This window comes from Vanessa atalanta, chromosome 1 (genome assembly GCF_905147765.1).
Source record: "Vanessa atalanta chromosome 1, ilVanAtal1.2, whole genome shotgun sequence".
Classification (NCBI taxonomy): domain Eukaryota; kingdom Metazoa; phylum Arthropoda; class Insecta; order Lepidoptera; family Nymphalidae; genus Vanessa; species Vanessa atalanta.
In genome coordinates, this window is record NC_061871.1 from 10,036,889 (window position 1) to 10,108,977 (window position 72,089).

Below are 72,089 nucleotides of genomic sequence, written 5' to 3' on the forward strand. Positions count from 1 at the left end.
ACCCTTTATGTATAAGAAGCGGCATATTGAATGAATAAAAATGTACAAATTAAGTTAGCTTCTTATAACCAAACTGGTTGGAACTAAAAATTCTGGAACATTTTTGTTTCACTCTTTTGCTCATATAAGTATGACTCGATATGTAAGACAATTTACGGCGAGCAGTAATGATAAGAGAAATGTATGTGGGTAATGAGTGCCATCAGATGGCAGACATTTTTTGCGTATTCGTTATATTTATCGTTTAACATAGATAAGCGCATCCCGTTACGTTCGGAAATCAACCCACCAGCAAAAGGCATTTCCGTGGAGGGCTGGCGTCGGGCAAGCACCGGCCTCAATAAATCGTCAAAACCTTTGTTTCGCACCCGCCGCGTCGGCCCTAAACGAGCATTGTCGATCGAGTCAGGACAGCGAGGCGGCGGCGGTGGCGGCGGCGGCGGCGGCGGCTACGTGAAGATGTACCGCGGGCGAGGCTGCGGGCGGGGCTGCGGGGCGGCGGCGCGGCCTCAGGAGCGCGGCACGGGGCGGCGCAGCAGCAGCGCCGAGTCGGCCGACACGATGGGCAGCTCGTTGCTGCAGTGGTACTTGATGAGGTGCGGGACGCTCTCGAACACGCGGTCCTTCGTTCGCACCTGACGCGGGCCACGGTCATTGTTAGTAAAACATGTATGTGACGGCCACTCCTTCCTGACTATATTTGTTATATGAATTTTTTACATGATATGGTGGAGAAAAAATATATTTTCATTGATATGATGTACGTACAAACATGACTAACGTGCAGTATCTTTGCAGCGAAATTTGTGTGATAGCTTTCGTAATATTTGATCATGACAAAAAAAATGAGAGTGAAAAATTTTCACTCTCATTTTTTAAGGGTAATTACAAGTCATAGTGTTTACGAAGGTAGAGAAAGGATCATACAACTCCATTGGGGTCGACCAGCAACAGATGCTTGTGCGCGCCTCGCCTTGCCCCGGTTAACACGAACTGTCCGGGACACGCCGTCGATTGACGAACCAAAAACTCGCCGTCCTCCACCACGAGCTGCAAGTGAGCGTACAATTACAATGATATATACGTAAAAGTACGTACGATTGTAACACCTAATTAATGGAAATATGAAGTTGAAAAATGATCCTTTGTGGGATCTTACTCTTTCTGCTGCAGTTCTTGATATTGGCCCATGGTACCAGGTTTCCCTGGCCAGTAGGGCTGATTGTGTAGCAGGAGACAGGGTTGGAGGCAGGTCTTCTGCTGGTGATGATGAAGTTGCGGGTGACGTCGACGTTGCTGAGGAGACCGGGGCCGCAGTGAAGGGCTCTGAAAATGATAAATTTATTGGTCGTGTTTTTTCTTTAAAATAATAGGACCAACCCATTAACCGTTGATGCAAGAGCCGCCAAAGGGATTTTTTATTCTTCAACCACTCACACGTTGGTGGGAAGATCACATGTAAAGAATCCCAGAGGAGGGTTTAGCCTTGGGCAAGCAACTTTACACCGCAGCGACCTTTATAATATGGGACAAGGTCAAGCGAATGATAACACTTACGCATGTCAAATATGTCCGTATGGTGGTTCGGCAATAACGCAGTAGGCGGAGTCCGAGGCGGAGGAGTTTGGTTCACGTAGTGTCGGACGCTTTCCTCGCACCTGGAACATTTTAAAAATACAGTTGGGAAAGTTAGCTGATGTTTTGCCATCAACTGACGCTATTCGGATATACATATGACTACCAGTCTAGCACAAAATATTCTTTATTCAAGTAGGCTCATAAAAGCACTTTTAAATCGTCATGTTAATGTTAAATTAAATGTAAAGCTACCGGTTCGGAAGGTAGATTATACGGAGAATACCCGGCGAGAATCTCAGTAGTTACTCTTTTCCACCATATTAATTACAGAGTATGTCATTACAGTAAACATTTTTTTTTATATATCTTACCTAGAAATTAATAAATATTAAGTCCACGCCATATATATAAAATAAAATACATGAAATTCAATTATATAACGAATATTTTAATTCAACTGTAAATAGATTTGCAACACAGGATGTGAATTGTGATATGATGTGAACAAGTGCAATGTGTTTGTAAGTGTATGTGTAGGTTTTGTATTGTATCTATGTGTTAGTGGGAAGAGGTGGTCACTCACGAGGAGATGGGTGCGAGCGAGGCCAGCGGCGGCGGCGGGGGGTGTCGGTGCGGCGCGGGGGGGTCGGCGGGGGGCTCCGCGGGGGGGATCTTGTCGGGCATGTCGTTGTAGTACTCACGCTCGTCTGTCGCGCACAGCGGACGAGAGCCGTTGATGTTCAACCTAAAATCGGACAAATATATATAAATTATAAACACAAACAGTTTACCTACGTAACATAAAAAACAGCCTTTAATTTTGTCCGAATTCTATGTGAACTTATAAGATACATTATAGTTTATACGATTTCATTGAAACTTTGTTCTGCTATTTTGATGTCAGGGTGTGTATACATATAAGTTCAATCGGTGGAGCGCGAATCGCAACAAGTAATTATTTACAACAGGATTTAAAGAAACAATTACCAATTATTTTAACATAAACTATGTAACGTTAACACCATTCCATATAACGCTTTCGTTTCTAATAAAGGTTTCAACCGACTGCACATGTTATCAGATTATCTTTTCATTTGTCAGGTATTCGAGTAAAACTTTTTCCTTAAATCACTTGGTACACCAAGTTTAATTAGATTGTGTTTACACTGAGACAAGTGAACCGTTCATAGGAGAAGAGATATTATTCAAAATGTATAATTAGGAAATACAATTGTCACAGATGTTTAATTTAAAAGAGGTTTGCCTATGGTTGCGTACTTATAGGTGTTTATATTTATAGATGTGAATACTACACAGTATTAATAAACATCAGACATCATAAACTATCACTTCTGATTAGGTATTGACTGTAAAAAATCCTATGCATATGTCCCCTTGGGATTCAAGCTTGCTTTGTACCAAATTTCATTTAAATCGATTCAGTGGTTAGCTGTGAAAGAGTAACAGAAAGACAGACAGAGTTACTTTTGAATTCTTAACATTAGTACAGACACAATTCGGTTATTCTTATTCACTCTCCTTGAATCAATGTTTTATAGTGAAATATTACTAACAATAATGTACCGAAGGAACTCATTATTAAGGTTGATTATAAATTCGCTTTCATGCCAGAAAGAGATGCGTGGCTTAAGTTTAATCTGACTTTTAAAAGTAAAAACTTCATAAATTGTTCTGCTATTTTTAAGGAGGAAGTTACAAACTTAACTCACAATGTACATGACATTACACACTCGTGGGTAATTTTCTTTTCTAATCTCATATAAATAACAATGGTTGGTACCACTACTAAATCCTGACCTAACATATACTCATAAAATGCTAAATAATTGAGCTTTTATAATTTTAATAATTGTTGTTGCTGTAACAATTTGTACGTAAAATTAGGATGACAATAGACAATAGTTATTAGTAACTTAAATATTTAAATACCAACATTTCATTTAAAATTCATATCTATCAAATCAGTTTTACATAATTTCTAATATTAATTTGACAGCCAACATGTCTTTAAATAGATATTTAATAGCTACCATCTCTTTTCAACGCGTGAGATTAAAGTAACAAATACTTAAAGGCATGATGTTAAGCTTATCTGTGTAGGTAACACTCATTCCTCAGTTCTTATACTACCAAAGGGCAATCTGTTTTGCATAGTGGGGTGACCACTTAAATTTCATTATTCATTCTTAATTTAAAAAAATAATAAATTTCAGCATACTAGTACAGATAGATAATTTCTACTGATAATATTTGTTTAAATATCAATGTATATATGTTATTATTATTCATGTTGACGATTCATCAATTATCATCTATTAGCGATGCTACTTGGAAATTGTATAAATAAAATGAGTCATACGAGGATAAGATCAATGTCTCCAATAAACATCGTCAAGTGGTGACTCACGAAGTGGGTTTCGTTAGGAACTCTTTGAAGCGGAGCTCGAAGGCTTGTCCGATGGTCGCGATGACGTCCTGTGCGAGCCGCCCGCCGCACTCCAGCACGTAGCACGCGCGCCACTCCGCCGGCGGCGCTGACTTGGCTACGTATGCTACGAAGTCTAGTGAATCCTGAAATTATGACAACATTGCTTAAATCATAAGGTATTGGTAACTAGGTAAAGAATTTGAAATTGGAGTGTGAGTACCAGTAACTTCCGACTATCAGTTCCCTGTTTTAAGGATTGGTTAATATTTCTTACAGAACCAATGTCTATGGGCGATGATGACCACTTGGTCATCCACCTTGGGAACAGATGTTATATCAGGTGGCCCATTTTCTTTACATATGTTATATATGTTAGCGTCTTTTATATCTTGGTCCATTTTAATAGAATATGGCAATCTATAGTCATTATGGCCTTGACAATATTGATAGTGGTAATGGTATACTATCATCCTTAAATATTGTTGATTCAAAAACGCTTAATTGTGAAGTTTACTTGAATAAAATTGATTTGATTTTATTTGATATATGACCCTTCTAATATAAGCACTGTTTACAATTATGAATGAGTTTGATAAAGGTCCAAGGGGATAGAATTGCACTTGCAACATTGCAAGGTGGCTCATATATCATTAAGTTTTGAAAATATAGTTATTGTAGATGTGTAAAAAATTTGCCTTAAATAAAAATATGACACAGATTTTAAATAACAACATCTGTGTATGTAGCAAGTTGCAATATTTTGATAAACATAAGTCTTTGAATATAATATATATATATAAACGAAACAATATTGACATAATTTTGTTTAAGTAAACAGCAACTTGATAACAAATTACACCTCATATTTGAACATCTATATATTGTGATTTGGTTTCTCTGTAAGTTTAATTTAAAATAAATAAATTGGACAACATCACATACAATTACTCTGATCTCAATTTAAGTAGCTAAAGCATTTGTGTTATGGAAAGTCAGAAAAAAGAATGGTACCACAAACACCCAGACCTAAGATAACATAGAAAGCTAATGAACTTTTTCTACATCAACTCGGAATCGAACCCGGGACCTCATAGTGATCATGAAAACTGGTGTACACACTACTCAACCACAGAGGTCATTGTAAAATATTCCTTTTAAGAAAACACTCATTTTATTTTAACAAAATCAGAGTTTATATTTTAGTTTTAACTCACCTGGTCTCCTCCAGATGCGAATGAGACTCGAGGCATATCATGACGCGCAATAGTCTCACCTCCCTCCAAAGCGGCTACTGTGATAGCTCTGGACGATACTGTGAGAGCCACATTTGAACCAGAGTGTGACATTCTAGGTCTTGCTGCTAATGCATTGGCTGCAGCTTGACACACTCGACGCTTTTTATCAGCAGATCTTAGTCCTGCGGCTGCACATACTCTTGCAATACATTCTCTACAAAGAAAAAATACAGTTTTTATTATAATAAAGGTTATATACCTTTAAACAATCTACATTTACTAATAAAGGCAAATATTGCAATTTGTACAAAAATATCATAATGATAAAACAATTGTATACTTATAGTTATGTAGTAAGTATTTAACTCAAGGCTGTAGATTAATATGATTTTTATTTAATTTATTTCCATTACTGCTGTGTGTACATATAACAAACTAACAACCGTTCTTATGTCTATAACACATCAAGTGATTTTTTTAAATATATTTTTCAAAACACGTAAATTCTCTTGTTTAAAATCAGTTGCTTTGTCTATAGAAGTATAGACCCAAATACTTCATATAATTTGAATTTTATTTCTGGATCAATATTCAAAATACTTGGTATCTCTAAATGTACATACTATATTTAAATACTTCAAATGTTTTGTTCTCTTAACTATTGAAGGATTGGTCACAATTTATTTTGGTACATTGGTATTAATTATGCAAATAATCAAGTCTATTCAAAAGCTTAAGTTACCAAAATTAAGTGTCATGATTAAACAAGGAAGATATAATCGCAGACTTGCATTGTAAATATGTATCACATATTTCAATTACCATATGTATGTATCTTAATTATTTTTAAAGTCAATTTCATGCTCTGCAATGAAGGAAAACATTTTGAGGAAACCTACATGACAGATAAAAATCTGCCAGATGCATATCCACTTAAGCTTGGTGGAGTAAGCTTCAAGCCTTCTCCTCAAAAAGGCCTTAGCCTTTTCATATTTATTGTTTAATTGCTGATTATTATATTAATTCTCCTATACAACTTAGAGATATGTATATTAAATTCAAATAAATATTATACACAAGAAGTCTTTCACACTTTTAAAAATCACTAGAACTACCGGTTCCGAGTATTCTTTCTAAATATAAGGGACAATGTAAGTTATAACTAAAGTTTCTTGTATATTCTAATATAGGAATAAAAAATGGGCTAATATATAACTTTAAATTTTTGTTTGTGTTTCCCTTGAATAGAAAAATCTTCATACTATTTGTGAAGATCAAAACACATTTAGCCACTAAAATATTCTACTTACTTTGCTACTTGTGATCTCGTCTCGAAATCTAATTTTTTCATTGATGTTAGAACCTCCATGCAACCAATATACTGGAAAATAAACATCTAGATATAGTCTATAACTCTATATGAATACTGCTACTGTCTTTTGAGTCTTTCTAGATTTGAATTACTTTTTGTAATGTAAATCTAATGTGTCTTACCCTTACTGCGTAAGTAATTCCATCGCTAGCTAATACCGAATCGGGATGAAGCCAGCCCCGAGCCGGCTTAGCAACGAAAGGTCCGTCACCCATCTTAATCAAATGTATGAATGGGAATCAGAAATAAACGGAAAACTTATTCATTTACACACAACTTATTGATAGTTATTATAAAAACACTTTCATTGTGATTCAAATCACTTCATTTCGATATAAATACTTTTAATAGAATATTATTTGCACTATGAGATCACGTTATAAAATAACAGAACAATTTTAAATTATTGCCAAAATTGGGTGTAGCTGTTGATTAATCGTTTTCGCAAAAATATCGCTCTTTTTATGTAAAGTGAAACTTTTTTGACAGTATAATACTAATACTCAATCAATCCATAGATAATAGACTGTTTATATGGGAGGCATAGATAATATTTTTGTTTCTGTTTATTATAAGGCGTTTGAATGACCAAAGTGCTTTGATAGAGTATGAACTAAAAGATCTAAATTATAATAGTTTCACTCTCGATCAATAAAATCATCGATAAAGTTTGAATTGTTAAAATCGTTTTCTATTATTTTTGTCAATATTTTAGTTTTTTTAAAGAACCAATTAATTTGTTACATGCTGTATTCAATCTTACATACAAATATAATATATGTAAACATATATAATGTATGTATGTACTATTTCTTTATTTACAATACTAATTATATTTGTTAGGGATGTATTGTTCGGTAAAGCGTATTAAAACACCGATAAAGAAGGAATACTTTTAATTTTAATAATGTATTGGGTATCACATTATTTACCTATGTATGTCTATAAATTTGTTATAAAATACATATTAATACTTACAATGATAAATAAAATATTGTAGTTCAATATTAAAAGTTTTGTAAATTTATTTAGATATAATTTAAAGGGACTAGTGAAATATTACTCGGGCGTTCTTATCTCATTTGTTAAAAAATAGTACAGCATGTAATCCTTATTTTAATCGTTCAGCGGCGAGTCTATATTTAATATAATAAATGCAAAAGTAACTTTGTCTGTTACCCTTTCACGGGTAAACCACGGAACCGAATTTGATGACATTTGGCATGTACTAAGCTTGAACCCCAAGGTAGGAAATAGGCTATTTTTTATATATAAACCGACAAAACCCCCCACCTCCAACATGCGGGCGAACCAAGGGTGAAAACTAGTTTTATATAAAATATTATTTCAAGATAGAAGCCTAGGGTGTGTAAAAGCAAAATTATATTATAATATAACCTTATTACATAAAGTATGTGTTTATACATTTAATTATCATCTTTATAACAACCGGCATTCGGGACTCAAGTATCCTTCTGTTGGAGGAGGTCGTAGCCTAGTTAAACGAGTGGATTTTAAGCAGTACTTTTTTTATTCATGTAATAAATACATCCATATAAATTACATTGGTGTAAGTTTCGATGTTTTAGATATAATAGAAAGACTTTTAAAAAAATATATATTTAAATTTGGAATAGCTCAGTAACTTATTACCTCTTATTGATATAATTTAGTTAACTTAGTATGTTTTAATTTAAGGTTAATTTAAGGTCCATATTATCAGAGGTTTTTGATAAAAATGAGTTCCAATTTATAATTGGCATTCTTTACTCGAATAAAATCGGACCGTGCCGGTGGTAATTTGTATTATGAACTTCTAAAAATTATAGTAATAATCCTACTTTTAAGGTTCAAAGAGAGTACAATCTGGTCTTTTCCGAGATAAACTTTGTAATAAATATTATCTCAATTATTTCGTGCTATGCCGTTATTTATTATCCCTCTGAATTTTAGGACGCTCCAAAATGGCGTCGCAGAATGCTGATGCTGACCGAAAATTATTAGGCTTAAGAGTGTTTAAAGTAAACTAAGGTTTCCCTACGTACGATTGACTTTATTATATCTACATACGATTTATTATATGCAAACAGTAATTATAGTTAATTGTGCTGAATGTATAACATAATATATATTATTGATGAGTCAAATGAATCATTCCGCAATTGAGTTAATGAGGTGAATCGTTAGGATGATTGTTTCAAAAAAATATGAAAAATTTAAATAGTCCTTCTTTAAGCGAATATATGTTAAAAATAATTTTAATAAAGATTTTGTTAGAATCTTACAGAACTTAATATTGCGATTTGTAATCTTATCCTAAGATACACAATGTACAACGCTTAGTTCTATTCTGCATTAACAATTAGGTTAATAAAAATTAATTATAATGTAAAATTTAATCTAACCAATCAAGGTCTATGTATTATATACGAATATCTGTGTTGAAAACATCAAATATGTTAAAATAAAATAATGATTAGATACGGTTTACTGATAGTAGTGTTTTGTGCACGACCATCTGTGTGGGTACCACCATCTACCACCAAACCTCAATACTTAGTATTATTGTGTCCCGGTTTGAGTAGTCTATGAGCCAGTATAACTAGACACAAGGTGTGTCTTTCATTTTATAATTGGTAGCGCGTGGATGGTTTCAAGAGTGATGTTTAGTTAAAATTATTTCTCAATGTTATTTTAAATTTTATCAATTTAAATTTAAAAGAAGGTTTCATTGCATTTGTAACTTTTTTATTTAAAACTATTTTTAACAATACTTCTTCTGTCAGTTATTTTTTTCGTTTTATAACACATTTATCTTTCTAGATTAAAATCGCTTTTTATTCAATTATATCAAAATATTTCTAGACAAGTGGTATGTACCTGTTTGTGCAGAGCCAATGTTCAAGGTGGCTGCTGCAACTATAGACCTTAGCTAGAAATGATCATAACGTTAATCCCACGGAACTGTAGGACCGGAAAACGCTGGTTTAAAATAGTTCTCATAACTTTAAAATTATAAGAATGCTTAAGTACAGATGATTTTTTTTTAATAAGAGAGAGAAATATTATTAACGATGTCTTCATGATCAGATTTATATCGTTTTGAGTTTTTGTCGAGCCAGCGAGGATAACGTTTATTTTTATTGTCAAATCTACCCCCGGATATTAACGTAATCGCCGCCACGAGACTCGAGCGACTATCTATCGGAAGACGTTACACCGTGAAAAACTCTTAAAAAAATGTTGGTTTTAATTTTGTTCATTTTAGATAAGTCTTAGATTGGTCAATATACATTGCGAATAACGTTTACAGTTACAACTTTAAATTTATGATATAATGCTATGTTTGGTTTAATATATCTTTACAATAATAGTAATATATTAATAAAGATACTCTTTAGTAATTTCTAAGTCTTAGTCATAAAAATGTTAGTATTCGAAGACGTAATAGAATTTAAATAAGAAGTAAACCTTTAGTTCAGTTGTATTTGTTAAATAATTATAAATTATATTTTCATCGTATCGGTGTAAAAGCGCCCATCGTAGCGGCGTAGCGCGTGGCGTCGTAGCTGTAGGGCGGGCGACTCAGACGCGCGTGCGTGCGTCAGTGCTAAGCCGGCGGCCGCCGCGTGTCGCCGACTCGCTGATCGTGCTCGGCATGCGTCGACAACCAACGCACTTGCATCCACCGATTGCACACAACCGTGCGCCCCTGTAAGTAAACACAGTATTTAAATTAAGAACTGTCTCCCGACGTACATAAATATTTTTTTTTAATTCATGAATTCCTTTCGGAAGTCTTCATTTCCGCACGTGGATCTATAATCGGCGCTCAGGCTTCCGACGCACTAACAAATGAGCGGTTCGTTCAATAGCCCACTGCCCCTGTGAGAGGTTTCTAAGTGAGCCGATCTGAAGGGTTGTACAAAATTCGGTTGAAATGCTCTTGGAGATATCCTTATAACATATACATGCGAAGCATACATAGAATGCCGTTCAAAATTCTAACCGCTAGCAGTACTCTATACTTTTTAATGTTTACATTTAGGTTAGTGTTGCAAATTAAGAAGATAAGATTACTATATTTAAAAGTTAGTTATTAATATAATTATTAATCGCAGTATTAATAAATGAAATTGTGACGATACTCATTTAAAGTAATATTTTGTAATGCAGTTTTATGTTAATTAATTACAAATAAAACTGTTATAAACACAGTTTTATTTCTACGTGCAACTTTCATCTAGGTCATCTTTTGTATTTCCATGCAATTGCCTGAGGTGATCGGCACCTTTCAGTTTTTTTGCTTCATTCACAAATCTGTAAGGCGATAATGAGCCGGTATGTGTTGAAAACGTGAGCTGTAAGCCCAAGGCGTGTTTCTAGATTTACAAAACTAAAAATGTTCGTGATATAATATTTTTAAATACATTTATCTCTGGTATTTCTGTGAGTAGATTTCATTCGCCTTTTTAACATTTTATTTTATACATAAAAGTTAAAAGTAAGCATTTGAGTAGCTTATGTAGCTTAGCTCTTTCTTTTTTGAGTGAATTGATTGAAACGTTCGCAATTAGTTCATTTTGCACGATCTTATAACGAACACGGTTTAAATATATTAATTTTAAATAGAGCCCTTTTTTTTAATGAAATGACAACATAAAATATAAAATTTTATGTTTTTAATAAATGTAATAAGATACTTTGTAGAGATTAGAATTAAATTAAAACAATATTTTTAATAAATTTATTTAATCATAATAATGTAATAATTTTTAATACCGTTAAGAAAAAATCGATTAATAATCACCGAAAATGTATTGAATGTACTTTAGAAAATTTTGTATTATCTCAAGCAATTTCAGTTTGTACGTAGCCATGAATTTTAGATGAAAATATTTTTTGAATTTTCGTCTTATTTTCCTGGCAAAGGATACGCCTTTGCTATGCGGTATTGCGATTTCTATAACGAGAACCGAACAATGCTAAATTGCAAGAAAATCCGCAAAATTTAAGCTTTTCTTTTAAGTATACTGTACATCGAAAATGGTTTTTATACAGTAAATAACCAGACACAATAATTCGCACCGTGTAGCCCGTTCCTAATATTACATTGATATAAAATAACTTTATAATCGAATCGTATAAACTCTGTACTGTATAAGTAGATTTAGTTAAGAGAGCTTTAACCCCAAAATTGAATTCGTCGCCGAAATGTTACATAAGACGGATAAGGATTCGGTCCGAATGCAAATACTCAACTCATTTCTAAAAGGAGCGCAACTGTTTGCAATTTATAAAAAGGATTTCGAATGAAATGTTTTTTAAAAGTTGTTTCATCGTAGTTACAGAATACGAATATATTTATAGATCTCTATATTTATACTAACTTTAAATTTAAATAAACAACATTGTTGTAGAAAATAAGAAATTTAAGAAATTATTTTATTGAGAATCAAATCTACATTTAAAGGAAATAATATAGGTTTTTCTATTACGTCTGAAATAAGTTATTATTTTTTTGCAACATTTGTTTCCGCTTGGTTGAGGAGAGTCCTGAATAAATGCATATATGATTTGTTAATTAAAGCTCCAGCCGCTCGGTATCCGCTTCGTCATCATATTTGTGTTTTCAATATCAAAGGATTTAATAAAAAAACTATTTTTATTATATTCTAGTCATACTATTTATAGAAAAATTTAACTATTGCTTGCGTATTCGGTTTTGTACCTTTGGTATTTATTATTAAATTTTGAAACTGTATTTTTGAAGGCAAATATTGCTTCTTCGTTTTAGGAGTAGATTTTTTTGAATCATCACACGGCACAAATACGCTTTAGTGAAAATTTCTTAATAATAATTAAAATCGATTTACTTGGCCTATTTATATTTACATTTTGATCACAACGCCATTTGATCAACATTTTAATTTTGTTATATAAACTGCCCTTAAAAATTAACACATTATCTAGTAGAAATTCTTAATATTTGAATAACCGTTTATAAGATCACTACCTATCCCAAAGAGAGGGTGAAGGCCCCTCTCCCTAGAACGGATTACAAAAAGGTGTTATTCGAATATTAATATTATCATAATATTATATTACGTCAAGGAAATATAAAACGTGACATTATATGAGTATAATAATTATATTATAAATATTTTTATAAGCGAGTACTAAGTTGTAAAATGCTTATTATTTTTATAATATGAGTCTAGGCCGCCCTGGCTTTGAAAAGGCAACTTAACCTACATTTAAACAGGCTTCAAGTGTTTACGCAACCATATGACCGCCGGCGATCCAGAACATCATGTCTATTCCATAAAATAAGATACGTTTTATGGTAAATATTATATTCTAAATATATATAATCTAGAAAGTAAAATTCCGTAAATGTCCACATTTGCCCAGACGTCAAAAAGTCGAATTTTCGATTGAAAAGTATTCTTTAATTTATCCATAGAAAATACCAATATGTTTTATGCAGCATCGTAGCTAGGGACTGGTGAGGCAGCATTCTGAAATGAAGGAGCACTTTGCAGACTCAGAGCTTGTAGACCGTTAGGGCACAAGCATACACAATTAAAACACATTACACTTAATTGATGCTACATATTACAAAAGACACATTTGAATTTAACAAGCAGAAATTGTGCCGGAAAAATAATAGACATAGATCTATACGACGTCACACTCACACTCGGATATTTTATGTCTCTAATGTATGTATGTATGTAATATTTTATGTCTATAATTCAACAATCTGGAATATAAATAAATGTATACTTAAGAACGAAATTGTAATATTGATTTCGTCTTTTATTTAAAACCGACCAAATGAAATCTAATCGCATATGACAAGGTCTCAAGCTCAACATTTTATAGACAAATTTTATTACCTATATACAAGTGTGTGTTGTTTAAAAGGATTTAGTATATCATAAGTTTATGTGCCTCAGTTTTTTTTTATGGCATAGGTTGGCGGACGGGCATATGGGCCACCTGATGGTAAGTGGTCAACACCGCCCATAGACAAAGGCACTGTAAGAAATATTAACCATTCCTGACATCACCTATGCACCACTAACCTTGGGAACTAAGATGTTAACCTAACCCTCCCAACCGGAACACAACAATACAGAGTACTGTTATTTGGCAGTAGAATATCTGGTGGGTGGTACCTACCCAGACGGGCTTGCACAAAGCCCTACCACCAAGTGACTGAAGAAGTTTATTTTACAAATAAAATATTATTGATTATTGGATGATAATTTTGCGATTACAATATTAAAATTTATTTGGGAATTGTTTCTTAAAAACACGGTTTGGCCAGACAATACAATATTAATATTGATGAAAGACAAATGAAACAATTCCTTTTTATAATCAACAAATAAATATTTCTATGAATTAAATATATTTCCCGGAAAAACCTAATTCAATTGAAGTGGTAACTATTATCTAAAATGCTTAAGCGATACCTAAAATTTACGGTTTCTTATAGATTGAATTTTTGTGGTTTTTTCTCGAACTGTTCACTAACATATTCATTATACGATACCCTAACGTAATACCGGGTAATGGATTGCGAATATTAGCCAAATCTCGTAAGTTGTACCCTCGTAAACTCCATCCGTCTTCTCAACAGCTATTCGGTTTATAGAAGGGTGTGAAACAATAACTGCCGCGCTCATTTCTGTTACGATAGTGCTTTTGGTTTTCTGAATTGTTGAGAGTCTTGAAGTCGAGCTACTTTTATAGTTCGTTTCCTCAAAGGTATATTAACCTTCTATTTTTTAACAGATTTTAAAGAAGGAGGAGGTTCTCAACCAAATCCAATATTACTTGGTCTTGCTTTGGTATTTGCTTTGTGTAAGCTCGTCTGGGTAGGGAGCATCCACCTATCGTATATTCTACCGCTAATCAGTAAAACTTAGTATTGCTGTGTTCCGGTTTTAGGGGTGAGTGAGTCAGTGTTATTACAGAAATAAGACATCGTAGTGTCTGAGCTTAGTTTATGTTTCTTATTGTGCTAATATAAGTATGTATGTATATGAGCAGTGGTCATCAGGAGATTCATTTGCCAGTCTGTACTTTGTATATATTGTTTGCGTATTACTTTTTTGTTTATAATCCGATTTGAATGCCCTTTTCAGCATTTTAGTTTAGAACAGCTCCAAGGTTATCTCATCTCAATTTCATTGGCCTTTGTTAAGTTTAATTTGAAGCGTATATTTAGGTCGACTTATGAATTCAGTTTTAATTTGTTACATATTATAAATTTAATTTATTGGTATATAAAAAAAAATACTTATTCCAGAAAGAATTCTGTCCGTGGAATGAGAGTGTATGTAAATACTATCAATTCTTATGATTCGGATTAATATTTAGAATATCTTGGCAGAATAAGTTTCGTTTAGGTTACTTGAATAAACTAAGAGTTTTATTTTATATATATGTGTGTGAGTTATACTTTAATATATACAATAAATATTGTACACCGCGAAAGCTTAAAATGAATAAGACTAAGAGATGATAATGACACACACACACACACACACACACAAATTATTGATGTTAGATCAATAATTTTAAACTTTTAATGATATGAAAAAATAATCTTCATTTTCTGTGTTTATTATTTTAGACATTTTGTTCTACTAGTTATAAATACGTAACCATAAGGTTAGTTTTACCTTATCGTTACGTATTGAAACTAAACCGAAGATTGCGGGTTCATTTGTGTCTATAAAGGTTTCAAGTGGAGAGGAGGACTCAGAGCAGACGCAGTGACCCATTCAAAGATTGTTACTCTTATTTAAAAATAGTTTCCGCTCTTTTAAACGCACCTGCGTTTGAAGGAAGGGCAATTGTTAGATAATAAAAATCAGATAATCAAATAAAAAAAAATTTGTTAGTTGAAAATATACTTTTAGTTTGAATAAGTACAATATATAATTTTATTTGTAACTAACTGCTCGTCCTTTTTCGGTCGGCTATACAGTTTCTTTCTTACGTGATTTTGCTCCCATAGATTGAAGCGTCATGTGTATATAACCTATAGCCTTGCAAGGAAAATCTAACACTGTTTTTTGTCCTGGAAATAGCGCGTTCAATTAAACAAACTCTTTAGCTTTATAATACTAGTATAGATATCGACTTGTTGTTATATTATTCGATTTGAAAGTATACTGGTCTCACAAACATAAGAAAATGTTTCATTATTCATCAAGTATACCAATGTTTACATCAACATTGGCTGTAAATGAGAATAATGTTCTAAGCGATCCCATTTACTATTGGCGGTTTTTCTTGAAACGCGACACTACTAGGGGACAATGTGCTTTTATAGATAAAAGATCGTACACGTTCCATCGCTACCATTCCAGACTTCTATTAAGCTGATGGGTATTATCTTACTCTCGTTTCTATTTATAAATAAAATTTGCAAAATATTGCTATCGTAAGTATTTATTTTTTAATTCAAAATCAAAATATACTTTATTCAAGTAGGCTTTTACAAGCACTTTTTAATCGTCATTTATCAAACTATATTAAGTAAAGCTACCACCGGTTCGGAATGCAGATTCTAACGAGAAGAACCTTAAACATTTAAAAATACCATGTCGTGTATTGAAATTTTAAATAGTATAGAAATTATATAATTTAATTTTGTATATAAGAATATACAGAGTATGATACAGTTAAAAATAATCTTTAATGCATTTATCATAAAAAAAAGTTTGCTATAATTATTTATGAAACACTTTGACGTGTATATTGTAGCATGGAATGTGATATGATTTAAAAGAAAGAAGTTTTGTCAGAGGGAACATTCCACCCTCTGATTAAATAAAAAATGCATTAGTGTTTCGTCGTTATCGAAGATTCGATGCTGAATAGCGCTTATTACCAATATTACCATTAAATATAAGTAACAAAAATGTATCTAAAACATTTGTAATTATTTTTATTGTCGTACAAAATATCGATAAATTTATCGATGATGTGAAGTCTATTTTATTACGTTCGAATAAATGAAATGAGCACCGATTTCTGCGAGCAGAATGACAATAGCTCTAAAGTTGAAGGGTCTCTAAATATAACGTCGTGGGCTCGAAACAAACCGACGTCTCGTCTCAACGAAATGACGAAACGACGATAAAACATTTTATGTCACTACTTTTGTTTACTTCAAAGAGAGGGTTTCGATGACAGGGAATGATGATGAAATGTTAGAAGGGAAAAACAATTGTGGTTGCTCTCTTCTCGTGTTTAACATAACAGTTTTCTGTAAATCCTTTGTTGGTTATGAACGCGCACGTTTGTGTGAATATGAAAATATATTTCCCCTTTCACGCTTTTAGGCAGCCCGTTACGGTGGTTGAACCTCTACGTTGGTTCCGTTGGTGTTTTCACAAGAAAATAAATGTTTCCATTTTCTGTGGAATTATGTAACAAATATTTCTTTTAAGGCAATATAATACGTACTCCGTTGAGTCGTTTTTCTTAATCAATCAAGCAGAACGCTTCCAGCTAAATATGTCTATGTTTGTAGCAAATATTCTGTTTCATAGTGGAATTCATTTACAAAACGAGTTTGTGCAAATAAAATACGTATCACTTCTTTTATGCCATGATGTCGTCGTATGCAGGTGCCGGCGGCGGCATGCTGGGGGCGCGGCTCAAGTCATGGATGGAAGCGCAGCTAGGGCGGGCGAAGAAGCGTAAACAGAAGCAGACTAGGCAATCGGTAGCCCCTTCTACCGGACCATTGCCTCCCCCACATCTGTCGTCCCCCGAGAGCGCGTATAGTACTGGCTATTCTACGGATGGTACGTCACCAGGCGCGGCCCCCGCCCCGCTCTCCGCTCCGCTCGCCGCTCCTCTCGTAGCGCCCCCGCCGCCGCCTGCTCCACCAACCACACACCTCTATCATGAGCCGGCAAAGGTAAATTTCAATTATTATTGGTATACTATATTATTTTTAAATGCACTGTTTTATTTTAAATGTAATTTATTTTATGATATAAAATAAGATGATAATTACTGTAATATACCTAAACATGATTAAAAAATACTTACTAAGAATACTTATTTCATAAGACAGAGTCTCCAAACTTAATTTATCTAATTTACTTTATACAGAGGGTATTTGTAATAAGTACATAAGGTGCTGGCCTCATGTAGATATATTAAAACTCATGAAAGCCGTGAAGTCAATCGTCTCGACTTCTGATAGTGTAACGATAAATTTCTGGTGATACTGGACTAGTTCAGAGTTGCTATGAATAAATGGGGATTTTGATAATTTCAATAAATTAAAATAATATTTTTCACCATCGAGAAAAAAGATTATTATCAGAATCGGAGATTATTATTGAGTTTGGAAGGATTATTTATTTTACAATATCACTAATGTGATACGTGAATTAATATTGATTATGAAATTAAGACAATATTCGAATCAATTGTAATGTAACCACTGAAATTATAATTCCCGTTACGTACCTTGTGTATATGATATAATGATATCTGACAACAATGCGTAGAATTAGCTCGTATCTCGTTGAACAATTAATTAAAGCTCTACGTAGTTTTATCGTATAAAAAGTACTATTAAGTTTTTAAATAGATACATCAATAGAACTAGCGCAGAAAACATTCAATTCAAACGACAATTAAATGGTAATTGTAAAAATGAACATTGAAATAACAAGTGCCCGTATATGTTCTGAATTGACTGCCATTTCTGTACGAGCTTTTCATTTTATCAATTTACTTGCACCTGAGGGATAGCATCGTCTTTTGTTGCCTAACCGATGTCTAGTCGATTTCCCTACCGACTTACTTGTGTACAACTGAAATATACAATTGAAATATATTGCGTATGATTTTTTTTTATGTAATTGGTTGGCGGACGAGCATATGGGCCACCTGATGGTAGGTGGCCACCACCGCCCATGGACAAAGGCGCTGCAAGAAATATTAGCCATTCCTTACATCACCAATGCGCCACCAACCTTGGGAACTAAGATGTTATGTCCCTTGTGCCTGTGATTACACTGACTCACTCACCCTGCTAACCGGAACACAACAATATAGAGTACAGTTATTTGGCAGTAGAATATATGATGAGTGGGTGGTACCTACCAAGACGGGCTTGCACAAAGCCCTACTACCAAGTAATTTCAGTAATATTAAAATATTGTTCTAAAACGATAACTGCTCATACGAGTCCATCGATCAGTTTTATATAGTTAAGTACTTTATGTAACATTTGTTAAATTTTTTTCATAGAATCTATGATCTTCTTTTCTTGTTAATTATATAAGATCTTGATCTACCACGCTTTATCTTTCGAATGGATGAAAATAAATGTGTTCGATTATTATATTTTATCGCCAAATAAAATACATTTCCGACGTTTACATATTTACAGAATAAGTACGTAAGTACAAATTATAAAATAATACGAAATTAGTTTACAAAATTATAACTATTCTAAATTTGAAACAGGACTTATTTGATACTCCGATTTTCTTAGTTAAATGATTTTTATAAATCGAGCGTACTGCCCAAACCAAATAGTTAACACGAATGGAATACTTCACAAAGTCAGTGGTTCTTGACCGGAATTGGCAAAATTGGCAGTCTACGTTTAAGATGTGTTATATATATGTTCGTCCCGCTGCATCATATTGGCTCCCAATTCAAATACAATTCAAGTATGTGATTATACTTAAATGAATACCACCCTCTTATCAATTCTGCTACAGCCATGCAGCAATACTTAGCATTGTTGTGTTCCGGTTTGAGGGTGACTGAGCCAGTTTTATAGCAAAAGGACTTGTCATCTTAGTTCCCAAGATTGTTGGCGCATTGGCGATGTAAGGAATAGTAACCTAATATAATGTAGTGCAAGTGGACCATTTGCCTATCCGCACAATTATTTTACACAAAAAATTACCAAAGGTAAATGTGTCATATATAGATTAAAACTTATACATATATAGAAAAGAAATGAATAAAACTTGGTATACGACATATACAAAAATCTTAGAAAGGGTTGGATACGGATGACTAACATAAAATGGTAAGGACGGAAATTGCCGCCATAATTAATAGCCATGGAAATACCTTCCTACACATTTATTCCGACTATGCTATGCAGATATTTCGTTATGAATATTATTACTAGCATGCCTACTTACTTTGTCTTTAATAAGCTCTGCATATAATAATCGGTGGTTCTAGTAAGAAACAACAAAACAGATTTGTCTCATAGCGATTAAATGTTTTGTGTTTCGAAACAAAAGCTATTAACGATGAAGAAAATCGCCTTAAAGAGTTCAATAATTGTAACTTGAAACAACAACTTTAGTGACAATGAAATAGCAGTTTAAACTTAATAATAATAATAATACAGTAAAATTAATATCGTGTTTGATATTTTTTTATCTGTCACGTATATGTATTTCTATAAATCCACCGAGGTGCAGAACTGCATATTCTGATAACGAAAATTGGTAACCATTGTATCGTCGAAAAATAATTGAGTTATTATTGTACAGTTTCTATAATTGCCAATAGTAGTGCGATTCGATAAGATTTCACTTCGTATCTCACTCGTGAAATGTTGACAACTGACTAACGACATGTTATTTTAAATTATGTTATGTTATTTTAATTTATGTTATGTTATTTTAATGTTATATTAAAAAAGCCTATAAATTTTATACTTGTAATGGTCAATGTCGCACACATTCTGAAATATCATGCTCCTATTCTGGGGTGAGTTTCCAGTTTATTCTTACATAATAGTTCTACAGTTGCAAGAGATTATAATCTGTAATTGAATAACATTTTTATTTTTAAGTAAATTTGTATGAAATCAATTAATGAGTATTAAAAGTTTTCTGTCCTTTAATACTTAATTATTACATAAAAATTAATAATCACGGTGATAACCCTCATTTTGTCCATTTTTAATAAAGACTTGTCACCTGTAAAGGAAATATTTATAGTGGAGGTTGGCACGTAGCACACACATGTGAAGCAGTACTACCCACACTCTCATAACCCGATGAAAAGCAAAGCTTTACTTGCATTTCGAAGTACGGGAGCTTAAATGCTGCCAGCTTTCAGACTCTAGGTTGCTACTGAGAATTTATCTGCAGAAAACGCAGAATGTTTAGAATGACTCAACTCGGGATTTAAACGCAAAGCCTAGTGATCTACAGCCTTATAAGCTACCCCTAAACCAATGAGACAATTTAATACAAAACATTACTAATGACTAATTATTTGGACCAATTTTGGTAGATAATTTTATTTCCATAACATTTTGGTTATCGATTCCTAACCATGGGCTTACACGCGTGTCTGGCTTTACTTTATTAATTAACTAGACTGGATAAATTGATGGGGGAGCGTTTTATCTGAGCTATATAAAGACTGAACATCCATTAAAGGCCATTCTGACGAGCAGAATAATTTGTCTTAATATAATATCACCATTTATATTCAATTTTAAAAGCTGTTCAAAGTTTTATATCTTTATCTTCTCCGTTTGTCTTTTTAATACTTCAAATATATTATTTTTTCTTTTTTTATTCATTTTTTATGTATTGGCACATGTGCTGACAAGTATAGATTATAGAATTACGACATAATATAAAGATTGAAGTACTTTTTTGAAATATGTTAAACATAAGCTTTAATGTATATATTTTAATTATTTTTATTGATATGAAGATAAAACTTTTTTACAACTTGTCTTTTATATTTATCATGATTAAAATACAATAAAAAACTGTAGTACTAAATCATGATAACAGATGGCGTTAGTTGTCACTTAAATCGCGATGGCGTTAACATAGGACGATGTTACAAGTACTGGCTGTGTTTATTTTATAGCACTTCCTTGTCTTGGGGAGCATAGTGCGCAGTGATCGTAAAGTGAGAGCACTGATGCTGACACCCATATGTTATCTTGTATAACTGACCCGCGCCCAGCTGCCGTCAGGTAGTCTGAGCGCAATTTTTGTAAAGCCCTTTTACTTTATAAAGGGCAAATTCGCAAATCCAATAAAAATTTATTTTACTTACAATGTAGGAGCGATTAAATGCTTTGTATTAATTCATTTTTAATTGTTATGTTATTTTTATCAGAGTTCGTATGTAATATAATAATTTTATATCATGGAGTTGATTTTATGATAGAGCCTGGTATACATTGAAACTGTCAGTTGCGATGCGTGGTTTTAAATATAAAATTTGTATGATTATTCAAGTACAGTTTAAATTATCCGTATATATTTTACCAGCTCTTTTTTATAATCATATTACAAACAAAGTTCTATTTTCAAATATAATCGAATAAATTTGCGATTTATCAGCTTTATAAATATTGGGTCAAGGTTAAGTTAATTAAAGGAGGATTGAGGACATCACTCAGTTCGCGAGTATGACTGACAACGCTTGTTAAACGTATATAATAATACTATAAACTGTGTTTGAGATTGCTTTACGAATTTTATAGACTGTTAATGATTCCAAGGAATGTATACATAACGAGAATCAATAGACTTTCTGTTGAAAGAGTAGTTCATTTACAAGACTTCGTGATGGAATACGTTCTTAAAATCCTTTACAATATTAAAATAAAATATAAATGCTCAAATTTAAAAAATCACTTGAAAATTTACCAACAATAGGAAGTCGAAACGCAGGCAATCTTTTTATTTTGTTATCCTGCTGATCCTAGTAAAAAATAGCCGAAAAGAAACTAAGTATCTCTTTATCCGAAAAGAAATTTATATTTATATGTACAATTAAGTTTAAAGATTCCGTATGCACATTGCATATCTATATTGACGCCGCGTTTTTTCGATTTACGTTTTTTAACATAAGATTTAAATTTATTAATAGGTAATAGTGGATTTATCGGTGAAATTTTACCACAGAAACGAATAATACTCTAGGAAAGATGTATTGATTTGATATGAACCACCAAGTCTATTTTTTATAAGGAAGTTCCTGACGTTAATTTTAATCAACTCATGTAAGTAGCGTTATTGCTTTATTTTATTATAACATTTCAGCGACGTTCAAGCACAACAGTACGAAGATGTATACCAGAACCTCCGATCTGTGCGACGCCCTCACCTCGACCGCGGTGTCGAATACGTACTAACCCGTGGTTAGGGGGAACGTCCCCTAACGGAAAGAAACGAACTCCGCATCTCTTCCAGCAACAGTCTTTGCAATGTCCGCCACCACCACAATTTCAATTACAGCACGCTCCTTACTCTCTTGATTCACACAAATATGGATCAAGGTAATATTTATGCATATTTATTGAACTTTCTTGATCAAGTTAATCGTAAAAAACAAATGAATTATAATTTTAAAGAAAAAAAGAAATATAAATGTAACAGCATGTACAACTCCTATTGCCGATCTCTTATTTTGAGGAGAAGGTGACGAGAAAAGAGATGAGAAAGTGAAGATGAATGATGTTTCAATAACGATGCTCTAATGTATGTGGATTCAAACGTAGCGGATTTTCATCCGAGATATGCAGGTTTTCTCATGATAATTCCTTGACCGCTAAGCACGAGATGAATTATAAACACAAATTAAGAATATGAAAGTTCAGTGGTACTCGAGCTTGAATTCGCAATCATTGGTTAAAATTCATGCATTTTAACCGTTGTTATATTGCTTGGCTAACTTTAAAATTTATACATAACATGTGGTATTTTATTTTCAGGTCGCCACATATGTCACCACACGTGTCACCACATTTATCTCCCCACCTATCACCGGAGCCTTACAGATCATCTTATTACAGAGGTGGGGTGTCAAGTGATGAAGAATGTAGAGGCGTAAAGGGCAGGGGAAGGGAAACAGCTATACTTTCAGATGCTGACGTTGATTCTGATGGAGATACGGGATTAGATGGGGGAGATGAGGATGAGCCAGATAGTGCATCTTCACCGAGTAGACGAAGAGCAAGAAGACGTAGACCACCACGGAGACCACCACGTTCTGCAGGTTTGTCTAAACATATTGTATAATGAGCAATATGATGTAGGTTAGATGTGTTTGTAAGGGATCCAATTATACACGTGATGCTCGAAACCCCTTCAGAATAATCACAAAATATCATAAATGGGGTGAGGGTGATATCACGTTTATTTCTTTTAGCCTATTTCTGAACTCTATTATGTCAGAAACACCCTGCAACCTTGATATGTGTCTAGCTATTTTTCTAACGGTGCTCAATTTTCCATGATTACATTAGATTAAATCTGCATTTAAAGATAATATTCTGCTAAAAATAATACTTAATATATTTACCGTGTATACAAAAAATCCTTAGATTTTTTGGTTAGCCTATAACCTCACCACGTACGACCAGGAGCAAAAAGTTGGGGGGATTGATGTTAAAAAGTTACTAAAAACATCACATGTTTAATGAGCAACCCTTAACTTATAAAAAAAAGTCAAAACATATATATAATTAATCTTTTACCTTTTTAAATTAAAGAATAATATGAACTGAACATTTCAGGTGCAACTCCACCTCGTATGCGTCGCCGGTTTCATGCGCCCCCAGCACCCCCAGTACGAGAGCGTGATCCACTGATGGAAGCCGACAGAGAAGCGGAGAGGAAGTACCGAGAGTTGATAAGAGAGGCTGAGAAGTTACTCGTAACAGTATCAAGAGCACCGATAGAACCACCTCATAACCCAAGGATTAGAGAATTGAGAGCTACTGAGGTATGCTTTAAGCTTTTGTTATTGCTACTAGACAGCATTCCTTATATAACTTTTAGAATTTATCAATCACCTAATATAAAACTTCCATGGCACAAAATATCCCTTTACTTATTTGAGTTACGTAACGTTACGATTACGTTTTTTGTGTATTATCCGAACCTGAATGATTTAAAGGTGGAAGCGCCCCGACGGAGCCCAGAACGCACTCACGTCACGAATTTCATCCGGGCGAACTCCCCTGAGCCTCCTCGAAGGTTGTCGCCTGTGGCACGACGCTCTCCACTCGCGGCCCCTCCACCTACCAATCGGCCCCCCATTCAGCCCCTTTCGCCCCATGATAGACCGCACTCTGAACCGCCAAAGAGAAAGGCGTACGCACGTGATGAGGTAAGATTAGTTTTTAGAAATACCTTAGATTTCATAAAGATTGTTCTCTGTAACCGTCTAATATAAATTCTTCATAGATACCTTTTAAGTAAGTAGCAGCTTTTTCGGTTAACACGTACGAAGGAAATTGGTAACTTCAATCTGTGCGGCGCTCTCACCTCGACCGTGTGGTTGAATTCGCTATAACCTATTCTGTGCCATATGTACTGTTTAAAGGAAGATTATAGGCTTATTTTAATATCGTTTCCGCAATGGAATATTTTATTTTTCAATCATTAGAAAATCGGTGACATTCCACATTACGGAATTATCAATTTTATCTTATTCATTTATTAAATTTAGTTTTACGTAATTTTAATGTGTTTGGAAAATATTTTACATTCTTTAGCTAAATTTTAATGTATTTTTGATATATACCGATATACATATCAGCAAGAATAATAATCAATTTAATTGCCATATTGATAGTCGTAATGAAGGATATTAATCTCTCAACTCCACAAACTACTTTGATAATAAAGTTATGTCTATCTAAGTAATTTGTTAATTAAAGTCAATGAAGCTGTAGAAACTTGATTGGTTAGCTAATTAAAAGAATCCATTGTCACGAACCTTGACACGTAGTACTTATTGTTTAATACTATTGTAACTTGAATTGCTTAATCGCATTTCAATGGCGCCAGCCGCTTAGTAATTCTCAAAATTCACAACGTCCGAAAATTACGATACGATTTGGGCTTAGTATTTTTATATCTAGACGGAGTGTCGCACTTTAAAAGGACTAAAACAAATGAACCAACTTTACTGTCTTGATATACATGAAAGCTACGCATGACACTCGCCAAACGTCACTACTTTAATTTAATAGTGGGCAACTGTTACCCACTATTTTTATCGACGCGATCTTAGCTTTGACAGTCTAACTAGGAATATAAATTATCAAAAGGTTTAGATTATTTCAATCTTTTGACTTCGATGACTCTTCATGCTGGTATAAAGTCGTATAGAGCCGTCAAATATCCGTAATTTATAAGTAAACGTATAAAAACACGATTGCTATTGATTGAACAATTTTGTTAGTATAATCAATAGTGTTATTCGGTAAGATCTCACTCATGAAAACTTAAATGCCGAATTACGTTGTTAAGCTATTTTGATACTACTTATATTGATTTTACGATCGTATTCTTCGGTGAGTTAAGAGCTTGATTTTACAGAATAGGATATCGGGTTGACTATATGCTAGGTTAGATGAACGAAGAATTGTATATATTGTACTAAATAAAGCTATTTAATTGTCGAGAAATATTGAAAGTTAATGAACAATTAAATCCAGCATTAAGTACCAAATAATAACTTGGTTCATTTAGTAGTAAGATATTTGATTATGCTTGAAATTAGCCATATGTTTGTAGCTATGATATTTAAAATAAACAATACCATATCGGTTAAGTTGTTTGAATAACCTAAAAAGAAATTGATGACCATTTTATTTTTCAGGTTTTACAGACCCTGGAAAGTTTGCGCAAGAGTCTGAAGCAGCAGTCCGCGCTGCTCGCGGTGCAACGCACGCGCCTCGACTCGCTCTAACCAACTAAGGAATAGATGTAGAATGTTTTGTTTATCCTTTGTAGTTCTTTGTTATATATTGATGTGCTTGCGATTGGGTAAATATTTACTGTGGATATATTGTATTCTCTTTTATTGTTTTAGTTTTAAAAGTAAGTACTGTATACATTTTGAGATCGTATGAAATTATATTAAGAGACAGAATAAAATCTAAAAGTAATTTTAATATCAACAAAAATAGTTGGAAATAGAACCAATCAAATTAAACTAAGTCTACAATATATTTTTATATAAAGAATACAAGAATATTTTTACATGATGTAATTTTCCGTATGTAGTTTCTGTAAATTGTGTCGTGTGCAGTCGATTAAAAAAAAATGTCTCCAAAACTGTTATGATGATTCTTATATATTTATGAGCGGTACTGGTTTATTTTTAAATTAAATACTAGTTGCCGGTCGTTTTTCTACCTACTCACTGGTTGTTCGTCGTATATCGTATACGTCATACGTTTGTATTTTTCCATTTTATTTGTATTTATTATATTTGAGTGTTTGTATAATGTAAATCTATTGTATTCTAATCGCAAGTACGTCAAACCTGTAGCTCTTCCATATTTCCTAGATAAATCCCTCCAAAGATCTAGTCTAGTCTCCATAATTAACGGTTTATTATAGTCTTGTTATCGTTTCGTATAGGCGAGGCCATTTTTATTATTCCAATAATATTTGTAGGATCAATTTATTCGTAGTTAGTTTGTTTGTATGGATGTAGGTTTTTGTAAAACTGGATTACTCTTTGACATTTATTTAAATATTAAATTTTTTCTTTATAATTGTTGGCTAACCGTGTTGAGCTATAACCTATATGTACCTACTATGTGAATTGGGTTTTATGATTATAAAATGTATTTATGTATACTAATACCTTATTAGTTATGTGTATTGAAATATATATATTTTTTTTTTTTTTTTTTTAAATATTTAAATATTGGACAACATCACATACATTACTCTGATCCCAATGTAAGTAGCTAAAGCACTTGTGTTATGGAAATCAGAAGTAACGACGGTACCACAAACACCCAGACCCAAGACAACATAGAAAACTAATGAACTTTTTCTACATCGACTCGGCCAGGAATCGAACCCGGGACCTCGGAGTGGCGTACCCATGAAAACCGGTGTAAACACTACTCGACCACGGAGGTCGTCATCATATATATATACATAACACAGAAATTATCATCCTGTTCTTCGGAGCGAGTATGCTGACCCTTCCAAAATTATATTAATTTTCAGTTGGTACCTAAAATAAAGTTGTTCTTATTAAATGTACACATTAAATGTAAGAACCAATTTGACATTGACTTGATTGATATTTAAATAGTAAGTTCATGTTTTAGTCGAAAAACCTTCTTCTTAAATCAATTTAATTTAATTCTCAAACAAATTAACATTCTGAAAAACAGGAGACAATCCAAATTATAAGAGAATCCCAATCCAGTTTTACAAATTAACAGTTATTAAGCTTAGAAGTTTCTTAGCAGGTGTATCGAATAGCGATGTAGTGTTAGCACTAGTAGTAGAGCGGTCTCGATAGGGTAAACAACCGTGGCCACGGTGTAAGACTGCATTTACTTGATAACTAATTATACACAATGTTTACTCGTTATAATCTATACTCGATTGATGTTTAAAATTTAAATTTAAGTTTATTTTAATACAACGATTATTTCGCTTACAAATTGCAATTGTAAATATTATTCATTTTAAAACAATGGCAAACGATAAATATGGAATAAATTTTAAGCATAAAGATTTAGTTAAAATAAAGTCATTATAAATAATTTATTGTCTGTACCTATACGTTTTCGTAGTGAGTTTAAAAATGTTATTTTATAAGTTATATTAAAATATTTACATTGTACGAATAATAATATTCCATCTCGACGAATCCGATCCGCGCGCTGCTACCTTGATGAGTGTATTTCGTTTTATATATATATACATACATATATACAATATTAGATTCGAATCGAGATGGTTGTTATCGATATTTAAACGATTATTTATAATTTTATAAATGCTATTAATTTTATAAATATCAATCGAGTAAGTTGGATACCGATGTGTCGGTGTCCCATATTTTTGTTAGTGCAATTTTAAATGAAAGCGTGCAATGTATGCAGCGCTCTCATCAGCTATATGTAAATATTAATCCATTTACTTGTTAAATGTAAGTATAAATAAGATTTATACGTTTAGTTGAATTTTCATTAAAATATTAAACAAATATAGAGTTTTATTTCAATAAATTAATTTTAGGCGTCTATAAAAAGACTTATTCTGATCAATGTTCAGAGAGGCGAACCGACGCGGCGTGCCTTTGGCGCGCTTTTGTTATTGTTTATAATTTGATTAAAACTCTGAACCTAATTTTTTATTGCATGACAAAAAAACTACCAACATCTATTTAAAATATTTTTTTACAATATGCCTATATAGTTTGTCAGTTAGACAACGTTGGAATGTTATGAATGTGAAACGTTATTAAAATATCAGATTTAAAATTGCCCGTTAACGTTTCTTGTAGTTCAATTAATGTTGCGTTAGTTCTTCGCTATTTTGATATCATAACATATTATATATGTAATATATTTATTCAAATTAAGCTGATGAGTTAAACTGGAGCGCTGGTGGCCCTTTAGAACTCGACGCCTCAGGCGAACGTCTGGGTTACAAAGCCGGCATTGATTCGAATGGTTTTTGTGTAAGGACTTGAAATATAAGAGTTTTAAAAATATTTGAAGGTATTTTCTAATACCGCTTTGGATACAAGTTTTTTGAGGAGTTCATGCAGTTTAAATGGTTACTAAAAAGTAGCTATTTCATAATATACTATCATACATTCCTATTACCACAAATATCGCTTGCCTCGCTTTTATTTTGTGCACGAAATCTTAAAAAAATAAATAAATATGAAATGCTTATTACTTTCAGTTTTTATTTTTAGCATTTCTTCCCCAAGTATGCAACATAAATAAGTGATTCCCTTTTTTATTTGTGAAAAAGGTATTTTACTATATCTACCTAAGTTTATGCGGACGTACTAATTACTCATTTTTCTGAATATATCTTATAATACTTCTTCATTATTATTTAATAATTAAATAGAATTTTTAGCCATAAGTAGAAACAAATTAATGAACAGTATACCAAAGGTTTTATACACTTAAAACTCTATTTTAGTCTATGGCATTTGTCAAACGCCCCATGGTTAATGGTTATGGTACACTACGAAATGGCGTCGCAGACAAATGTCAGTGATGGATAATAATAGTAGGTATTTTGAATCCACGGTATTCTTAATGTGCTTATACATTCTACAATAGTTATTACATTTAAAATTTAGTTAAAATGTTTTAAAAACTTCAGTAATACCGTTTACGCTCCTCGGTGAACCCGGAACTGTGACTTTATGAAGATATGTAAACTTGTTCGATAGATGTCGCTCGCCAAGTAATCTTTTTCTTCTTAAGTCCTGAGTAAAAAGTAGATGGCGTTACATGAGTGGCAAATTGGTTTATCAACAGTTATTGATTTTTAGCCGTTCCGAAGAAAGTTCTAGAAGGACATTGGACTTGAAGTCAGAATTGGAACACTACTAAAATATATTAATATGTATCTGTTCTTTGCTAGTTTAATATTAAATTGTAATAATTATGAACTTATAAATATAATATGATAACAAATACTGATTATAAAAAAAAAATAACGATAAAAATATTCAAAAACAAACTTAGCCATGGGCAAATTTTTCTTCAAAAAAAAACAGTTATCCATATGGAGGAGCTGGGATTTGAACCCAGGACTTTCAGCATGCGAAGCAGACACTCTACCACTGAGTTACACCCCCGATAAGATAAAATGCGAAATTGTCTCTTAAATAATTAGTTCATTATATATTCCTTATTATCTTGTAGCACGCAGATTTTATTTAGTTAGAAAAAGTAATAAAAACGGAATAAAATAAGAATGCTAACATATATTTGTAACCGTTAATATAGTTGTCACACAAATCTAGGCTTCTTAGCTTTTGTGCTCACAGCCTTATTGATAATCTCGAGTCATAGTCGAACATGACGCAATGGCTAAGCATTGAATTTACATAATTGTCCTTACTGCGTGCACGCGATGCACGAGATCAGGTTGAGATTAAACGCATTGATCACTTGTTACTGCTGTTACGTCGTTTATTGAAGATTGTTATATATTTTATATTCGCAATAGGAATCATACTGGGAATCGTATAGGTTTAAATTTTGCACCTGCTTTGTGCTTTTTTTGTTTAATGTTTATGACGGGAACGGCGGACCCGTATTGGAGAAGCCTGGTGGGATAATCTCCAAACACTCAAGAGGAGAGAAGGTCGATGACCAGCAGTGGCATACATTGGCGATATTATCATACTTTGTTTCATCATCACGATAAACTCTTCTGGCAATTTAAATTATTCATCTATGCTAATATTATAAATGCGAAAGGAATCGTCTATCTGTTGTACTTTCACGATTAAATCAGTGAACCGAATTCGATGAACTATGCTATGAAGCAAGTTTCAAACACGAGGAAAGAAATAGACTTTTATATCTATCACATGACGACTCTTAAAATCGAGCGAAGCCGCGGTCGACAAATATTGTTTATACTTATATTTTTTTTTTAGAAAAAGGGTACTTGAACAAAATACATTATCGGGCCAAATACCATGCTTTAGATAGATAAATTACTTCATTATTTATCAAAGCAAATTCTTATTGAAAACTACTAGCAATGTAATACAAGGTATATATAGTTATGTATACAATAATTAATCTGGACTTAAAAAAGCATGATATTTTTAAGATAAGTATATAAATGCTTGAATGGAATTTACAAGATTTATCAATCTGTTACATCACAAGAATAAGAATCAGGTGATTCGGAATGACACACCAATTTGCGTTGCAATGAAAGCGTTCACGGTCAAAACAATTGTTTTTATAAGAGCCCATTTTAAAAGTCCCGCTATACGCAGTCTTACTTGCGCAGTGAATACCTATAAATTATTTATTCCTATATAATTCCCCATTTAATTAACTTTGCAAATAAAATATATCTTATGTTAAAAAACAATAATTAATAAGAGGTATTACTCAATACAAGATTATATAAATAATAAAAAAGATTAACAACTGAGTTTCTTTTTGATATTCTCTGTAGTATACATTAAGAATCGGTGGTTGGTAACTTTATATGTAAAATAATCTTCTAAAATCTATCTTGACTAAAACTTTTAGTAATTTAATTATATTTAAAATTAAACTATTGTTTTATTTACAAACTTTTTGTTTAAATTTCTGTTACTCTCAAGCAAAAACATAATAATGTATGTTGTTGTTAAGATTAGATCTTGAATTATATTTATTCCAATAAAAAATATATAACCTAACAGTCGCCGTTGATGAGCTTACGTTGAATGAATCTTCATATTCATAGTCCACGAAATGAAACTGTTAGATAGTGTTGAAATCTTACAAGTACAACTTAATATATAAGTAATATTTTCATGTTTTTGGGTATAACTCTGGTCCATGTCAACTTGTGTGACAGCCAATAGTTTTCGCGTGACACATGCGAAGCATTCACAAAACTACCATATCGTATGAAATCTGTATCTATAATAATACCTGTTCCCGCGACTTTGTACGCGTTTGAATTTAACAAAAAAGTTATTGTACCGTTCGCAGATTTTACTATAACATTTATTCTGTATTAGGAAGTTTTTGTCATATTAAGTCGGTGGTAGGCACTTGACGTGACAGCGGAGTGGTGGCATGCGCGAAGGCTGCTCGCAGTACTGCACAGTATTAGGATATTGCAGCGCGGTTTTATTATTATTTAATATATAATTCTGAAATATAAGTAGCCTAAGTTACTCCTTATTACATCAGCTATCTGCCAGTGAAAGTCCCATCAAAATCGGTCCAGCCAGTCAGACATTACCCGAACAGACAGACAAAAATTGTAAAAAAAAATATTTTGATATTTGTACCTTGCATAAATACATATGATACTATATGCATTTAGTAAAAAGCGGTTATTTTAATATTACAAACAGACACTCCAATTTTATTACATGTAGTATATGTATAGATAATAATGTCAACGGCTGTTAATCTTTTTAAGCATTTCACTTAACACAACATTTTATTTTTCATGTTTAGGTTATATATATTTATGACTTTTTAACCGATGTTACCCGGCGCCCTTTAATATGACCAGGGTCGGACTGGGTAGTTTCAAGACGGCCCTTAGAAAATATGGGACGACCATTTTTTAGTACGTAGCGAGCGTAATTGGAAGGGGGCGACGAATCTAAAGATATGCATAGAGTATTGAGTGTATATAGGACGGGAGGCAGGAGACTCCAGATCTCGGCGCCCCCCTAAATTTGGCGACCTGGGCCGTCGCCCCATCGCGCCCCTAACGCCGGCACTGTAGTTAAGTTTGAGAAGTGGGTTAGGAAAGATCCTAGTAGAATGAGAATTCTACCACGCTTCTCGAATGCGGTTGCTTCAATGATGGTGGATACACGTGACAGATTCTTATACGCCACTTGCAGGTCTCCTCATGATGTTTTCCTCACAACCCAGGACGAAATGAATTATGAACACAAATCAAGCACATGAAAATACCGCTCAGCTCGCTGGCTTGCATAATCTTCGGTTCAGGTGCAGTTTCTCAGAACTTTTGAGCTATCTCGGCTTCTCATTAAAGTACTATATAAATATATGTCTCATGTTCTATATATACACCATTGGTAGCCTGGAAGATTTCGCTACCGTACGCTTCTTTTATTTCGGCTGCATCCATGTTTTATTTATTTATATTCTCTTATATTATTTCAATAAAGTATAAAGTAAAGTGAAGTAATTTACTATATCCAAAATATATGCAGCATAAATTCTTGAGTTATGATCTATCGTAATAAAAAGTTCTATACGAATCGGATTAGTAACTTTTGTATGAATCTAGAAAATTAACAAACAGAACTTAGTTCTTCACAGTAATAAATATTATAATAAACTCATAAAGTATAATTTTTTTTATTAAGTACCTAATTAATATATATAAGAAGATAATCTTTGCGATCTTTAATATATTGTTAGCGTAATTTTAATGACGTAGTTTCGATTGTTTCGATTACTAACGAAACAATAATAACAATTAAATATTTTTTATACATGGTAATGGCCCTTTATTGGTGGGAAGCAAAACTTAAATTGATAATTCATATAAAAATAATTTATCTGCCTACAAAAGTGTAATCCAGCAGGCGTCCTTAGAATTTTCTTTCACACTCCCTGAGACCATCCTAGCTATATATATAACCTTTTGGGCTAATTTATTAAACACCAATTTATTTGTTTAGTTTAATTTACATAAACATAACATAAAACATAAGCAGCCCGTAAATGTCCCACTGCTGGGATAAAGGCCTCCTCTCCCTTTGAGGAGAAGGTTTGGAGCATATTCCACCACGCTGCTCCAATGCGGGTTGGCGGAATACACATGTGGCTGAATTTCGTTGAAATTAGACACATGCAGGTTTCCTCACGATGTTTTCCTTCACCGCCGAGCACAAGATGAATTATAAACACAAATTAAGCACATGAAATTTCAGTGGTGCCTGCCTGGGTTTGAACCCGAAATCATCGGTTAAGATGCACGCGTTCTAACCACTGGGCCATCTCGGCTCTAGTTTAATTTAATTGTACATAATTATTTAATTAGCCCCGACTCATATCGGGGAAGTAATCTTCGAGGCCGGATCTGCACCGGAAAATGCTGAAGTGAATAAACGGCACAAATATTCGTCTTTACTTTCTAATTCCAATTGATATATTTGCATCTTTGCAATGAGATAATTGGACCTTGGACTAATAGAGCTATTTTTTTTGTTCTATAACATATAACACCTCCTTTTATTGGCTTTACTGGTGACAGATGAGCTGGCTCATTTTTCTTCCAGAGAATCGGAATTACGATTCGGGACTGTGTTGTTATCCTTATTGCCACCTTTCCACGCTGTTATAATATTTTGTACAGCCGAGAGAAAATATGTTTTACCGAGATTATGCTATCATATTGGACTCTGTAATAACATACTTGTTTCTCCTTTATCAGAGAGAGCCAAGATCCTATATAGGATATTTAAATGTTCGATAAATAGATATACTTATAATAAATAATTATATCATTTAAATATAAAATTACGGGACATAGTTGCTCAGTGACAAAAGTCCGTCTAGTAAAATAGATTAAAAAAAGAAAAAGATATTTTGTACATACAGTATTTTATATATATCCTTATTTATTTAGTAAGTCTTCAATGTAAGTAATTCTATTATAAATAAATTTCGTTTGCTACAACAATATTTAACGTATTTATGCATCGTAATTAAGTTAGTACTGTACCGGTTAGATAACTTAAATTAATTATATAACAACATGTAAATAGTTTAAATTTGCACGTTTTGCATATTTTGAAGATAAAAACCTTTGAAAATGTCACTGTGGAGCCATTCTGTAAGAACTCACTTAGTAATTTATCCGTTACATTTCGGAAACCGATGTACGGTGATAATCTATTTTAATGCGTGCATCCCGCAAGTGATATATTTATTTACTTGGTGGGATTTGTGCAAGCCTATCTGTGTAGGTACCAACCATATATTCTATTGCCAAGAAGCAATACTCAATATTGTTGTATTCGGGTTTGAAGGGTGAGTGAACCAGCGTAACTACAGGCACAAGGGAGACAAGATCTTAGTTCCCAATGTTGGTGGCGAATTGGCGATCTGGTTCAAATGTTGTACGGCGCCATTGTCTATGGGCAGTAGCACTTACCATCATGTGGCCTATTAACTCGTCCACCTACCTATGACATAAAAATATATAGTCCATGTCGTATAGACATTTTACGATCTACGCTGTGGTCTACGCTTGAGACTTTTGGGTTTGTTAATCCAAAATAACTCTATAATATAAAGTCAAAGTTACAATTTATTTTATGTGTACATATTACATTCATGTTTATATAAATATTTGTAATAAAAAAAAACTCATTATTTGAGTTTTTTTTTATTTTCTTTGTGTGGCAATCACGTAAAAGTTACTGAATGTATTATTATGATACTATGACCAATCGTCGCGGAATTGTCCGTGATGGTTTATCGTTTTTTAAATTAAATTTAAATTAAAAATCGTCCTGCCTCGTAGTCTAATTAATAGTAAAAAAAATATTAAAATGCGAAGATATGGACACAGTAACAACTACACATACGACAAAAAAATTGCAGAATTTATATTATAACTTTTATGTACGTGTGCGCAAAAAATAGGCACACGTTGTTAAAATTAATGATTTTTATATAACTGTATAATAATATTATACATGTTTTTTTTTACAATAAAACTAACAGAAGTGCAAATTGTGAATAATACTTAACACAGAATAGATTTATCCGATATCATGCTATTGTTAATATTTCCTATTAAAATTACTAATATTTATTTATTGCTACAATAAAAATAAAAACATACTTAATATACAATGTTTGTGTATTCACATTGAAAGCCACACCTGATAGTCGAAGACCACAACATTAGGTTTTACAAATATCTAACGTTATTTTTTAGAGTTTTATAATAATACTTTATTTAAATATGCAAGTATTCTGAAATCTTCATTTTAAATAAAATAGGTAAAGAAATGTGTGGAATCAAAATATTTACGTCTATTCATATAGACATCTGTATCGCCGTTTTACAAGGCTAATTTAAATTAACCAATAAACACTCAATACATTTTCATCAATCATAATACATCAATTGCAATAATAAAAATACCATAAACATTTTTATTTTTTATACATAATGTATAAATCAACGAATAACTAACTCCAAGATTTTTTTATCATCTGTAAAATTATACTGAGTGATATGCCTTTTTTTATACACATTATTTGGTATATGTGATGTACCTACCTTTTTTGTCTGTGGTTTGTGATTTTTTTTTTATTAAAGCCGTACATTTCCGACCGTGCATTACAGATTATATGCTAATGTTTAAATAATCGTGTAACTCAATTTAAAATTATTGAGGGTAAAATGTGCTCCCTTTTGCTCTATTCTACGTTAATCCAGACCTTGTGACCCCACTTTGTTATTCTAATGTGAACTAGTCTGAATTATTAATGATGGACTTCGTGCTGCAGTTTATAGTTCAAACATTCAACAATATTTATAATTCGTAAATCTATTCAGAACTAGAATAAAGAAATTAAAACGAAATATTCGTTTGTATTTATTTATAAGTATGATATTATAAGAATGTCACAAAATAATAAATAGAAAAAAGGTTTATTTTGACATTTTACTGATGGTTAACGATTGTATTCCAAAAAATTAAATTGGTAAAGATTGACTCAATTGAAATATTAACTACAGTGACTATTATAGCCACTGTAGTGTATATTTATTTTAATAAATATTACCTACTTACAGTGACGGCTCAAGTTAAGAAGGTACTAAGTGGTAGGAAAATTTAGAACTTTTAAACTAGAGTTAGAAATTTAAATTACACAAATTTCCGTCGCGCTTTGTTTTGAATTACCAGTGCGCGTTTGTCATTGTCAATGTCGTTTGCTTGTGTGGTTTTTTTTTTAATTATTCGGGGCGAAATAAAACATCGAAGATGTACGGTTCGGACCTAAAATTTACTTTGGATAAAAACAATTAAAATATAAAAATATTAACCACTTTTTAAGCAATTGTATGGATGATATATTTATGCTTTATAGGTATAATATTGTGGATTACACAGGTTTGGAACAATCAAGGCATTCACGAGTCTTTCTCGGCAAGGTTAGCAACACACCTACTATAACAGACGTCTTTATTGAATTGAATTCGTCCTGAAAAGTGTTAAAAGTGTTTGTTACCAACATTTTGGTCAATATAATTGCTAATTTTCCAGGTGGAATATACTTATAAATAAATAAATGCTTTAACGCATTGTTATTTAATGTTGTCTTAGATTTTCGCGATTATTACACATTGAAATAAAACTAGTTTTTAACGTTATACGTGCATTGTTATTTGCCTATTTTTCGTTGACCATAACTATTTTCAAGAATGGCATCTACTACCAAATACAAAAGAATTGATTTAGACAGTTGCTCAAAAAATAATTATGCCTCTTAAATCTAACGCATACCGGCCATTACTAAGCTATACAGTTACGTTTTGAGTCAGGCAAAAAAATAAAATATTCAATGTTAAAAATTCAAAGAGCCTTATAAAGTGTATAAGCGTACGTATGATTTTTATGATAAGATTTGATGCCTTTAATTTTTCTACATTATTATTAACAGGCTTATAAATTGGTCAGTCAATCACTTCGGTTGTTTTTTTAATGCATCCAGTACGTGATATCCATATATATTTATTCATCGATCGTGGTCCCATTTCATTTTGATATGAAAGAACATTTAAATAATTATTATAACAACTGTTTTCAGCTTTAAAATGGGTCCAATACGCCTGGTAAGTTCACATTAGTATCAAGAAACGCAACGGCATGAAAAAACTGATCTTTTAGGCTCTCCCTGCGCGTCCAACTAGATTCTGGATGACTGAGGAATGTCACCACTAACAATCCCTCGGTGTGATACCACGATGCCAGTGGTTAAGTTCCGGCAAAGTGTAGGTCGTAAAGCACTTCTTTCCTTGGACATTCATAATAATCAATATATAAATGAAAAAAATTAAAATCGACTTGACTGTATTGTTTCTTAAGAAGACATAATTTAATTTTAAATCGTATAAAAATAAATAAAAATTTGATTTACACGATAAACTTATTTAATTATGAAAATTAAAAACAAACCAGAGAAGATACTAAGGCCGCATATACATAGAGGGATATCTAAAAGATGAGTAACAAAGTTGTGACTGTCATCCGAAGCGGTTTGTATATTTTATTAAAATAATATGTTGTGCTATATTTTTTTGAATTTTGTAATGACTAATATTATTATAACTGTTAATTACTCTGGTCGCGGTTAGAATAATTAAAAAACGATTGTGAGAAACCAATTTAAGGCGCCAGTTTATACTTAATGTACAATTAATACATTATAATTTTTTAGTTTTATTTTAATTATTATTAAATCTATTAAACGCCTTCTTAAATATGTAAGAAATTGCCAAATGCTAGTCGAGTTTGCACATTAATTGCACATATCTGGGAAATAAGGAATACATATTTTTTTATATACAAGTCTGTCCAAGGAGGTTCAAGCTTGTTCATATTTTAAGCCAAACCCTTAAAATGCAAGATAAGCCGCAGGCGACAACTCGCTAAATAAATATATATTTTAAAACTACGATTATACCCAATTCTAGGTGTAATGTAGCTTTTCATGAAATGGGATGAAATAATGATATTATTAAGCACTTACGTAACGTATTTTTAAGTATATTTTTAAATAAACATAGTCTAAAACAACCTTGATTTTGTATTAAATTAGCAATCTCGGTTTTTCCGGTTTCCGGTTTTTATCAACTATTTAACTAAGCAGACGTCATAAGCCTTAAAAATATTGAGTGACCAATTATTACTGAAGTTTATGGTATTATTCAAATTAGAAGATAAGTTTATTTGTTATTGTTTTAATAGTGAAAAATATATGAAAGTAACTCGGTCTGTTACGCTTTCACGGCTGAACCACGGAATTGAATTTGGTGATATTTGGTGTTAAGCAAGTTAAACACTAAGGAAGGAATAGGCTTTAACCTACGACCGCCTTTCCTCTTTAATACGCGGTCGAGAAATAGTTACTTATAAGTAACATTTTCAGGCGGTTACTTTACTTTGCTATCGTCAGTGGAAAGAAAAAATGCTAAATATATGTATATTTAGAAATTTGTCAACAAAAAGTCTGCAGCGTTGAAAATTGTTTCTAAACTAATAATATTTATTTAATTTCGCACGAAAGAAGTCCTGAATGCATTATTAACATTTACAAAAATATTTTAGTGTTTTTTTTAAATCTATATTAATAAATCTATTTAGTACTAGCTCATTGTCGAAATGTGTAGAATTGCCATGTAATTTGTACTTTTCGACAATAATACGACTATCTATGACTTTGATAATAGAATTCCAATGATCATCACATAAATGACAATATTGTTTCTACTTGTGGCTTTATCCCCATTTGACGGGGAGAGGGGGTAGCCTATGTCCTTTTCTGTGACGCAAAAGTGTAACAAACTTACTTTTACGATTATATTATTAGGTAGGATACAAAGTTACAACTCAATCAGATAAGCAATGTATAAATGCATACAATACGAATAAAAATAAACATTAATATTTATACGTAAGATGTTATCTTTATATACAATTATAAGTTTATTTTTTATAACGTGAAGTCGGAATGGGTTGTTAGTGAATTTTAAAAGGAAGCTATACAACCTTCACAGACTGAATTATGGTAAAAGTTTCCGTATAGAAAAAACTAGTCGCCTATAGCAAATTGTTTTTTCTACATATTAGTATATTAATTAATTCATATATGTAGGTTAACCTACATTGAGTGCGTCATATATAAAACGACCTTGTTAAGGCTACATTTGTTGATTTTCACACATAATATTTAAATATACTATATATTTTTAAATTATAAAGTAAATATGTAAAGTATAGAAACAGTTTATTAATGTCCTTGGTTGGGCTAAGGCCTCCACTTGAAGATAAAGGTAGTGCGCAAAAATGTCGCTTTCGAGCAATGAGGTTAGTATAAAGTTAGTAAACCTTATTTTTCACGCTTAGCATTTCTGACTTTCCACAGATTAAATGCTTAATTTGTATTTTAAATTAACTCAGTGCTCAGTAGTCAATGATAATCTCGTGAGGACACCTGTACGTGTCCGATTAAAAGCATTTAAGCAGCATCGGAGCTTATTCCATATAACAAAACGAATACAAATTGAAAAGGACTTGCGCCATTATATCATGATCACACAAAATGTATACAATACTAGTTGTCTCTCGCGGTTTCGCTCGAGTCTTGGGGATTGGTCTTCAGGCATAGTCTATGTCCTTCCTTGGGATTCAAATTTGCTTCATACAAAATTTCTTCAAAATCAGAGCAACATATACATACAGAGGGCAGATAGAGGTATTTTCGCATTTATATTAGTTTAGAGAGTTTCTATAGAAAATATAGTAAAAAACTATATATACTATATTGTATATTGGAAAACAAACAGTATATAAAATGACGCAAATATTAAAAGGGGAAAAATTATTCCACAATTGTTTAATTCTCTATTTCCTTCAAAATTATCACTACAAAAATCCTAATGCAGCTTTACACATAGAAACACACATAACTGTTGAATGAGGATAATATAAATACTGTCAATATTGAAATATAATAACGACTATGGCAAATATTTTGATAGCAGTACCATTTGGGTAACATTTAGCAATTTTTTTGGTTCTTTGTTTAAGCAAAGCTTATCTTTTTACTGTTACTTTAAAGGTCACAAACGATGCCGCAAAAGAAGTGACGTTTGTAATGGCTATTGTACACAAGTATTCATATAGGTACACGACGATTCATGATACTGCGTAAACGGTTTACCATGTCACAAATCTTACAAGATTTTATATAAACTTAAATTTCATTATTTTATTTACAGATTTGAGCGCCCCGGAACCGATATTGATTAGTTCGTTACACTGGCATCGTATGTATTCATACGATGTACGTATACATACGGTAACGCTTTGTGCGAGCACTAGGAAATACGTCTAGGTAGGTGCAACCCGCTCACCACAAAGTCTACCGCCAAACAGCAATGCTTCGTATGGCGTGTTTGTCTATAACAATATGTCGTGTTTTGTTAATTCTTGAAGTGTCATTATCTATGATGTTTTTATTTATTACCACTTGTCGCCCTGGCTTTGCTCGTGTTTTAGCGGTTGGTCTTTAGTGCAAGCGTAACCGACAGACAAAGTTATTTTGACAATTATAATATTACTATACATTGTATAGCACTTGGCGCGTTATCTATAAATAGTTTTAGCGACATCATTTACAAATAAACTTTATCGCTCCTCTTTGCGTAGTGTTGTATCTAGAGGACGTTATGCCTAAGTGCTGTGCTAATTTATGCTGCAAGCAAATATGATTCGGTTTACAGTTTGACATGTAACTTGTTTGACGTAGATCGTTAATCTATGTCAAATTATGATAGTTCTCAGCAATAAATTAGCACTTCGTTCATCGTAATAAGAAATACATTTAACTGACACTTAGACTTACTTGTATTGATTATTTTTCCTTAATTAATAAATCCCGTGACTATAAAGAATTCTAAGCTAACCGATTACATTTTATTTTATTAAATTTGACTAAAAATTTAACGACTTCAAAACAACTTCAACCAATCATCGTCAACATCAAAAGTGTGTGAAGCTCAAATGAGTTGAAAAAAATAAAATTGAGTTGAATTGGTTCAATATTCAGTTGTAAGATTTTATTTACACGTGGTAGTGGTTGAAGTTGAATAATTACACTTAGGTGTATATCTAAGTGTAATTTATTTAACTTCAACCATTAAAAGTATTTCAAGTAATCTACAAGTAGTTGTAGAATACTTTTATTTAATTACTTATATTTAGATTAGGAGTAGACGGATGTGATTCCGTGACGTCTCTGAAGAGATGGAGTGAGTCAGCTGGTATTTTAGTGGGTCTCCCAGCGTATTGAGCGCTGACGAGTCTAACATAATTCACAATGAGGAAGATGTTATCTGTTGTGATTTTTCAACTATTTATAAAATCAAATGTATATACACATGTATACTCTATTCCAACCATAACAGGAAGAAAGCCAAATAAACAACATTTGATAGCCAACGCGGTATCATTGGTTGAGAGCTTGATTAATCTATGATATTCTCTATGAATTTGCAATAAAATGGCATTTTGAACGACGACGAAACTGTTATCGGAATTTTGGAATTAAAATTAAAGTGGATATAAGTAGTTCAGTGTAATAGTGTTGCATTATAAATAAAAATATATTAATAATAAACTCTTAGTAGAACACAATATAGCTAAGTTATTTGAAAATCGCATGAAATACGTAAATCTACGGTTCGTTTATCTTTTTTCCTACTTCTATTTTTATAGGCTATACATATGTATAAATCTTAGATTATCTGTGGTATAAAATTTTCGCATTTACAATGACCGGATAAGTTAAAAAAAACGCGTATCGTCATCATCATAAGGTGCTAAAAGTACGAGCGTATATATTGTGTTATCGATAGGAATTACAATTAGACACCTGTTTTTACACCTGTATTTAAAAACCTATAGCAGCGAAAGTCGCAAATAATCTCGAAAAGGTATTGAACCTCTTCTAAGTACTCTTGGAGTAATCACTTCTAACTTAAAGTATCTTAACTGAAAGGAAGGAAAGAAATGCAATAAATAAATAACTGAAAACAGGATACTTGATGTTATTTTTATAACAAAAAAACTTAATAACTAGCCAACCACGATGCAACAGTGTTACCATCTCTAAATCAGAATAACATAAATAAAAATCATCACATTCGGCCATTCGAAAGAGTGCAACTCCTGGTGCACAGGTCTCACACCCAAAAGATATTTTAGACAAAATTATTTTAGTTCTTAGTAATGAAAGTCATGTTTTTACACGTACATATATTTTATTCACTACGGCACGCGGCTACGTATAAGATGGTGGCAGATGTTTAAAGTAAATAAGAGTAACCGAACCTAAAAATTAAGCGTTAAATGAATTTGTATTTTCGTTTTATTTACATTGCGATGGAAATTATTGCTTGAAAGATAATATTTGTAGTATTATCCTTTGATGATATCATCTCGGTTTTTTTATATTTACATAAAACATTAACACGATTTTTTACGTTTAAGGAAAAATATATTACAGTTTAATATTAGACTATATTATTAGAATTTCATGATCACCTGCAACACACATAAGCTTTTGATGTATGAATCTTAGATTATCTTTTGAGGTGAGTGAATATGTATTAATAAATAATACACAAAGTATTCATTCAAATGACGTGAAACTTTTAAATTACTACTGAAACCATTACCTAGAAAAGAGCAGCAGTGCGATTATATAAGAATACTTTTCGTATCTCACTCGTGAAATGTTGACAACTGACATACGATGCTACGCCATTTTGATACGTGTTTACTATAAATTTTAAACTATACTTTCTGAGATTTCACACTAGTCTGCGTTGAATTTCAAGTTTCTTCTTACAGATTACCTCTACACGGACAGAACTTAAAAAAAAGGATTAGTTTAGTTCAATTTATTTGTCACAGTGTACTAATTATTCATGTCAAGATAAATTTATACATATAAATATACGGTAGTCGTAAACTGTATTATTTTGTCATTATTGACAAAAAGAATACAAAACGTTTAATTAAATTTAAACAAGATCGTGTACTAATTAAAAATAAAAGATATTCGTGAAGGTCTCTATATCGATAAAGGACCTTGTAGTAATTATTTATAATCTGGTGCGGTATTTACAACTTTTTAGTCCTTATTGAATGGGTTTGTAGATAATTAAGAAAAAAAAAATGTAATGATAATATTACTAAACTGATAAAGCATTTTATAAAATTTCGAATAAAAAAGTTAAAATTTTAGAATAATTTGATTATATAATTTATTTAGATATATTTTCATTACAGATAATTGTTTTTTTTTTTTAAAGACGTTGTGTTTATTTTTCTGATGCATTAATGTGTATGCGTAAACGTATATTTCGATTCAATTATCTTAGGGCGCTGTTAAATGCCGCCTGTCTTCCTTTTATATATATTTTTATTCTTATTTGTTAAAGAGGGTATAATTATTCGATACAAGATTATATAGATGAACAAAAATCGTGGAGTTAATGCTTGTTGACTTCCAGGCAGGAGACATAACATGCATATATAACATACATATTAAACCTAATTGAATAAATTATATTTTGATTTGATTATGTATATAAATATTGTAATTGTAATCTACTTGTATTATATTAATGAGTCTTGACTTGTTATAGACCACTTATAAACAGGGAAACTAAGAAACCGCAAAAACATGACGTTATTAACGGAATTCACATGTTTTCGCATGTGTCTTAAATTACCTATACGTTGACGAGTTGGTCAACCCATGTCTCCCATTGATCATTATTATATACCACAGACTGCTATGCGCCCGCGCACTGTAAATACCAATGACGACTACTACTGCGTTTATAACGTAAATAAATCTTGAAGTAATTCTGTTTATATAACGCGGTTTTCCGTTTATTTTGTGTATAGGTACTTATTTTTTTTTTATTTGTTGGGTATTTCGTTAATTAATTATAACAATAATGTTCTTTCAAACGAATATCAACTACGACGATCGATTCGCCGTGTAATTACATTGAAGATCCAGATGCAGACATTATATGCGAAAGAGGTGCGCAGATACATATATCTGCAAGCACATGTACATTATCTGATAAATTAGATAGTCTAATGACACGGCAACGTGAATTTTATCTCACGTGACCGGAGCGACTTTAGGCTCAGGACAAAGGACTTAACGTATTCTTACAGGGAAATTCTACTAACAAATTGTCACTATCGCACATTGGGAAGCAAGATTATATGACACCGTACCGTAATATACTGAGTGCTAAGTAATTCGTAGTAGAATTAGCACTCAGTACAATACGAACGCGAATATATGATCCTACTGAAATATTCTTGGTGGAAGTCTTACACTCTTCATCATATATTCCATCGTCGAACAGCAAAGTTTAATATGTTTTTCGGTTACATAGGTGAGCGAGCCAGTGAAACGACAGGCACAAGTATCATAAAATCTTAGTTCCAAAGGTTGATGGCGCATTGGCGATGTAATGAATGGGTAAAATTATGAAGCTGACGTAATGGGTAGTGGTGACCACTATACCATTAGGTGGCCTATTTGCCTGGCGACTGTGTACTACATAAAAAAAATTGGTTTTACCAATGCAGGGCCTCTGGATGTGCCGCTTTATAAAATAGGTCAACCTCCAACGATTCAATTATGTATCGTACAATTCGAATATGATAGCTTTTTAATTTATTTTATCTTAAGTTCGTTTAAGAAAATGTTATGAGGAAGCTGTTCTTCTTGTTCGTATCGAAATATCCTTGTAACAAATTTAATTACTATCGGCTGAGACGTAAGATAACAGACATTAAACAAACGCACTGTACGGTAAATTAAATTTTTAAGATAGATTATATGCTGTGAGCATCCTCGAAGATAAGAATTGAACCATGAGCTGGTTCAGAGGATAAAATAATATTCTTTGTTAAATACAATAGAATGGTGATAGCCACGGAAAGACGTATTACTAAGTCCAACAATACAAAAAATACAGGTTAGTGATTTTCCGTAGCATGTTTAATGTCCTTTGTTATCTTCTTAAGTTACAGTACTATCTCTTTTCGGGAAATTCAGACTGCCAGATTAAGAATAGATTTTCACCAACTGGTTCAGTATATTAGCCAACATTTCGTGAAAATATGTTTCAAAACTATAAAAGTGAGTGGGAGGACAGAAAAAGAAGGAAAGTTGGGTAGAGACTTACAGCTTTCATTAGGTTTTTAAGATTAATTAAATAAAATAAGCATTTTTTCCAGGCAGACGGGACATAATAAAGAAAATAATACTTAAATGTATCAGTAGAGGAAACATTTCTAGTAAGATTAGATGAAGGCGGCTCCTTATTTCATCTTCGATTTGCTTGGAAAATAAAAGAGGCATCCTGCAATATATTTTTGGATGAATCTGATATAGTTTTATTAATATAATAGGTTATGGATTATTTATTAAATGCATTAACATTTAATGAAACGTCACCAAGCAGCGGCTTTGTCAATGCCAATAAATGTTTAAAAGCCGTGCAGTAATAAAAGGTCGCGACCGATATAGATCAGGTTTTATACAACATAGCTCGTTTTATATATAAGGCATGATTATTATCTGTAAAATTTAATTATTATTACCATGTCTTTAAATATAAAATATTTTAATAAAAAATATCATTTTGTTCCCGTGTACCCGATGGGATAATTATTCAGGAACTTAACGAATTGTCCACTCCTACTCTCTACCCTATTGGGTTACTCAAGCCCAAATACCAATTTCCATATTTCTAACATCAGATGTGACAAATTACCTTACAGACGCATAAAAAATTTAAAATCCCTATATACTAATGTTCCATAAGAATATCCTGTGCAAATTCATCTTGTTAGACTCACCGGCTTATATTGTGCGTTATTCAGTAATTTCAAAATGTTATTCTGCATATATACGCTTCACCAGAAAAATACTGGAGGATTTCTAATTAAGTAATAATTTATCCTATTGTTTATATTATGTATAAGATATTTTATACCACAAAAGTATACATAGTGAAACGAAAAATATCTACATATTTTGCTACAACAGCAGAATTTATTGTTATCAAACTTAAATTGATTTTCCGAACCAAGCTGTTTCGCGAAACTCTAAGATAACAATAAAAGTGAGCGGTTATCAAACGAGAACGAAGAGTTTGTCGTCCACCACGCATTGGCTACTAATTGTGTATATCTGTCGTTTTAACAGCTGCTATTTAATATTCTGTTAAAACATAAATAAAACTTATTCTGTTAAAACTAGACAATATGCTAAATTTTTTACGAAAAACGATTTTTTTCTAAGATATTTCAGTGCGTATATTCATTTATATACTATCGTATAATAATAATTAATTATTGTATTATATATTAAATAAAATAGCGGTCTTTTTATAGATATAGACCACAAAAATATTTAATTCAATATCCGATTTAATGAAAAAAAAGTGTTGATAACAAAATTTAAAACGGTATTTTTCTCGAATACCATTGATTGTATGCACGATGTCAGGAAAGTTTCAAGTCAAAGTGTATCTTCATCCTTATTCTATTGGAATAATTTGTAGGATGAGAATGCCATTGAGGTTCATATTATAATTTTATTGTATTATTAGCCTGTTCTATGTGCTTAATAATTGGTTAATATTGACATTTAAGTTTTTTTATTTGCATAATAATTATTGACATTCAGACATATGTACAAATAAAATTCATGACCGCGTGGAATGATGGCTATAATGCTAGAAACATTTCCCCATTGAATCGTAATTCTGATCATTTGGGCTAAAAATCAACCAGACCTCCTGTCATCAGTAGAGGCACAGGTCTTTACACTTCTACTCTAGTGTTTCAACTGCTATTGAACAAAGACATAATTGCCATAACAGACGAACGTTTGGATCAACTATTAGCTTCAGTTTTTTTCGCTGAGGCTAAAAAAATTTAAATAGATTGGATTTAATGTTATGGTAAAACCTTGCTATTTCCACATTTTATTTAATAATATCCGATCTACTTTTTACTAATATATTGAAATTGTTTTTCTGAAATGCTCTTGGATATGTTCTGTAATTTAAATTAACTATAATACGGTGTTATTTTTATCTGTTATCTTATGCATATATTCAAGGCACTGTAATATCCTTGTACTTTATTGGATTAATATTATTCTATAGCTTGGAATACTATCGTGCTGCATATCGCTCTAAATTTGATAGGCTTTTCCCCTTAGTGATGTAACATCAGCCGACATCGTACGATCGTATGATGCGTTTCTAGAAGGTTCACTGCAACAATTTGGTGTCGGAGTTATATTGTTGACGGTTAATAGGGATGTGACAAACTGTGTATTGTGCCCGAAACGTTCTTGGTAATTCGATTTAATGATTTAGTGATGTTTTTATGTCACACATATGGAACATATTTATGGGTTTGAGATTTATATATTTTAGTATCTAAGTCGTTCATAAATCATAATTTATATTTATAATTACTGATACTGATACTGATGTAATTGGATTAGAAGATTATTCGGCTTATTTGGATCAGCAAGGAACAATTTATGTATAAAATCCATTACAAAATAAGAGATATTGATGTAGATTTTGTCTTGAATTTGTATCTCATATATGAGATAGCTTGATATTTGTTATTAATATTTAAGTTAAATTAATTTTACTTATGCTAATTCGGCCCAAGTATTAGAATAGAATTATTGTAGAGTAGGCGGTTAACCAACTTCATCATTGACTGTAATTTACTCATTTATATATTCCGGAACAGGTACATAGGTTATGCTATATGTATACGAGCGAACCAATGGACAAAAGCTAGTCAGTATATAAAGCGACATTAAACATCTTTCGTCCATGTTACACTTACTATACAAGGTTAACATTTAAACTATTTTTTTTAATGTAACAACGTATTATTGTTTGCGCCATTTACGCTATTATTATACGAAATTCCGTGAATATTAAATCAGTTTTTCCGTCATTTAAAAGTAAGATTTTTTGTTTCATAAATTTTAATCGCGTAAACTACAGTCGTTACAATAAAAATATAAATTTTACGTATACTTTTTCAAATAGTTTTTCTTAACGATTAACAACAACCTAAACATCGTTTAATAGGTCCGGACATATCCCGTCAAAAAGTTTTAGGTTTCTTATGAAACAAAATGATATTCCTAATTGTGCTAAGTGTGTAAGTTGTGAAGATCTATATCACTTATTGATGGAATGTGGCAAGACTCAGAATCAGAGAAAGTTACTTTTAACTAATTTAAAAGCATGTTTGTTCGATGTTGGATTTGTTCAGAGTAATCTATCAGAATCTGCTAGGATGCTCCTGGAATTCTATTTAATGGTATTTAAACAAAAGGAAGAAGGGACAAAGGGACTGACGTACCCGTGTAGGTCAAAAGTCCCAAAAATAAACAAGAAAAAAAAAACATCGTTTAACATTTTAGTGTGTATCTAAATTATAGTTTAAGGTCAAGTTCAACTAGACCAAATACAATAACTACAGCTACTTTACTTAATATATAATACGATTAATTTATTATTGTAGTCTTTATTTCGAAAGATATTGAACTTAAAACGTATAAGAACTTTGCAAGGTCTTTTATCACAATAGAAGTCATAAGTTCATTATCACACAAAGTCGAGTCTAGTAGTAAAACATTTACTTGAAAAATCTATACACATAAATATTAAATTATAAACCTCAATTGCTTTGATAGTTATTTGAAGGTTTAAAATCATCAGTACAACGATTCTGTAATTCACTTTGTATTATTATTATTAATAGACAACATCACATACATTACTCTGATCCCAATGTAAGTAGCTAAAGCACTTGTGTTATGGAAATTAGAAGTAACGACGGTACCACAAACACCCAGACCCAAGACAACATAGAAAACTAATGATTTTTTCTACATCGACTCGGCCGGGAATCGAACCCAGGACCTCGGAGTGGCGTACCCATGAAACCGGTGTACACACTACTCGACCACGGAGGTCGTCATCGTATCGTATCTCACTCGTGAAATGTTGACAGCGCTGTTTCGCCATTTTGATACGTGTATATAAATTTTATAATTATTATAGTGCATCGTATGCCACAATCTGACTTTTCACGCTCGTGTTCTGCGGTCAGTTTCGAGTTGCTTGTTACAGAATAGCTCTACAGACACAAAATCAGAATTTGTCATTTACTAACAACTGTACATAATTGTTATTTTAAAATATTTTATCTATCCTACGTATATACCGTATATATCCTACGTAAATACGTTATTTTAACAAAGCAAATAAAAAAACGTAGAATTATTTAAAAAATCGTATATTGTCGGCAACCGATATATGTATAAACAATAACTTACTTTTCTTTGTAACATTAAATTGCGCTTGTTTCTCTGATTATCTGTAAGCTTCATAGAAAATAATTTGTTAATATTTTACGGTTGACCTGACGCCAACTATCCAAGGATGCTCTAGCCGGATAAAACATACAATAGCATCATACAAGAGCAGGATTAAAACTTCTCTACTGAAAACTCTATCGAGCCTGTTGAACAAGACACCTAGGACAAAAACTATGAATATGACCTGAAATAAACAGTTACGTGAACGAAGAGCCAATATTAACTTTACTCAGGCTAACTAAGCCTCAGTATTCCCAAGCTATTTAGGTCAAGCGCCTTGGGTACAGCGCTACATACCCTATTGGATGTCGTGAACATTTTATAAAAATACGCGTAAGTTGAATGCAGGAGGTTATTAGTTTAAATTTTGTTGAAATAATGAAATAATATTTAATTGATATATATATTTATAATAGGTATGCGTACGCGTAAATGTCCTGATGGTAAGTGGTTAGGACCGCCCACAGATATTGGTGCTGTGAGAAATATAAAACATTCCTTAAATCATGACATGTTATGTCTCTTTAACACAACAATTCTAAGAAGGTATAACTGTTTAGCGGCATATATCCGATGAGAGGGTAGTACCTATCCAGACGAGCTTGTACAAAGCCCAATAAACATGTAAACATAGCGACATTCATTAAAAATTGTCATTACGTTTAAGACGTGGTTATGCTTCTTTCGATGCTAACTAAGGCAATTCGTCACGAGATCGATAAGATATGCCGAGTTATATATATAGAAGGCACAGAAGATTAACATAGCCAATTTCTAACGGCAGACTGTTAATTACCCAAAAAATTCTCATGCAGGAGAAACACAATAACTTTTCGTTTGTCAAAACCAAGATTCAAACCGGGGATCCAATAATATGCAGACCGACAGTTTTGCCACGAGACAACCAACAACAACGGCTTCAACAGCTAGCATTAAATTGTTTCCTAAACAATAAAATGCGCGCCGTATAGCTACCGAAGGTTAGTTAGCTAATGTCTTATTATTAAAATATAATTCTGTCTATTGTAGTTATAAAACTAAGTAAGTATCCGGAAGTGTTTGATATCGCAACACTAAACAAAAAAGAACAATAGCCGTACTGGTTCAATAATTCATAAATAACTGTGTTATTATTCTTGATTTAAGTAAAACAGGCTGTATGTAGCAAGGTTGGCAGTATCGGGCTTCTTTTGAACAGGTTTTTAAATAACACAGTTGTTAACACTATGCGTATAATAATAATTAAATACAAGAGCATTTTTTTCTTGATGTTAAAATGCCTGTAAATGTCGTATTAATAAGCAAAGGTCTCATCATAGGGTTAGGGTTTCAAGCTTATTTGACCACGCTGGTGGGTTGGCTGATACACATGTGGCCTAATTTCGTACGTCTTGTGTGCTCGCAATGGTTTTCTTCACCTTCAAGACCATGACAATAAAACAAATTTCAACATATGAAAACTCAGCGATTAACGCCGACATTTTCAGTTATGATAATGAGATATGTTTTAGCATTAGCAGCCCGTAAATGTCCCACTGCTGGGATAAAGGCCTCCTCTCCCTTTGAGGAGAAGGTTTGGAGCATATTCCACCACGCTGCTCCAATGCGGGTTGGCGGAATACACATGTGGCAGAATTTCGTTGAAATTAGACACATGCAGGTTTCCTCACGATGTTTTCCTTCACCGCCGAGCACGAGATGAATTATAAACACAAATTAAGCACATGAAATTTCAGTGGTGCCTGCCTGGGTTTGGACCCGATATCATCGGTTAAGATGCACGTGTTCTAGCCACTGGGCCATCTCGGCTCATATGTTTAAGATATGAGATATGTTTAAGCGGTCAAAAAAGATTAAGAGCCCTGACGAATATCAGGGCTCTTAATCTTAATTGATTTGTATATTTCATAGTAATTATCAGAATCGAATGTACTTTTTATAGAAATATCCTTAATCATTTGAAAGTTTACATTAACGATGTAGCGGTACAGTCGCTGATTTTTTTTTTGTTTTTATAACATTGTCTATAAAAAATCTTATGACGTAGGTACATACAACGTTGGAGTTAGGGTATGAATTGAAAAAAAGCCTCGGTGTAACATAACTTCCCACACATTTTTATTAACTTTTTGCCTATAATAGAAGAAAAACGAGGCAGTATATAAAAAATTATATTATATACACGAATGTTATACCAGAAAATATTTATACCCGCAAGCTCAAGTACTACTTACTTGAGCTTGCGGGTTTGAGTCATGAAAAGTACTATCAACTTAATTGTCAAATGCATGGTGCATTGATCTCAAAATACAATACGTTGAATTCTCATATAATATAAAAACCTTTTTCTCTGCTGTATTTCCAGCATCCGACTGAATTCTACTAGGAGTTAAGGTTAATCTGGCTAATGATACTCTAATTCACCCCATCCCACCGTACCTACATAGGCTTCTGCCTAACTGGCCCAGTCTCAGGCGGGAGGACGACCTAGGGCACCATCTCTCACTCATCACCAAACCTGGTGATATTGGAAGCGATCCGACATCACTTGACCTTACTCGCTGGGTAGCGAGAAGAGGTGGCTTACTCACGTACAATATCAGCCAGGTGTTAATCAGATATGTTTTTCGGTAGGTATCTGTATGGGATAGCAAGGCGGGAGGCATCACCCTGGAGGCATAATATTATATTATGTTCAAGGACACACTACTCAGGACAGCCAGTCCCATAACACGCACTTCATGTGGGGGAAATTGACTTTTTACAAATTAGTAAGATAAAAAATCTTATAAGCACTTCATGTCACAGGAATAAATTAAATGTAAAGCTATAATCGGTTCGGAATATAAATTCGACTGAGAAGAACTGACACAAAACTCAATAGTTATAATAATAAAAACGTATACTGGTAAAGCCTTATTATGTAAATAAAATTCTTAATTTTATTTTAAAACCATATAAATAATAATTTTATTAATTTATAAATATATTCATGAAATAACTTTGTTATATAAGGTAAGCGGAAAACGAAACAATATAATTAATAAATATTTAATTTTTAATTAAAAAATATATATGTGAAATATTAACATATCTTTGTGTATTTAATAAAAGCTAATTATTATAAAGAATGGTTCCATAGTAAAACTTAACATAATGCTATCAACGTACCTTTTATTTAATTGCAGCTTAAATTAAGAAAACTTAAATGCTAAAAGATTATCCCTTCATTTAGAACTTTGACTCATTTTAAAAGACTAATTATAGACCAGCCGTATTTTTCGCTAAGAGAATCAGTATTTTTATTTATTTTGGTATGGTGAACCAGGCACCCGGCAAAAAGACAACCTGATGGTAAGTGGACACCACCGGCTACTTACACTGATAGCAATATTGACCATTCCTTACATCGCCAATGCGCCATCAATCAAGTCAATGTTATGTGCAATAATAAATATGGAAACTGAGATTTTATGTGCCTTGTGCCTGTAGTTACACTGGCTCACTATCGTTCTAACACAAAAATACTAAGTATTACTGTTTGCTGGTAGAATATCTGATGAGTCAGTGGTATCCTACCTACATGGGTTTTCACAAAGCCCCATCAAATAAAGATATTGCAATAATAAGCAAACGCATCGCCGTTAGGTACGATACGTACGATGATTTTTTTTTAATATTGGTATTTATTATATTTTGCTTATAATATTTTGTTTTATGTTAAGTGTTTGAGATATTGATGTTAAAGAACTATTAACTAAACTATATATCTATCTGACAAATTTCGTCCTATTACTCGGTAAAATAGGCATATTATATTATCTGTGCTTACGGACATGGCAATACTGCAAGACATTGGCGAGGAAATCATTTAATATATGGTCCGAGTTGTAATTATAATTAGTGGTACAAGTGGTCGTTAAATCTAAACTTCCTGCGTAACTGAATATATCGAATTTAGTCAGTCCGTTCGTATTATTCTATGAATGGAGGGGCGCAGCCTTGCTGGACGGCCGCGCGCGCGCTCACGTCCCCAATGTTGCGACACGTGAACCTCGCTTTTGCATGACATGGGCTGGCATGTGTGTTGTATACATACATTATGTACATCATAAGGATATTAAAGCTACCACTTAGTTACAGAATAAATAAATAAAGTTTATATTAAACGGTCCTTGAACATTACAATAGTATTTTATAACATTCCATACCGACAAGATGATTGTACCACAGATATCAACTTTGAAGATTTTGACCTATTGTCTTCTTGCACATATCATAACACACCACCCCATGTTTGCTTCACGTGAATACCTACAGATCTTGTGATTATTACATTTTATACCTCCTCGTTACCGTAATCAATGAATTTACATAAATAACGTTATTAAGGAGCAACTCGCAGAAAAAGAATAGATTTCATAAGTTCATTAACTTTTATAAGTACATGTTTTCAGTTTATTTACATTAATATCAAGATATCGTAGTGAGTTGATTATATATATGTTCACAAACATGCTATGCTTAGATTTTATAAAGAAGGTTTATATGCATAATAATTTTGTGACAACAAAATAACAGACGTAATTTTTTTTTAAATAGGAACCAAAGGGGATTGTACACTAATCCAAAAAAATATCCAAATTGTTTCATAAATGACGGAGTTGTGAGATAAATATATATCAATATATATGAATATGCAACGATTGAATAACCTCATCCTTTTTTTAAATCGGTAAAAAATACTACTAATCGTCAAAAGTAGTAATAGAATTATTGTGGTAAGCCGGATACACTCATAATAAAAATTCCAATAATATAATAACATCAATTATCGTATAAAACTAAGTTAGCACAAAAAATAAACCAGTTATAATTAAAAATCGTGGGATATGAAAACAGCTGTTTATTTATAAAAACTGTTTTGGTATATATTGCTTGGTTCGAGTGTAAGTCCTTTTTAGAAGTTTGGCGAATAAAAACTATTGACGTATGTACCTACGTGTTTAATTGCAATATCATTCTTCTGATGTTAATCGAATACTGTTCATTCACCTGCGGGTTTTGATCGATCATTCAATTTAATAGATGATAAAATACGAAATCGTCTGACTGGTAATTAATTATGGTTTAATATTGAGAGATTAAATTATCACAAAAGTTCCCAATGTACTCAGTATATCTACGTCGCTTTCTACATACATTTTTTTATTTGCATCTTTATTATTTTTTCTGACCTTCATATAAGCCAAGAATTCAAACTGCGCGTTGACCAAAGTCCACCGAATGAACCTTCAACTTAAATCCTAGCGTTTATATATTTAATTAAATACGATTCTTAGAAATAGACGTTAAAAGTTTAATTATATAATATATAAATCTTATATCGTGACGCTAAATTATGACGTGAACCCATTGAATAAGTATAATATTAAACGAACAAGATATAATCATCAATCAATCTTTGGTAGAGTCCAAAAGTATAAAGTCATATCTGCATTAGATGCTTGTTTAAGAATACGGTTTTGTTAGTTATAAATTTGTTTTTAGACGCACAAAACTTTTGCGGTTTTTATTGATCTATACAAAATTTTCGCTGACGCAAACGTGGTAGTTTGCGATTAAAACTATCGCCACGGACACATGGCCATCAAACTAATTGCCTGTTTATACTAACTTTTGCTAACCTCATCGTTTTTTTTTTTATTCTGACCACGCGCTCTTGTACAATTAACCGAAGTATTTTGCGCACAATGTATAACAAACAACTACCTATGTCATAAATCCATGTTTTAATAGGTTTTAAAAAAAAAAATTTCAATAATAATTCATCTTATCCATATTATGAAGTATTGTAGCCTTATATTAAATAAAATAAAATAATTAAAATTATGCGAACTGCTTTCATGACGATCACGAATTGAAAGCTAATAACGACATTAAAAAAGCAGCTGATATTGACCGCCGATAGTATTTTTGCATATATATTCAACCAATATTTTATCTGTTTATATTACTTGAAGGCTTAAAAGTAAATAAAATAAAATGTATGTAGTTTTTAGTTTAAATATGAATAATTATTATGTTTTGTCATATAAAATTCACATGACATATAATGATACCTACTTTATTTATTTTTATTTAAAGTGCTGTAAAATGAAATAATATAAATTTTACTTTATGTTGACAGAATTACTTATTGACATTTTAGAATGCTCAAAAGTATATTATCGCATTTAATTATCAAAAAGTTACAAAACTGGCTCTTTTACTAATGTTTCGAATGATTTACGAAACAATAAAAACTAAGAAATATATTATGTCTTTCATAGAGGATTTAATGTCAAATTTTTTAGATAAATAACGAGTTCCAAAATAGTATTTAGACCCTGAGTTCATATACTAACATTTCGGTTGCATTTTTTTAATCTACAGTTTTCAGCTTAGGGCTTATCATTTAGCCACATTTAAAAGTTACCAGAAATATTAAACAAAAAAGGATTATCACGAGCGATTCACTCTTACAATAATAATGTAACTTGTGTAAACGAGATTTTACTAGTTAAAACCAGTTCAAGTTTATAACAAGTTTTGCATAATGTAACCTGAACTGAATGTAAATAATATTATTATAACTTATAACAATTAAAATAAGTATGTAGATAATACATATACAGTTAGTAGGTTTTTGTGTATTTTTTTCTGGGTACCATTCATTTACTAGTTGTTCTATCGCCAAAAACCAATAAGTATTTCGATATTTTTTTCTTTAAATGGTGAGAGAACCAGAGAACAAACACAAGGGTCATGTCGTCTTAAATCATGTGGTTGGTAGTGCATTGACGATGTAAGATGTTATTTTAATTTGTAACATGTCTCTACAGATATATAAAAATATAATGGTGCTAAAACAAATCGCAGGGAAGACTTCAATTTGATGTCTTCACAACCAACTGTAATATTGACATTATTTATAAAATCACACAGGATGTTTATATATACTAATGTTATAGTTTTATCGTAAGCTTTGTAATCATTCTCAAAATTGTACATTGAGTTGAACTCATATATCATGATCATGATAATCTTTATTACAAAGTATGCTGCTGACACTTATTTAAAAGTAAGCACAACAAACTATTTCTCTTTCTTTGTTTTGATTTTTTGACTTAAGAACTTTCACCTACTAACACACTATTGGTGCATCTGTAACAATAAGATGCAGAATTAGGTACGACCTACAAAAATGAAATATTTTTTCCGATTGTGTCGTACTACGAAATAAATAAAACAAACGATTTTATTATGTTGGTGTGTGACAGCTACGCTTGACATTCCCCAAACGTCATACTACTTTACTAGTGTACTTAGTGGCCAACTATTGGCCACTATTTTTGCGACGCGTAGATCTTTGATGTAGACCGTCTGAGCTGAGTCAGACGGTCTACATCAAAGAATTCAGAGTAAAAAAACAAAATTGATTGATTACAAAATAATTATCTTAAGAAAAGTTTTTAGAATGAATGTAATAACTATTCGTCCGGATGTGTGTGTGAGCTTTGATGTCATGCTAAGTTTTTAGAATGAATATTCTTACGGATGACGTGTGATGTCATATAATTGATACGTCAGAGGTATCAATTTACCGCCGTGATGTAATCTTCTATTTTTGATAAAGCTTAATAACTCTTTTCAGAAAACTTCGACGACACATTACACATGTAAACAGCATACACTGCATACTATAATGACAAAAATAATGTTTTTTTTAAATTTAAGATTCAGTTATAAAGTAAAAAATACTACAAAATATTTGTATAGCTTGTAAGCTAATATGTAACAAAAGCTGTATAGGTAAATTATTATATCTTTAAAAAAGAAAAAAAACAGTGAAGCCGTATAAGGCTGCGGCTTAGGTCAGTTGTTTTTATAAAGTATGGACATGGTACAAAGTTAAGTTAGTACGCAGTTCCTTCATTGTTGTTTGAGAGACGAATGACCAAGCTTTACGTGCGTTACTCATCTTCATATATAACAAACAGTGACGTTGCATATTTAAAGCTAAATGACATTTTCGTAATAATATCTCGATAATATAACGATAGATGTTAATTAAAATTAAAATTAAATTAACTTATTTTAATTAAAACCTTTTGAAATTGGTTCATTAGGTCAACAAACAAGTATAAGATTTTATATTTTGATATTTTACAAAGGTACATTTAAATACAAACACTACAATGAATAGACGTTGATGTTACTAAATTTTAAACAAGTTATTAATTTATTATAATTTTGTTTTGTCAATTATAATATTTGTTGTTGTTGGCTTAAAGGGTATCAATGAACATAGGTGCGTTTTTTTATGATTTCTAATGAATAAAAACTTCTGTATAAAGTTGATTCCTAATTATGGTGAAAGAGTTATTTGAATCGATTCAATAGTTTCATAGTTTATCTATTACAAACAAACAAATCTTTCGTTTTTAATATTCGTGTACATATAAATATAAGATATAACTTAAATTGACGTGTCAAATATATTAGCATAAAACAAAAAAAGTTTTAATTTATCATCAATCGATATCATTTTTTAATTAAGTATAATAACATTATAAGGATTATGTGATTATTAGTATTACTAGATGTGTCTGTGTTTACATGTTTTCGCCTAAATGTGTATTAACACTTCATAACATTTACGTCCATCATGAAAAATAAACATGACGTACTTTTTACTAAAAGGACCATGCCACAAACTCTATAGGACTTTGACCTACCCGAAAAAGTCGATTTACAACGGTGCCAGATGTTTTCTTGTTTCTGTTTTATTACTGATAGTTAAAAATAACTCTTTAGAACTTGGTAGTTTATCTATAGATCTAAAAACAATCATTTCATTTTTCAGGTTAAGTTAGTTATCACAAATGAATAAATTGAGCATAAATAATAAATAGAAACATCATTGTATTTAAATACAAAGCGCGAATGATTATTTAGTTTTATCAATTATAGTCATTAAAAAAAAAACAATCAGCAAGCCAATTACATTTCGATACGCACTTAATACGCAAATTGCGAAGGTATGTCTTAAGACAACAGAATCGTCATTTTTTATCAATTACATACATGTATTTTTTTTAATAATAACTTGTTTTCAATTCCGCGTAATAGTTTTTTAATAAAAAAGAACTATTTTCGATCATTTCATCTCATTGATTTGAATTGCAGGAATTGGAACTCGTATCGACTAAAACCTTTTTTCAGAAAGATTTTTTAATCGAAGCATACATTTTATTTTTGTTAATTTGCATTCATTGTTGCATCAATCAAACAGGTGTGGCAGAATATGCACTGTCATTAGATTGCGTACAAACGCCATAAAAAAATAACATTATTTAAAAGAATAACCTCGAAAATATTACATAATTGTTAATGAAGACGATTTGTTTTTGTTTTGGCAAATACAAAGGCCTTTAAACGTAAAAGTTAATACGTATTTTCTGTTCGTCGACCTCCTTAGTTATATACTTAGTCCGTGTGTATGACAAATTTCTCTTCCTTATTAGTTCCGGTGAAATTGAAATAAGTGTTCACTACGAGCAAAGGATTGGATATAAGTCTTCGTTTTGAAATGAAGTATGTATTAACAAAATTTTGGGTATTTGTAAAAAGAAAAAAAATATTTTTTTCTTTTTACATTTACAATTAGAAATCATTTTTTAATTTTAATTCTTTCACTTCATTCTTTATTTTTAATAATCATCGGTAAGTGAACAGATCTTTTCCTAATAATTAAAAAAAATGTTACAATATATCTTTTTTGATAAAAAAACTCTTTTTTTTTCGTTTTTCGTTTTGGTAGCTCAAATCAAGCTCACATTATATTATTTTCTTATTTACAATAAGGAAGTTAATCGAAATGTTTCGATGTCTTTTTTGATAAGGAATTTATGTGGTTTGTCCTCGTGTGTTTTATTTAGCGCATATTTACGTTATGGTTTTTTTTTCTTATGCAATTATACATAAATTCCGTATCGCGCATCGTATTGATATTTTAAATTTCTTATATGTGTATATATTATATTTAATTCAACTATTATTATTGATAGTATTTGTTTTAAATTAGATAAACAGATTGTCAATTGAACTACTACCTCTATTCGAATGTTTTACTATTACTTAGACTGGAATGTGAGGTACAACTATAATGTTTCTTTATTTTTTTTTATACTAATAGTTTTCGTCCGCGGCTTCGCCGTAGGTTTTGGGTATAAAAAGTAATATATGTCCTTCCAATCTATTTTGGTTCAAGCTTTCTTCAAACCAAACTTTATCAAATTCTAATCCCTGGTTTAACGTAATAGGCAGATTGAGTTACTTTTACTATTTATAATATTCTTACAGATTATTATATAGGAGTAGTCTTAAGGGATCAAATATATTTTCTTAAATAATTGTGATGATACCGATAAAGTAGAATAAAGATATTAGGATTTCAGCAAATCCATCAATCGAACTCCAATTCCAATAATAAACCAGCAAAGCTATTGTGTAATAAAAAAAAGATTATATTATTTATATACTTCAATTAAGGTTGCCTTCAATTCTACACTATTTCGATGCATGTATTTATGAAAATTACTACAAGTAACGTCGTATATACTGAAGAACTCCGCTACGCTCCTGTCAACAGTGGAAAAAAAGACATAGATTTATACCTGACTATGTTTCTTAAGCAGTACTTCATTCAAGGTCTATTAGTATGAAATTAAGATATTTTTCCTTGAAACAATCAACCAGGTAAGAAATTTTATTTGTTTGGCTTTTGTGAATTAATAAGAAAAAAAATGTGTATTATTGTTATTTCCTTGGTTGTAAATAATAATCGATGTGGTTTCAGTCACGTAGGACACACATTTTTTTTCCTGATTGTTTTTATCTATAATACTATAAATGCGAAAGTAAAGTCTGTCTGTCTGTTGTGTTACGCGTAACTGAATTTGATGACGTTCAGTAAGAAGCAAGCTGGGCTATGACTACACCTAAAGAAGGACATAAGTTACTTTCATATATCTTAAGCCTACGAGCTCCCACTCTTAAAGAGAAAGAGAGAGCGAGCGATGCGACACAAAATGTTTACTTTTTACTTTAGGTAGTTGATTGATGTTAAGGAGTATTTGCTGTTTCTTGCCGGTTATTCACAACAGAATCGACATTCCAAACGGTGGTAACCTGAAATTTAATTAAGTGTTCGCATGAGCCTATTCGCATAAATTATGATTTTGCGATTTTTAAAAATACGCTCAATATTAAAAACTAGTGTCAATTAGTAGGTGAAACAAATTATATAATTAGACAACAACTTAAGTAATTTAAGAAATGAAAGTAGTTTAGTTAATATTTTTTTTCAGTTTATTACTAAAGAGAAACAAAACATCGTAATAAAAACATATTTTTAAGGAAACCACAATTTATATTTAGATAAATACAAACTTTATACCTTTTCACAATTTTTCCTCCTGTATACGTATCTGCTTCGTTCGTGTGATTAGAACATACGGCTGTAGATTCTGAGTTATTAGGCCGTTTCAAGGTTTGGAAAGCCTTTGGATTTGCACCCTTTATTTCTTATACTTACTTATTCATTACACACACACACACACACACACACACACACACACACACACACACACACACACACACACACACACACACACACACACACACACACACACACACACACACATAAACACACACTACAATAATCTACAAAAATACTGATAAAGTATTCTTATATTTTTTTTATAAAAGTTTTAAAATATACTACATACTTATTTAGAAGAGCAACGTTATCGCCCCTGAGGCGAAAATTTGAATTACACATAATTACTTACATTATTATTCCCAATTGATGACCATTCGTAACTCAAATATTATTGAGTTTTTTTGCGCGATATTTTTTACTATTGTTGGTATCTTTTCTGGGTTAGTTGTACATGCTAGGAATCTCGGTCACACCGATCAATCTTCACGTTGTCTCCATTCTCCGAGGAAAAGGCGAATTAATCTATGCTCTAATAATACAACCAAAATAACATAAAACTTGTTTCGCTAACCGAATTATTATAAACACACGAGGAAAAAGACATTTAAATAAAACACTACAATATTTTAAGATCCGGTCGAGCATCGAGTCTCAATGTTTGGAGTTATTAAGATACAAACCAAGAAGGCCCAGTGGTTAGAACATGTATCTTACAAAACTTTCCTATTTATTATATAACTATAATATGCATTTGTATACAGATCTATTCATTCATAAAGGCGCGTCCCTCTACGCTAAGTTGTCGCCGTGCAATGGTATGGGTGCTCGTTCTTACAAAATGTCTTGGTGTGCGTGAGATGAATAAAGACATATAAATATACAAATTAGATTATATTTAAAATCACACGTGAGTGAACAGGATCTATACTACGTAGTGAGATAAATATTTCACTAAGCTTCATAATTTCGCGTCTCTTACCGAGGTCGATTGCTCAAGTCATTGCTCAATGGAATGTCGCGGTCAAGTTAATTTTATTATATAACTGTAATTTGATAAATCCGTAGGATGTCCTAATCTCATTATTACTAGTTACTGTATTTTATTAAACCTACTATTAAATCAAAAAGAAAAAAAAAGCTTTGGTATATTATAGTATAGTACGAAACAACTTAGATGTCGGCAAAATTCGTAAAACCGATCACATTCGAATTAAGTGTCGTCAAAATTTCTTATGCGAAAATGATCTTTACGCAAACGTTATAACTTGTAATGTCAGTTAACCAAATACATTCGCCAAATTGACGACTGATTGTTTTTTCTATTTGTCGATGTTACTTTTAAATTGTATCGTACTATACTATACTATATTGGAAATAAAGTTATTGGGTTTTTTGTTAAAAAAATTTCAAGAGAAGTTGGCAATGCTTTCTCCCGTGCATTGAGAAGTATTTCTATTGGCGGTGGTGACCACTTGCCATCAATTGTCTCATTCACCCGTCTGCCTAACAAAAACATGAAATAGGAAACTACCGAGTTTGCCTTCTGATTGGGTTATGGCAGAAATAAATTGTAATTTTGAACCGTAGCACAGCAATGATGTATGTAGGTATTCGTTTGAGCGTGCTTGGTAATTATCGATAAATATGGGTATCTTTCACCGTTACAAATAGTAATAGTGAAGTTATTAACGGGTATGTTATTATTATAATAATATATTAAGAGACTAATTACACGATATTTTTTTAAATTCGACCCAATTTAAATAATGATTACTGAATTCATTTATAAGTGTATTACATTAACGAATACCTGTATAAATTCAATTGTCATTAAATGGAAACCGTGTTATGAAAGGTTATTAATAAAAACTCTATTAGCAGATCGTTTGATCAAACTGTGAACAAACGGCGTCTACCAATGAGATTCTGGACTCCAACTCAAAGTGACTATCCACGAAATGTCTGAATCAATACGCAGGAAAGACAACTGGTAACAATATTTCAAGTCAACGAAGAAATCGTTGTCGTAAAGTCCAATTAAGGCTCGTATAGACAGACAGAAAGATTTAGATTCTGATCCTGTCTGGAAATAAAACATACTAGAAAAATAACAAGATCCTCAAGCTACACGTAAGGCAACGTCAGTGAAGATTTTATAATTTGAGAAAAATGGCAGATCGTTTGAAACAAACATAGTGCGTAGATTTGATCTGCAGTTATTAGTATGCATGTTAACGACTACAAACACATTAACATATAAATGTGCGTAATATTTTGTAGGAAGCTATTTTAATGACAGTAAATTTATTTTATTTTATTTATTTATTCTTTATGGTACACTGTACGTAAAAAATACTACAAAAATAAATAGCAGGTAGATTATAAAGCACGTGAAGGTTATTACTTACTTTTTTATATTGTCGTTATACACTGATACGAAATAAGACAAAGAAAATCGCTATGTATATTTAACTGCACATTTGTCTTTAACTCGTTATACGGGAAATGTTGGATATTATTAATAGTTTTTAATAAACAGGTTCATTGCAAAAAAGTACTAGCATAAAATAAAATTCGTAAACTTAAAATTGAATGTAGATATAATTTTGAAATGGAAAACGGGGTAAAATAAAATATGGGCCAAAGAAAAGCAGTATGAATAATATGCCGTGTAGGTAATTTACATATTCATTAATGAATGTATGCAGGTTGCAGTGGCTTTTACGGATTATAAGTATAGTGAGAGCAGGTTTAGCCATTAGATATAATTACTCCAGTTGGTACTTGTTTAAAAAAAATACACTTAAGTATATATATTTATTAAGCCCCATATGTTGAAATATTAGTAATGAAAATTAACACCCAATATGGTTTTGGTATTTTACTTTGTTTGTATTGGTATCTTGGCTTCGAAACTGCATCTTTACGTGCAAGTTCTTTTCATAACAAATTTATTTACTCTTCCTTTTTTTTAAATGAAAATATTGAGGATTAAGGAATTAATAAATTAAACTTAAAGCTTGTGCTAGCAGTGAGTGCAAAAATAGGCCAATGGGTCAAGATTAAGACGAAGACTTTGTGCATCGCTAGCCGACCCGTGAACATTGCGCTATTGACGTTTAATTTATTAATAAATGCAAGCTACTGCAATGGCATACATTTTGAATTGATGCATAGATTTAATCTTAACAGTCCGAGGCGCAAACTCTAATAGTGTCTTATACAACAGAATTTGTTAATTTTTTTAGTATTTGCTTTTTACTTTACAACATTTTATTGTCTGAGTTTTTCGGTACACCGAAAACTAAATTTCTTACATTAAAATTAATTCTATATCAAATTAATCAGTTTTTTTTTAAAAAAAACTTTTTTATTCCTATTAATAAATATAAAAGAAAAATCTTAATCAACGATTCGAAATGTAAGGTTTAATATAGGAAAAATATTTCTTGAAGTATGGTTAATTTAAAATAAATACTCAATTTAAAACGCTTATTGCTTTTTATATTAGCTATAACTAAATATCTAAGATTAAAAATGTTAAGACAAATTCAAGTTTATCTGATTATTATTTACCGTCCATTTAGACTCTTTACAGAGTTATCTATACTTTCATTTTTCAAAAGGTGCACGACCTATAATGGTACTATGCAATATAAGTGGAAGTGATTTATATAATACGACCCAGACGTCTTTAAATAGACAGGTAAATTATACACACGATAATACACCTAATTATATAGATATATGAACTATAATTGTATGTAACTAGGTGTTTCAATTTGTATTTCGAGCGTTTCGATTTAGATGAATTAATTAATAGTTTAACAAAATAATGCCATATTAACATAATTCTTTAAGACCATATGTTATTTGATGTTCCATTTGTTTTCATAGATCAGTTTTTTAGAAGTTTAACTTAAGAGGAGATAAATATTGACTATTGAATTGTTTAGAACAACTTCAGTTCGTATATAATTTACATTTATAATATTTACGTTGACGATGAGACATGTAAGTTGACCGGTTTCTTGCGACTGCGTTGTAATTTATGTAAATTATGCAATGTCTAACTTGATTATGTAAGTAAATTGGCTTATGACATTTTTTTCTTTGTTGTAATTGTCATGTTCTCGTCACGTATTGTTGTTTTTGTTTCACTACTTTGAGATGAATATTCGGCTGTACGGAATCATTATTATCATATGGATAATTATGAATGAATGAATGATACATATATAAGCTAAATACGAATACAAGTAATTATTTTGTGTCAGTCATTAAAATAAATAAAGCTTTCAAATTTAGTGTTTAGTTTAGTTTAGTTTAAACTACTCTCCTTTTTTCTTCCTCTTATTCATCCCATGGCAGAGAGAGAGAGAGAGAGAGATAGGGTTTCGGTGTAGGACTAAGTGCCAACGCGCTTTCCTAGACACGGGAGTACAACCATGCCAATTCTTATGTTTTTTGATCTCGCTTGAGATTTTAAATTGAATCTAGGATGTCGGGGTTTTCACCTTTGTATAGTAGCAACAAATCAGACTTATTCATGTAGGCTTCCCGTGGCTCCAAAATTGTTTACGATAAAACAAATCCGCACAAAGCAGCCTTTCGAATAAACAATGATACGAACGATATGTATATTTGTCTTTCAAAAAAACTGTATTACTAGCAGTTTATTTTTGTTGTAAAAGATATAAACAAAAACGACTAAAAATATATCTTTTACGCAGTAAAGTAAATTACTATTACTCTACTTATAAGTTTTCAAAGTCACTGAGTTCATTAAAATTATATAAAATAAGTGCTCGCAATCGAGTAATATCATACATGCTATAATAATTGATTACTGCGTCTGTTTGTACTTTTCATCACGATTAAATTATTGAAACAATCATAATGAAACTTTAGTCGAAGGTAGCCTTGGTGAGCACGTAGGCTTATAAATAGACAATATTATTAATTTTTTGATAGAATTGAATTATATTAAAGTTGCTTGTCCGGATTTGATTCTGCGATTTACGGGTAAGTCCCGCGGTTTCGCTTTATAATATCCGCTTCGACAAGACGACTCTCATAAAAACGAAATGGGGGCCTTTAATATTTTTTGAAATAGACTAAAGTTTTTTTTTTACAGATTTTCTATTATTTTGGATAAATTAATTTACAATGTAAAAGTTAAAATGTTTAGAAAAAGTACTCTGTAAATGAAAAGTTTGTTGTCTATAAAATATACCAAACTAGTTGTCACCCGTGGCTTCGCGTTTTAGGCAAATATACAGACAGAGTTACTTCCGTATTTACAATATCAGTTTACAGTATAGATTTTATTTTATTTTTTTATTTTATTAACTCCACAATCATATCCTTGTATGTGGATGATTTCTTCTTGAAGCCTTGCTGCCCCGACCTAAATCCAATCCTGCGTAAAATGATAACATCACATTATACATAATAAATCAAATGTTTTCAAAGTATTTAAATTGATATTAAACTTGTGAACTTGTAGCGAGTTTGATAATTAGCCTGTGGAATTTTAACGATATTTCATTACTTGATAATAAAATTCATTAATATCTTCTACCTATATACGCAGATACATATTTCTGTCTTCCTCATGCGATGTATTTATTTAATAAATAATGCGTAAAAAAAGTTAAAAGATTAGAATCAAACGACCAATGAATCAGTTACTTAATTCTGTGACGGACAAAAATAATAAACAAGTTTTTCTATATTAAGAATTAAATGTTGTTGTCGAAAATATATTTTTACCATTTATTACATATTTTACGGTTTGAGATAAAGTATGCCAGCCAGTCCTTTGTGGGGTAAGTCAGTTTTCCATAGGATCTCATAAGCGTTCACACTGAGTCTGTTGCTAAGTAAAAAAATATATCTAAAGGAACGTTTGAGTGCAAAAGGTTATTATACAATTTACGAGTGATAGCATCGAGTGATGGCCTCCTAGTTATTTCTTTATCATATTTTAAATGACAAATAAAAGATTTGACAAATAGAAGACAGGTCAGGGTATTTTCCTCTACGAACTTGAGTAATACTTTTACATTGAATACACGTATTTGAATTGTTATTAGATTTTGTATGTATTTAATATTAAATAGTCAAATCAAATAAAATCCAAATATATTTTATTTAAATATGAAATGGGTACTATAGTTATATGCGATGTACCTATATTATAACGAAAACCAATGGAAAGAAGATGTCCATGCCAGTTCTTCTCGGTAACATTAACATTTCTATAGTTAAGTCAGTCAAATACAATTTAAAAGCATTTTTATCTTAATTTTATTGTATTGAGTAATATGCCTTATAACAAACAATTTAAATTTATGATTAATTGTCAAAGTTAAAAATTATTTCGGTATTTTATCATAGAAACGAATACCTTTGCCCAGGAAGGATTTATTGACTTAGCGGAGTCAGAAACTTGGCGTTATAAGCTCTCTGATTCTATCAAAGTAATCATGTTGTCATGAATATGCATTATATTGTTGTAAAAATATAATGTGAAGCGACTAGTGTTTACCAAGTAGCCACAATGTGACCATAATTATTAATGAAAATAATTAGCCTTTAACATATTATTTTTAATTTTAATCCTAAGAAAGGATGACGATCAAATGACTAACGAAGGAAAAAAGGTACTGAACTGTTTGGTCTTTGCCTATTTATTTATAGATACATAAAGATAACTTAACCAAAAAATGTTTATTTTATCGGTTGTTGTAATTCAAAGTCCGCACTTATCGACCGGAATTGTTAGAAACGTGATCGCACCGTGCATTCTACCGCACTTTGAACCGCCGATCAATATTTATAAATTATTAGTAGGCTTTGGGAATTTACCCATCTGTTTTGCAAGCAACTAATTATACACTTTGACTACGTTGCTTATCAATTGTTCTGGAATTATTTTGCGATGACTTTGTTTTAAATGAGTATTCAACTTTATTTCTTTATGATTATGATATTAATAATAAATTTACTTCTTATGTATCTTTAATACGATTTGCTCGTTTTTATCCTTATATATATATATTAGTAGTATTAGTTAAGCACCATATTATCAGTTGTTTAATAACAATGTTTTCAAAGTTATATTTGATATTATTTCCAGGAAAAATTAATAGCTCTATAGAAGATCATTATCTACTCTCCAACAATTTCGAGGGAAATTAGCGAACTACACAGGACTTATTATGGTGCTAAATTGTGCGTGCAAACACATGTGCTCTCTCTATTACCATCTTAATCTGATGGGACGGATAATCGAGCTGGAAAGACTACACAGTACCAACGGCTTTACGCACTTTTCAACGCCCAGACTCAGGGCTGCTACTTAGAATTTTCCGGACCGACCTAGATTTTGAACCCAAATGCTTAAGTTCTCGGCCTTATATGTAGCCACTAAACTAACGAGGCTGTTTTGAATAATCATTTTACATTTATTTATTGATTTATTTTAATGTAAAGCTATCACCGGTTCGGAATGTAGATTATATGCCGAGTAGAATTGGCAAGAAATTCAGTCATTCACTTTCGTAACATATGTATAATTGTATATATTTTAAATGATCGTTATAATATTTATACATTTTATTATATAAAAATAAATTATCTCTCATTTTTTATTTTTGTAAAAGGTAGGCGGACGGACTTTTGGGCCACCGATGTTGAGTGGCCACCATGGACATAGGCGCTGTAAGAAATATTAATATTTCCTGAGATCATATCAATGCACCACCAACCTTGGGAGCTAAGACGTTATGCTCCTTGTGGCCCACTCACTCATCAAACTAAGTACCTACCCAGAACACAGCAATACTAAGTACCTACCCAGGTGGCCATGTTCAAAGACCTACCACGAGTTGTCAGAATCGAATTAGTGAATGATGCAAACACTAAAATATTTTAATATACATTATTACTATTTATTTAATAGTTTTTAAGTCAAAATTATCTTTATAAACATAAGGCTTAATAATACTGATACATCGAGTACCTTCATACCGATATTAATTGTTTCTTTTTAATTTCCTTATTGGTTAAACGGAGGAATATAACTAATGTAGCCGTGGGTCAAAGGACAAGGTTTTACTCAAGAATGTGATTATGATATTAATATATCCTCGTAATATACGATTTGATGGTATGTCGTCATCACCACCCATACATTCTCACTGTCTCACTGTAAGAGATACGCATGATTTGGAGCCAACGTTGGAAACTAAGATGTTATGTTCCTTAAGCCTGTAGTTGGCTATTTGAATCTTTTGTACATCTGCAAATATTTCATACATAATCGCTTCTAAAAGATACACTGTTACGATTTTACCAACATTCGTCTTCAAACACCCAAAGCGAAAATTGTTTACGACTACTTGGAATTTGTTATGGCATGTCAACCGAGTCGTAGCTGTATATAACGAAATGTGCAACGTATACGATAATAATTATTATATTTGATCGGACTGATCAGTCGTCAACGTGAATCCGACGCGGTCGTTTCATGGTATAGGGAAACGCAGTCTTCCCGAAGCATGTTAGATAATTTTCGATTAATAATTTAAGTGAAGTCGAATTATTTAATAATATTATTGTTTATTTAATGATGATATATTTGAACACAATAAACATACAACGTCGCAGATATACAAATAACAATGTATGATGTATGTTTGAAAGTTACATACCAATTTTATGATAAGTTTCTTCTTTTTTTTGTAAACATTCACTATCCTAATATTTTTTAATTCTTATAGTTATATTTCAGTCACAGAGGTTGCCTGGAACTTGAAAGAAATCGCACTCGCAAATTTTGTTAAAAAAATATATAAATTATTCTGATTAGTAATTTGTGCGTGAATACAGAAACACCAAACAACGTATTCAATATTAATAATTATTAATAATTGATTAACCATTTATAATGATGTTTTATTATTAGTAGTTATGATGTAAGAATAAACATATAAAGTCAATTCGACCTTGACACTTAACGAGTGACCGATAATAGTGTAAATTGATATCGTTTACAACTATATTAGGTAATAATATCAATTAATATTCTTGTATAATACAAGGCGAACAAATGAAGGCAACGACCTATTTTTAATTAGGCACATTTTCCTTCAGCGTTGTCCTTATAAGGTTAGATTTCGTTACGATATTCATTTGATCTAATTATTCGTTCTAATTACGAATTAGAATTTTGAAATCAATGTTTGTTAAGCATCTAGTTTCAATAATCGTTTATTATAATAATATATTAATATAATTACATTTATGTATAAATAATATACTGAAGTTTTAAATTATGTATTAATTTAAGTAAGTCAATTTATATTTTTTTTATCATAGCAGATAAAATCGTTAAGCTTGTTTTTATAAATGATGTATGAGGCCATAGAAGTGCCCCCAATGAATTTATCTGCAATAATGGTTCGCAAAAATACCGTTACGCTTTTGGCAGCGCCGAATATCGGGGTCAGGCGACGTCATAAGATCGTACCATATTACGGTATACTTATAACGAGTCGTGTAGTAATAGGAAAGTATTCTAGGGACTTCTTAATTTTGTCGGTTATTTTAGTTTAATTAAATTATATGCACGTTAAACTTATATGTATATATTGATGTATATGTTTTACTGTTTATATGTATACATAATATATTTAATTTCACGCTACTTTATCTCGTAAATTGAACCAATTTTAAAAAATAACCTATCGAAGTTTTTGTAAACAACTTTCTGTAGAGCTATTCTGTAACAATTAAGTAAGTTGAAACACATCGTGTATAGTACGATCGTAAAATGTCAGAAAGTACGTATGCTACTTTAATAAATATTATTATTATTATTTCAAGTGATTTTAACTAATGTGTAAAATGATGTTCGATGATGTCAAATTGTAAACATTTACATCAGATGGCTTTTTTGAGCGCTATAAAACAGATTTTTTGTTAAAATGTATTATTATTAAATAATATGTTTGTAATTTGTAAAATATCCAATGCAAAACCGGTTAATCTAATGGACCCGGGTACGTATCCAA

General features: G+C 31.6%; 2 protein-coding genes and 2 non-coding genes across 4 annotated transcripts in view; 2 read left to right on the plus strand and 2 right to left on the minus strand.

The window, feature by feature from the left end:
* LOC125066909 (SHC-transforming protein 1) overlaps positions 1-7,105 on the minus strand; it is a 7,543-nt gene extending 438 nt beyond the window's left edge. The window contains exons 1-9 of the mRNA XM_047675233.1: positions 6,757-7,105; positions 6,573-6,643; positions 5,242-5,476; positions 4,007-4,170; positions 2,162-2,323; positions 1,558-1,658; positions 1,160-1,326; positions 928-1,050; positions 1-635 (exon numbers count right to left, since the gene is read on the minus strand). The exon at positions 1-635 is cut by the window's left edge and continues 438 nt beyond it. Coding sequence (XP_047531189.1) covers positions 510-635; positions 928-1,050; positions 1,160-1,326; positions 1,558-1,658; positions 2,162-2,323; positions 4,007-4,170; positions 5,242-5,476; positions 6,573-6,643; positions 6,757-6,849 — 1,242 coding nt within the window. The 5' untranslated portion in view covers positions 6,850-7,105 and the 3' untranslated portion in view covers positions 1-509. The remainder of the gene's footprint in view (positions 636-927; positions 1,051-1,159; positions 1,327-1,557; positions 1,659-2,161; positions 2,324-4,006; positions 4,171-5,241; positions 5,477-6,572; positions 6,644-6,756) is intronic.
* Positions 7,106-10,269: 3,164 nt separating this feature from the next.
* LOC125065574 (serine/arginine repetitive matrix protein 1-like) lies at positions 10,270-26,444 on the plus strand. The gene is made up of 7 exons (XM_047673263.1): positions 10,270-10,348; positions 17,293-17,588; positions 22,744-22,979; positions 23,415-23,698; positions 24,219-24,427; positions 24,602-24,814; positions 26,315-26,444. Exons 2-7 carry the CDS (start codon positions 17,307-17,309, stop codon positions 26,402-26,404), a joined length of 1,314 nt encoding a protein of 437 aa, XP_047529219.1. The 5' UTR covers positions 10,270-10,348; positions 17,293-17,306; the 3' UTR covers positions 26,405-26,444.
* On the plus strand, positions 21,557-21,691 carry LOC125068291. Its single transcript, XR_007119773.1, has one exon. It is a non-coding gene; the product is annotated as a U4atac minor spliceosomal RNA (small nuclear RNA).
* A 3,785-nt stretch (positions 26,445-30,229) lies between the features above and the next one.
* Trnaa-cgc lies at positions 30,230-30,301 on the minus strand. Its single transcript has one exon. It is a non-coding gene; the product is annotated as a tRNA-Ala (tRNA).
* Positions 30,302-72,089: the final 41,788 nt, after the last annotated feature.

Bases quoted from the DNA above. Each gene is read 5' to 3' on its own strand.
- LOC125065574 (XM_047673263.1), top strand. From the start codon at position 17,307: ATGCTGGGGGCGCGGCTCAAGTCATGGATGGAAGCGCAGCTAGGGCGG. The intron at 23,699-24,218 runs GTTTGTCTAAAC...TGAACATTTCAG, and splicing joins GAGACCACCACGTTCTGCAG to GTGCAACTCCACCTCGTATG. The intron at 24,428-24,601 runs GTATGCTTTAAG...AATGATTTAAAG, and splicing joins GAGAATTGAGAGCTACTGAG to GTGGAAGCGCCCCGACGGAG.